Source organism: Punica granatum, chromosome 6, assembly GCF_007655135.1.
Source record: "Punica granatum isolate Tunisia-2019 chromosome 6, ASM765513v2, whole genome shotgun sequence".
In the NCBI taxonomy this organism is placed as follows: domain Eukaryota; kingdom Viridiplantae; phylum Streptophyta; class Magnoliopsida; order Myrtales; family Lythraceae; genus Punica; species Punica granatum.
The window spans coordinates 7,830,299-7,902,387 of NC_045132.1; the positions used below are offsets into that span (position 1 = coordinate 7,830,299).

General features: G+C 37.4%; 3 protein-coding genes and 1 long non-coding RNA gene across 5 annotated transcripts; 2 read left to right on the top strand and 2 right to left on the bottom strand.

Annotated features, from left to right (window-relative positions):
* Nucleotides 1–11,490: 11,490 nt before the first annotated feature.
* LOC116209937 (protein AE7-like 1) lies at nucleotides 11,491–14,395 on the top strand. The gene is made up of 4 exons (XM_031543701.1): nucleotides 11,491–11,884; nucleotides 12,689–12,788; nucleotides 13,421–13,466; nucleotides 13,954–14,395. Exons 1-4 carry the CDS (start codon nucleotides 11,502–11,504, stop codon nucleotides 14,052–14,054), a joined length of 630 nt encoding a protein of 209 aa, XP_031399561.1. The 5' UTR covers nucleotides 11,491–11,501; the 3' UTR covers nucleotides 14,055–14,395.
* Nucleotides 14,396–20,187: 5,792 nt separating this feature from the next.
* Nucleotides 20,188–20,820, bottom strand: LOC116212120 (glutathione S-transferase T3-like). Its single transcript, XM_031546697.1, has one exon. The coding sequence runs from the start codon at nucleotides 20,818–20,820 to the stop codon at nucleotides 20,188–20,190; it is 633 nt and encodes a 210-aa protein (XP_031402557.1).
* Nucleotides 20,821–32,119: 11,299 nt separating this feature from the next.
* On the top strand, nucleotides 32,120–34,274 carry LOC116209947. Its single transcript, XR_004157379.1, has 2 exons — nucleotides 32,120–32,426; nucleotides 33,255–34,274. It is a non-coding gene; the product is annotated as an uncharacterized LOC116209947 (long non-coding RNA).
* Nucleotides 34,275–39,355: 5,081 nt separating this feature from the next.
* On the bottom strand, nucleotides 39,356–42,316 carry LOC116209929 (CRAL-TRIO domain-containing protein C23B6.04c-like). 2 transcript variants are annotated; one of them, XM_031543687.1, is made up of 6 exons: nucleotides 42,112–42,316; nucleotides 41,380–41,471; nucleotides 41,117–41,293; nucleotides 40,775–40,873; nucleotides 40,450–40,695; nucleotides 39,356–40,035 (listed from the first exon to the last, which is right to left on the bottom strand). In XM_031543687.1, the coding sequence occupies exons 2-6, from the start codon at nucleotides 41,446–41,448 to the stop codon at nucleotides 39,736–39,738; spliced, it is 891 nt and encodes a 296-aa protein (XP_031399547.1). In that variant the 5' UTR covers nucleotides 41,449–41,471; nucleotides 42,112–42,316; the 3' UTR covers nucleotides 39,356–39,735. The 2 variants fall into 2 exon arrangements, with proteins under 2 accessions (XP_031399547.1, XP_031399548.1); XM_031543688.1 differs by lacking the exon at nucleotides 42,112–42,316 and adding an exon at nucleotides 41,592–42,083.
* Nucleotides 42,317–72,089: the final 29,773 nt, after the last annotated feature.

Sequence of the window (72,089 nt, forward strand, 5' to 3'; positions counted from 1 at the left end):
AGGATTTATATTAGTCGGAGAAGGTAAATTTTGGTATTGTGGTGGGATTGTTCTATGCCCAAAGGATTAAGGAATAGTTTCATTGTAATTATCAAATTTGCTTGTCTCACTAGTAAATTCATGCATTTTTGCTGCCTATCCCAAAGGGATGAGGAATTTACTATATATGGTTATTTCTTATTTTGCATAGCCTTTAATTAAAGTCCTCGATTTTTGCAGCACTTCCTCAATCTGTTCTTGAAAATATTGCTTATGTTTCTATATTTGATGGACAAAATTTTTCTGACTGGGAGGAGTTGGTTCTTTTCACTTTGGGGTACATGGACCTGAACTATGCGCTCCGTGAGGAGGAGCCACCTACTCCCACGGATACAGATGTGCCTGAGGTCAAGGAGAAGTATGAGTGGTGGGAGAAATCCAACCGCTTAAGCCTCATGCTCATGAAGTCCCGTGTAAGTAAAAGCATACGGGGAGCTATTGGTGAGGTGACTAGAGCTAAGGATTTTCTGAAGGCAATTAAGGAACAATTTGCCAAATCAGATAAGGCCTTGGCAAGTACCCTGATGAAGAGACTGACTAGCAAGACCTTCGACAGTTCAAAGGGTGTGAGTGCACACATTACGGAAATGAGAGACTTGGCGGCTCAACTCAAGATACTGAAGATTGATATCTCTGAGCCATTCTTGGTTCACTTCATTCTCAACTCCTTGCCAGCTAAGTATGGACCTTTCAAGATCTCCTACAACACATATAAAGAGGAGTGGTCCATTACAAAACTCTTGACCATGTGTGTTCAAGAGGAAGAGAGGATGAAGCATGACAAAGCTGAAGTTGCCCATCTGGCTACCCGTCCAAACGGTAAGGGCAAGAAGGATCATGGGAAGAGGCAGTATAAGGTGCCACCCAAGACGGATGGCAGTAAAGTGAAGTGCTTCTTCTGCAAGAAGGATGGGTATGTAAAGAAAGATTGCCCCAAATATAAGAAGTGGCTTGAAAAGAGAGATATCTCAATTTCTTTAGTATGTTATGAATCATTTTTTGTTGAAGCTCCTAAGAATACGTGGTGGATTGACTTTGGTTCTTCAATCCATATTGTGAATACCATGCAGGGCTTTCTCAACCTAAGGAATCCGATGGAAAGTGAGAGGTCCGTCTACTCAGGAAATAAGAGACGCTCTCAAGTCGTTGGAGTTGGGACATTTATGATAATTCTGTCTTCGGGATATGCTTTAGATTTGAATAATGTATTTTACATTTCAGACTTTTCTAGAAATTTGATTTCTATTTCCAGATTGGTTGTATTTGACTACAAGTTTTTATTTGAGAATAAATTGACAATTTTTAGAAATGATTCTGAGATTGGTAGTGGTACCATGATTGATAATCTCTTTAAAGTTGATTTACATCCCGACTTTGAGTAGAATTATTTATGTTTATATGCGACTGCTGGTATTAAGAGAAATTATGTGGATGAAAATTCCTCTCTACTTTGGCATAAGAGGTTGGGACATATCTCTTTAGAGATGATTAAGAGATTAGTAAAGGAAGGAGTTCTAAAGACTCTGGACGACACCGATTTTAAGACTTGTGTGGAAAACAGACCAATAAGACATCCAAAGGTTCTCGAAGGAGTTTTGAGCTTCTCGAAATCATACATACTGATATATGTGGTCCATTTCCTACTCCCTGTTTTAATGGTCAGAGATATTTATGACCATTCAAGATATATGTATCTCTATCTTCTAAATAAAAAGGTTGAAGCTCTTGACGCTTTCAAATCATTTAAGGCAGAAGTGGAGAAACATAAAGATAAGAAAATCAAGATCGTTAGATCTGATAGAAGTGAGGAGTACTATGGATGGTACATAGAGAATGGACAAATGAGTGGTCCATTTGCGAAATTCCTCAAAAGTGAAGGTATAATTTCTCAATACACAATGCCTGGCACACCACAACAAAATGGTGTTGCTGAAAGAAGAAATAGAACGCTTATGGATATGGTAAGAAGCATGATTGCCCATTCTGAGTTGCCACTATCATTATGGAGTGAAGTTTTAAAGACCGCTGTGTATATATTGAATAGGGTTCCTACTAAGGCAGTGCCTAAAACACATTTTGAGATCTGGTGCAGTTGAAAATCTAGTCTAAATCATTTACACGTATGAGGTTGTCCTGCTGAAGTAAGGGTGTCTAATCCTTACATAAGAAATTGGACAAAAGGACCATTAGCAGTTTTTTCATTAGCTATTCCGTAAATTCGAAGGGTTTCAGGTTCTATTGCCCTTCACATAGTCCCAGAATTGTCAAATCAAATAACACAAGGTTTCTTAAGGATGTTGAACCTAGTGGGAGTAATGGTACTCGAACTATTGAGTTTGAAGAAGCTCGAGAAGGTGTTTCGATACCTACAATACCTTTGGTTGCATTAAGGCATAATCGATCGGTCGATCATGGAGAACAACAAAATCAAGAACAAACTGCTCCTGCTGAAGTTATAATTCAACAAGAAGAGCCAATTAGTTCTATTCAGGGCACTGAACAGGTTGATTTAAGGAGATCCTCAAGAACTAGGAGACCTGCTATTTCTAATTATTATCTTGTATACCTTGTGGAGTCCGACTTTGATGTTGGACCTAAGGAAAACCCCACAACGTTTTCACAGGCTATGAGTGAGGATAACTCCTCATTTTGGTTAGATGCCATGAAGGATGAGTTAGATTCTATGGCTAAGAATGGAGTCTGGGATCTCATCGAATTACCAGAAGGGGCGGTAGCAATTGGCTGCAAATGGGTGTATAAAACCAAAAGAGATGCTTCTGGTAATGTCGAACAATATAAGTCTAGACTTGTCGCCATGGGTTTTACTCAAAAGGAAGGTATAGATTACCACGAGACTTTCTCTCTGGTTTTTAAGAATGACTCGCTCAGGATAATTATGGCATTGGTGGCTCATATGGACTTAGAGTTACACCAAATGAATGTGAAAACGACTTTTTCTTAATGGGGATCTTGATGAGAAGGTGTACATGAAGCAACCTGAAGGGTTTAATGATGATAGTCATAAAGTGTGCAGGTTAAAGAAATCTATAGATGGACTAAGACAAGCATCCCGCCAATGGTATCTAAAGTTTCACAAGGTCATAACTTCATTTGGATTTTCTGAAAACCTTGTTGATCAATGTATATAACTTAAGGTCAGTGGGAGTAAGTTTATTTTCTTAGTCCTATATGTGGATGACATACTCCTTGCAAGCAATGACTTGAGTCTATTGGAAGAGACTAAGCAGTTTTCTCTCTACTAATTTTGAAATGAAGGATATGGGTGAAGCCTCTTATGTCATTGGCATAGAGATTCACAGAGACAGGAAACAAAGAACTTTAGGGCTGTCTCAGAAAGCCTACATTGAAAAGATATTACAGAGATTCGGTATGAAAAATACTGTCGACCCTCTCCAGCCCCTGTAATTAAAGGGGATAAATTCAATAATGATCAGTCACCTAAGGATGAGTTGGAACTTGAGCAGATGAAGAACATCCCATATGCATCCGCAGTTGGGAGTTTAATGTATGCTCAGGTCTGCACGAGACTTGACATATGTCTGGCAGTTGAATTGCTGGGACGTTACCAGAGTAATCCTGAGGTCCAACATTGGGTTGCTGCAAAGAAAGTGATGAGGTATTTCAGGGAACAAAGGACTACCGATTGACCTGCAAGCATACCGACCATTTGAGAGTAGTTGGTTATTCGGATGTTAACTTTGCCGGATGTGTAGATTCCAGAAAATCTACTTCAAGATATGTGTTTCTTCTTGCTGGATGAGCTATTTCCTGGAAGAGTATCAAGCAATCTATGGTGGCTACATTTACTATGGAGGTAGAGTTTATTGCGTGCTATGAAGTCACGACACAGACATTATGGTTGAAGAATTTCATAAGTGATCTTCAAGTTATTGATACCATACAAAAACCAATCCAGATCTGTTGTGATAACACAGCTGCAGTGTTCTTCTCTAAGAATAACAAAAGTGACAGCAGAAGTAAGCATATCGATATCAAGTACCTCAGTGTGAGGGAGTATATCAAGAAAGGCGTGGTGATTATTGAACACACCAGTACAGATGCTATGATTGCGGATCCAATGACCAAAGGTTTACCGGTAAAACAGTTCATTGGTCATGTTGGAAGTATGGGCCTATACGGAATGTAGTTTTTTTCTTGATATACTTTGGACAATTATGTATTACTTTGTTATTTTAGAGAATAAAGTTGAATTATATTTCTCATCAGTTGCGCAAATAAAGTATTGAATTTATTGGGATATAAAGTAGGACCCATATAACTTATTTTAAGTTATAAGTTTTCGTAAAGTGCTTATTTTGAGAGTGTTATGCATCGTGATACATGGTTTGAAAGTACTATCTTACCAGGTATTACCGCCATGGTTCGTGTGTAGCATTCTCAGGGTAAGTGGGAGGTTTCCACAGTTCAGGGAATATCAAGTTTGGCCAAATAAAGTTTATCACTCATATATATTTGTGTCATGGGGCTAAGTGGAAGAATGTAAGAAATATTATGTATTTACATAATTAACGAGAAAATATCTCAATTAGGTGGCCCTCATGTCATACAATATATTATGTGATTTGAGTAAGATATTTCATATCTTGTGGATTACAGCTAATATCCTTTTGATGGGAGGATATATAAAGAAATAATATTCTGAGGGGTCCCTAGCTTCGCCTAATTAAAGGGCTTGTGTCTCCATCTAGACGTCCCATATGGAGAGGTCGGGAGTTAGAAGAAACTCTCTGATGCGAACCCTGTCAAACCCGTCGCGGAACCCAACAACAATAATATGGAATCAAATCCCGAATCGTCCAAGATAGAGATTTCGAATGGTGGAATATTGACCCCGTAGCTATGTAGAGCTAAAAACCAATATTATACGAAGCTTAAGAACTACAAGTAATCGACTTGCAACCCTTGAAGCATAAGTTCAAGAAGAACAATTGGGAGAATATCTCTCATACAAGATAGAAAATGGTAGAAAGTTGTGAAAAAAAATAACCTAAGGAAGAGCTTATAATGCTCTTGTAATCTGAAGATAACTAAGAAAAGCACAAGTTCATAGCATATTCTAGAAGGCATATTCCAACCAGATTTGGTGGCCATCTTCTAGAAGGCATGTTCCAACCAGATAGAAGGCATATTCCAACCAGATTTGGTGGCCATCTTCTAGAAGGCATATTCCAACTAGATTTGGTGGCCATCTTCTAGAAGGCATATTCCAACAAGATTTGAGGTAGTTGTGGTCATCCTTTAATGCCCCGATGTGTACTGATGAGGTCCAGCACTCTTGATGACCAAAATTAGTCCCGAGTCGACTTGTTCGTCTCTCGAACTACGTGCCTCTTCCCGAATATGCGTCCATAAGTTCTGCAAGGCTTGCTCCAATTTCTTGGCACGTGCTCTGGTGACCGATCCTGTAGAAATATGCAACTTGTCCTCGTGCTCGAAGTCCTGCACAACCCTATCATTCCCCCCTTCTTCAAAAGGATTCGTCCTCGAATCTGCGCCCACATCAAAGAGAGAAAGATCAAAAACATTAAATGTAAAACTCACTTGATACTCTTCCAGCAAATCGAGCTTGTATGCATTATCATTAATCTTTTCTAAGACTTGGAATGGTCCATCTCCTCGCGGATTCAACTTTGATTTCCTTTGGCTTGGAAACCTCTCCTTCCTGAAATGAACCCAAACCCAATCTCTCGGTTCGAAAGTGACATGCTTTCTTCCCTTGTTGGCTCGAGTGGCAGCTTGCTCGTTCTTATGCAAGATGCGGTTCCTTGCTTCTTCATGGATCTTCTTCACCAATTTTGCCTTATGCTTTCCATCAAGGCTAACAATCTCACCAATAGGCAATGGAGTTAAATCCAATGGGGTTAGTGGATTAAAGCCATAAACAACCTCAAAGAGAGAAAACTTAGTAGAAGAATGCATGGCCCGATTATATGCAAACTCAATGAATGGAATGCAATCTTCCCAACTTTTCAAGTTCCTTTTAATAACAGCTCGCAGCAAAGTACCTAAGGTTCGATTTACAACCTCTGTTTGCCCATCAGTTTGTGGGTGGCAAGTGGTAGAAAACAATAGCTTTGCTCCCAATTTACCCCACAAAACACGCCAAAAGTGACTTAGGAACTTAACATCACGATCACTTACAATGGTTCTGGGAATGCCATGCAAACGCACTACTTCCTTAAAGAAAAGGTCTGCCACATGAGTAGCATCATCCGTCTTCTTACAAGGAATAAAATGAGCCATCTTTGAAAAACTATTCACTACTACAAAGATAGAATCCTTACTATTCTTAGTCCTAGGCAAACCCAAAACAAAATCCATTGATACATTAGTCCATGAATGACTAGGAACGGGCAAAGGCATGTAAAGTCCATGAGGTTGAATCTTAGACTTAGTTTTCTTACATGTGACACACATAAGACAGATCCTTTCAAAATCTCGCTTCATATGTGGTCAAAAGAAATGCTCTATCAAAACATCTAAGGTGTTAGCCACACCAAAATGCCCCATTAAACCTCCCCTATAGGCTTCCCTAACAAGCAACTCTTGCATGGAACTTTGTGGAATACATAACTTATTCTCACGAAACAAATACCCCCCATGCTTATAAAACTTGTCAAATGCCCCTTTTTCACATTCAGAAAAGACTTCCTTAAAATCATGATCATGCAAGTATAACTCTTTGATATATTCAAATTCCAAAAGCTTGGCATCAAGAGTTGAGATAAGAGTATACTTGCGAGATAAGGCATCGGCCACTACATTTCCCTTACCTTTCTTGTATTGGATCATATATGGAAACATCTCGATGAACTCGATCCAACGTGTGTGCCTTCGATTCAGCTTGCTTTGACCCTTTAAATGCTTCAAGGACTCATGGTCAATGTGAATGATGAATTCCTTGGACCACAAGTAATGCTGCCATGTCTCCAAAGCCCTCACCAAAGCATAGAGCTCCTTGTCGTATGTGGAGTAGTTCAACGCAGGCTCGTTGAGCTTCTCACTGAAGTAAGCAATAGGCCTCTTCTCTTGCATAAGGACGACACCTATACCAATATCAGAAGCATCACATTCGATTTCAAAAGGTTTAGAAAAGTTCAGTAAAATCAATAAAGGAGCAGAACTTAGCTTTTCTTTCAAGGTATTGAATGCCTTCTCTTGCTCCTTGCCTCATCTAAAGCCAACTTCCTTCTTGATGATCTCGATCAAAGGAGTAGTTATGGTGCTAAAATTGCGCACAAATCTTCGATAGAATCCAGCAAGGCCATGGAAGCTTTGGACCTCAGCAATGGTAATGGGTATAGGCCATTCCTAGATTACTTTCACCTTCTCTTCATCCACTTCCACACCCCTGGAACTTACAACAAAACCAAGAAAAACAACACTTTCCAAGAAAAATTCACACTTCTTAAGGTTAGCATACAACTTCTCATGCCTCAGTACCTCAAGAACACACCTCAAATGATCCATATGATCATGTTCAGTCTTGCTATAAATCAGAATATCATCAAAGTAAACAATAACAAATTTTCCAATGTAAGCATGCAAGACATGATTCATAAGGCGCATAAATGTGTTGGGTGCATTAGTCAATCCAAATGGCATCACTAACCACTCATATAATCCACTCTTGGTTTTAAATGTTGTTTTCCACTCATCTCCTTCTTCATGCAAATTTGATGGTACCCACTCTTCAAATCAATCTTAAAAAATATAGTAGAACCATGCAATTCATCAAGCATATCATCCAATCGAGGAATAGGATAACGATACTTTACCGTTATCTTATTCACAGCTCGACAATCCACACACATCATTCATGTGCCATCTTTCTTGGGAACAAGCAACACGGGCATAGAGCATAGACTCATGCTTTCTCGAACATAGCCCTTGGTCAGCAGCTCATCAACTTGCTTTTGGAGTTCCTTTGTTTTTTCGGGACTACACTGATATGCTGGCCAGTTTGGAATGGGTGCTCCCAGGATGAAATAAATTTGATGTTCGATCCCACGGATTGGTGGCAATCCCGTTGGCATCTCCTCAGGAAACACATCATGAAACTCCTGCAAAAGAGAAACCACAACACTAGGCAAATATGAGTTAAAATTAGTAGATAAGTAGGCCTCTTTGTACAAGAACAATATCATTGGTCTTTCATCCTTACTAACACTCTCTAACTCTCTTTCTTTTGTGAAGAAACTCATTTTCTTCCCCTCTTTTCTTTTCATGGCTGAACTATCACATTTTTCTTTATTTTCACTCTCTTTCTCACTTTTCTCTCGAATTTCTTTCCTCTCACTTTTATTCTCTTTTTCTTTTGGTTCAGCCACTCGCTTACTAAGCTGGGTTGACAGGCCAGATCCAAGAAATTCTTTGGTGATGTTTACATGCTGAGAGGCACAAAGCAAGTGCTACACGGCGACTCGATCTTGGTCTTATGATCTTCTTACTCTACCATCTTCTTATATGAGGGATTCGGAGTAAAAGGATCTGAAAGGAGAATAATGATTTATAGGCATCATTCGACTCTATTGATCAATAGGTAGAAGCAAATGGTGGGCATCAATTCAACATAATTCTTACTAGTCCCAAGGAAACGAATAGATGACAAAAAACAAACTGGGATTTGTAGAACCATACACCAATTACGCCAGAACCGGCAGCATATAAAGAATACCTTGTGCTAGAATAACTATGTTCTGAAGGACATAATGTCTTTGAACACCCCAAATAAAGCTATGGGTCGATGACCACCAGTCCTTAACGCGTCCAACGAGAGTAAAGAATCCGTACTAGGAATGGGATTATCTTCCAAAAATGTCATTGCCAACTGCAAGCCGAGTCTATAACTAAGGATGAGGAGGACCCAGCTGCTGCCCCATTCGTATTTACGTGCCACTGTGCTCCACTATCTGACAGGTTGGATAACATCTTCTGTCAAGAGTTCGGGTAGATGAAGGGCCTCCCCTGAGTCCTTGGTGATGAAATAACATCATAAAAACACATCAAACTATATTCATATACTACTCGCAGAACCCTGTAAACCAATCTCAACCACAATTGCAGAAGACTGACTTCAGGAATTCAGATCTGCATAATATGCTAATAGGGTTTATTGCACCATATAACCTAACGTTGATAAATATTTTTAGATCTATCACAACGTCGTTTTTTTGCTTGAGGTACCAACTATCCACCGGGGCTAGATGGTGACATCAAATAAGTAATGTTGGGATAGCTCAGGCAAAAAATCGACATTGTGATAGATCTAAGAATATTTGTCAACGTTAGGCTATATAGTGCAATATACCCATGCTAATATCACATGATGAAGGTGATCCTGAAAAGCATGTCAGAGATTCATTGAGCTTAGTTGTTGGGGTACTCCGCGATGACGAATTTGAAAAATACATCTCAATAATCATACATATTTCATGAGATTTTCATTATCAATAATACTTTTGTCAATGTAATTTATAAAATATCAGCTAAGAATATTTTTAAGTCATTGTTGATTGCATTTTTCAAATATATCTCATAAAAATTAACTAAAATATATAAATGCAAAGACCCGCGCAATGTACGGGCAAAAACACTAGTTCAAATTATATTTGAAAATGCTTAGAATAACAGCACGTGGAAAAGGGGATGACGAACAGGGGATTAAGCAATAAGACTCAGTACAATTAATTCGATAAAATTGATTTATCATGTGAATTACTTCAAATGAGAAATTTCTTGGCTATTCGACCCCGTGACATGAAAATTGACTGGATTAATTCAGTCAAAATTGTGGCATACCACCCGCTGAAGATTATGGTATAATTAGCCTATTATCCGTGCGATGCACGGGTTTATGGATATATTTATTCTATTCAAGTATATACCAAAATATTTTTAAAAGATTAATATTACGATTGAAACCAATAGTTTTAATAAAATTATGGTCATAAATAAAAATTACATGCATAATATAAGATCATAAGTAAACGTATGGAGAATACAATCATGAATAATTTACTTTTAACTCTTTTACCAAGTAAATTTTTCTAGTGAAAACCAGACATGCTTGTATAACTAAACAGATTATCATATGAACTATTTAATTTAATTTTACACAAATATCATAGTAAATAAATAAATAGCATAATAATTTTTTCTCAAATTAATCTCTTCCAAAACCAAAAATTAAAATATAAATTATAGTCAATATCTAAATACCATTATATATATAAATTTGCTACTAAAAAGTTATTAGTATTTTAAATATATATGATGAACTATAACAGAAAATTAAATAAATTATGATTTATACGAATTTCGCCATTATTACATTGTCGATGCAATATATATATTGAAATGCTGTAATATTACATCTCTTTTAAAATATTTTTATAATTTGAACATCTATGAGAAAACTTATAATTATTTGGTGCATAAAAATTTCAAGATTTTTTTTATTATGAATAATTTCTTTGGGAATAATATTTAAATTGATTAGCTTTTTATAAAAAATTAATTATTTATATTAATATATTTAAACATAATTAATGTACCAATTCTTCTTTACGTTATTTATTATATATTCGTGGGATTGTTACTTATTCATTTATTAATTGTAGTGTGTAATCTTACTAGTAATTTTTCGTGTCACCTGTAGATAGAACGGTTGAAAGTTCATAGCTTAGGGCTGGTTTACTTTGAGAAAATTTTTGGAAGATTTTCATAGAAATGAAAAACTATAAAATATGCCTTTACCTATTTAAATGAAAGAGTATCTTTTTAGGAAAAGTTGAATTTCCTGATTTTCCTAATTCAAATCGACTTGCAGTGGTACTTTTTAACGGTTCTCTAATTCACTTCTCTTTTTAATTGGATTTAATAGGAAAGTTTGTAATAACTTTTGCCTAAATAAATTATCTTTTCTTTAATTAGAAAGTCTACAATCATTATTAGACATATTATTCAAGTCATAAAATCAGGAAACACACTTGTTTGTAGGGAAAATAATCTTTAATACTCAATCTCATTGAATTGCGAGAGCAATATCTTCTACAGTTTAAGTCTTAAACTCAACAAGAAAATATTCAATTTTTGAGTTTGCAAAAATGAAATCTTAATTTTTTTAGAGAAATAAATTTAGTAAAGTGGAAGAAAAGTGGGAAAGAAAAATTAAAAGGAAAATTTTCAAAGTAAAAAGGATAGGTCCTTAGTTTTTATGGATGTGCACTACTTGACATTCGAAACTTCAATGGTCGCAATTAATTTGGGTCGATCTATTAAAAAATAAAGTACTCTTGATAATGAATTTTTTCTATTTTTAAGGCTCGGATGTAATAGATCTGAATAAGCAGCCGAAACACGAGAACTAATGGAGGTTGGTGGAAACACAATTTAGCTTTGTCTGTTCACATGGAAAAATGGAGAGACAGAAAAGAAAAAAAGCGAACTCCGTTGACGTCCGTGAACTCACAGTGCTGTGCTGTCCTCTCTACTTTCCCTCCCCAGAGTGGAACAGAGCAGCCAAGAAATCCCGCAGAAGCATCGAAGAACACAGAGAAGAGAGCGGAGCAGAGGAGGGATCGATGACGTTGGGGCTGATCAATGCGAACCCGGTGGTTCACGCAAAGAAGGAGAGGGTCGCCCGGACCGAAGACCCTCACTGCGACGACGCCGTCGATCCCCTCGAGATCTACGATCATGTCAGGGACATACGGGATCCCGAGCACCCTTATTCACTGGAGCAGCTCAGCGTCCTCTCCGAGGAATCCATCACCGTCGACGAGAAGCTCGGCCGCATTCTGTGAGTAGTAGTAGCCCTCTCCTCTCCTCTCCTCAGCTCTCCTCCCTCATCAAGCTGATCACTCAGCTCCGGCAACTCAATATCAGCTTGGTGTAATTGCTGATTACTGTAGCCCACTGAGAGTGTGAATTCATCGGAAATTAGGGCTTACGGGATTCTGGGCTTCTGTGAGGATGTCCACGGTCTTTTGAAAGCTATGGCATCCTTGTACTGTTACCTCCGGCGCCAAAGACATGGAAATTTGATTCGGATAGGGTGTATTCTGGATTTTACATATATTATTTGGGAGGTTGCAATAGTTTGTTGCCATTATGCCGTGTTAGTCGGAGTTTGTCCTTTGCTTATCGAGCTTGTTAGAAGTTTTAATTTTCACCAAGCACCAATGACGCGGAAATTTGAAATCGAATAGGGTCCTTGGAGACTGCATTCTCAGTGTCACGGTGTTACGTGTATTGTTTGGGAGGTCGGAATTGTGGGTAGCGGCCGTGCTGGACTTAGTCGGAGTTTGAACTTTTCTTTATTGAACTTATTCAAGTTTTTATTTTTACCCGGCACCAATGACATGAAATTTGAATCGAATAGGTTCATTGAAGACTATTCCGGGTGTTACATGTATTGTTTGGGAGGTTGGAATTGTGGGTTGCCGACGTGCTGTCTTAAACGGAGTTTGACCTTTACTTATCGAACTAATTATTAGAAGTTCGTTGTTGAATGCTAATTCTAGAGCATCCGCTGTTGGGATATATTTTAGCAAGATTTTTTTAACATATAGTCTTTCGTAATCCACTAGTTGTGTCTTCCCAGGATAATGTTTACCCCTACCATCCAGCACTGCAGCATGGTGACTGTCATTGGCCTGTGCCTGAGGGTTAAGCTTCAAGATTGTTTCCCACCCCATTTTAAGGTCTGATTTCTACTTTTTACTAAGGTATTTCGCTTAGGGAATCTTGTGCTATTGAGCACCTCATTGTAATCTGAGGTTCTCCTTTCAGTTGCATCTTTTATTACCTAGAAATTTTTATCACTGTTGATGTTTGAATCTTGTTTATTCTTTTTGCCTTTTCTTTCCCGTATCGATTGATTTAGCCACAGCTTCAATGGAACAAGATTTTAAGCTTTTGCATCATTTAGTAGTTATTGTCATTGCTTGTTACTGCATAAGCTGCCCCAAAATCGAGAGAATGATTAGAGATAGCTGACCGGTTGCATTATGGATACTGCTTAGTCCTTTCATAATTTCCTTGATTTCATTAAATTGCTTAACAAGTGGAACGATGCATAAATTGTAATGTCCTATATCTTGTATTCTTTCCCTATATACAATTGATGCGCGTCTAGAACCGCCTGGTTTCAGTAGTGAAGCTTGTCTCAGTCCTGTGGATTTATTAGAACTTTCTTTTTCTTCTGGTAATTGGGGTACGGTTGAATTCTTGTCCTATAAAATCTTCATTGTAGAATTACTCTTTGGTTTCTCATTCAGCGTCTCTAATTATCTTCCTTCCACGTTTCCTTTTTCCTCCTCAAATGCTATTGTAGGTTGACATCAAAGTAGCACCGGGATCTCATGCCGATGAAGAATCAGGTAATGAGAGATGATGCAAAAATTCTGTATTACACTAGGATAAGGAAAATAAAAAATAAAAAATAAAATGAGAATTTACAAAAGTTAGCTGCTCGGCATTGCGTTTTGTATTCCTACTAGATGCATATAAGTATAGAGCAGAACTAGGGAATGAGCTCTATCTGCTCGGTCTCTGCGTCAACTTTGTTCGGATGAGAGACCCGGAGAGGGAGCATAGTTCTTTGTACAAGAGTTTTTCTTCGTTTAGTTCTACAGAACAATCCCATTTCCTGTTTCCTCCTTCAAGAGCTTCTGAAGTTTCTTTTTCTTCATCAATGATTTTCAGAAGATTAATGATTTCCTGCCTCAGCAGAAGCATTTTGTGGACTAATTTTCTTACTCGAATACTTAGTCGTATAGTTCACTGTTGAGTTGGTATGATGCTATTTCTCGTAATGATCCCTAACTGGGCATTAGGACTAACTGGAAAATGTCTTTCTTTTGGCAGTCAATAAACAGCTGAATGACAAAGAAAGAGTGGCAGCTGCCCTGGAGAATCCCAACCTCCGCCAACTCGTGGACGAGTGCCTATACTCCAGTGAACTGTAGCCCACCAGCAGACGATAAACTTATAAGCTCTAACAAACACCAATGTACAGAGAAAAGTGTTTTGTTATCAGTCCTAGTGAATCTGGCAGGGAGTAAAATCTTACTTAAATGTTGCCAAACCGGGGTTCAAATAAAAGGCTTGAGGCATGTTTTGCTGTGTGTAATATAGTATATTTGGATGAATCTGCTGTCATGATGCAAATTTAGCTTGTATCTTGATTTTAGAGGGATTTGAAGCCCGCTGCTGGAACTGGGAGTTTGATTTGTGTATCTGATACATTAATCTTCTCTTCGAGTATTTGCGATGTCACAAGTTGTAAATTGAAGGAATTATGTCTGTACTCCTTTGACTACCCCTTGTAAGCTTTTTCATAGTCTACAGAAGGAGATGAAGGGTTCAAATTGCTGGTGAGGAGGATGATCAACGAAAAACAGTTGAGCAATCTGCTAGCTATTTGGAGAACTGTAAAAGTCCAAGCTTCATGCCGGTAAGCAAGAGTGTGTTTGAAAGGAAGGAGATGGTTATATCGCATAAGTCATTCATATTAGAATGACATAGCTTTGGTTGAATGAGGAGTCCAATGGGGATTCATGTATGTTAAGATCGATATTGAGAAAGCCTAAGGCCATCAGTCGGGTTTCGAATTTGAGGATGCCCTAATGATTGCAAATGCTCTTGATAAGTCCCGACGCACTATCCTTTGATGCAGGTTTTTGGGAGCGATATACTTCTGGAAAAATTTTAAGTGGACAGGGATATAAGACGAGGTTTTCCCTCTCTGTCCTTACATTGTGAAGCAACTTGCTAGATTTGGTTGACGATTTAATGGCAAGTAGTACATTGAAGGTGTGGCAGCCTATGCAAGCGGAACGTTTTGGTCCAAACATCTCGTATCTCATGGTCGCTGACAATCTACTTCTGCTTGCGGAAGCCTCGGTGGCAGGGACGGAGCCAGAAAATGACGTGGGGGGGGGGGGGGGGGGGGGGGGACCAAAATCGACCTATATATAAAACTAGATTTAATGTATAGTGATGCTACGAACAATAAAATTCATACCATGAAAAAATGTTAATAATAAATGTGTATATATTAATGACACAAATATTAAGAAGAAAACTCAAATGAGAAAGAGGTTACCTATTGCTCCTCGTAGTTCTGAATCCTAATTGTATGAACTTATGATTCATAAATGGACTACTATTGATAGAAGAAAATTATTAACGTTACATATTAAAATTTTAAGATAATTGATTTAATAATCAAGTGAAGTCTAATTATGAAAATCCAATATCTTCTAACTTATTAGAAAAGGTCTAATTTTATAAGTGATAATTAAGTATGCTAACAAATAAATATTTAATTAGATATTCACCTAATTTCTATTATATATGACGGTAAAAGTATTATAATACTTATTGTAATATAAAAGAAATAAATATTTTAAATGAGAAAGTCATAAAATTTTATATTTAAAAAATGCGTAACTAGTTTTGTGTGAATATTTATAAAAGTATGTCTATCATACAATGATTATATAAATATATAATACATTATGGCCATTAGTTGAAAAATATATATTGAACCACCCAAGTTCCATAGCCTTGGGTCCGCTATCCCAATCATTCAAAATTAGTCTAATTTTATTAGTTAATTACTGAACAAACTTGAAATTAACATTGAGCATATTTAATTGTGTAAAAAAGCACATGTTTTCCAAAAATCATAATAATAATTATAAAAAGGATATATATCTAGAAATCAGAATAATAATTATAAAAAAGATATATATTTGTGTGTGTGTTAAAAAAAACACATATATATATACCACAAATGATAAAAACACTACAAAAAATTAATCAACCATATATAGGTTTTCCAAGAAAATCAATGATCTTATAAAAGAAAATTTTATAACATAACCCTATTAACTGATAAAAATAAAAAATAAAAAGTTAAAAATGAGGATGTTATAAACAATGTTTTAAAAAACAAATTTGTATTCTAATTACGAAATTTAATATATGCGATCAATCTATATTAATATTTAATTTAAATATGTGTTGCATAACAATTGAAATAATTAGTTTGGAATTATTATTATTATAATATTAACTCACTCTAAGTTTTATTAAAATAATTAAAAATTACTATTTGAATATTAAAATTAATAATTAAAAGTTATTATTATTTTCTATAAGAAAAAAAGATGTTTCAAAATGTATATAATTGAGATAAAAATGATATAGAGATTTATGAATGCGAGCGGTGCAACACATGGGAGAAAAAACTAGTATCCATCACTAATATAAAAGTATGAAGCTTAAATAAGTGTTTCTCCACAATTGGTAATTTCAATTTTACCCTTCAAATATTTATATTTATATATTTTTTTATTATTTTCCAAATATACCATTAATTCATTGTATTTAGACGTGACCCATCGTTTTAGTGATGTCTTTTTTGATAAAAAAAAATCTCTTGGTCTGGTACCTTCTGTTTTCTCATTAGTAGACACGTCCCTATTGAATCAATATGTGTTTTCATTGCAACGGTCATGTCCTTCCGCCACTAATTTCCTACCCCATCCTTGTAATTATGCTATAACTTATCAATTTACAGTTCAAAATAAATATTGTAAAGGGAAAAAAATAAATTTGTGAACAAGCCGCTTCTACTCCTGCGAATACGAAACGTCTCCTCTCCCCTGGCATCCCTCCAAACTTACTATTTTCTTCTGTCTCCTCTCGCCCAAACTTCAGTCGATCAACATTGAAGCCCCTCCAGCGCAACCATTAAGAGTTAAGACATTAATTTCTTCCCTGATAATTTCTAAATAATTCTGACGCTAATTTCTGTTTCCTTCGTATACATACCATCCCAAACGCTTGTATGCTCTCTCCATTAAAAACTTCTGATGCGCCGCTGATGATTTCTTATCTCTTTGCATCATCAACTTCTGATGCCACTGCCTCCCATTGTTTTTGCATTTGAACTGCTTAAACAGTCTCCCCGTTATTTTTATTTTTTTGCTCCCTTCTTCAGTTGCAGTTTCTATTTGGGAAAATTCAACGACACTCTAGAAGAGATCTTCCCGTTGTTTCTTGATTCTTCACGTACTCATATTCCTGGTATACCTTCTTTCCGATTTTCTCTTCCTCTCAATTTGTTTTCTGATTTGTTTAGCGTGTATATATGGTACCCCTTGCGTACGAGACACAATGAGAAAATGATATTTTCCTGCTTCTATTATTGTTTGTGGTATCATAGTGCTGCTTTAAGTGAAAGAAACCCCCAGATGCCTCTGCCATGTCTATATGCCCGGGAACAAGTCGGTCAATGCACGCCTCTGCGCCTCCTGCTTGAGCGCACTTCATATATTCCGAATGCCAGCCCATTTTGTTTGACCGGATGGCTCGAACAAACCAATTATCGACGTAGTCAAGAGCAATGAAAAGCGTCCTATTTGCCTAAGAACGAAATGGCCTGCATGGACATACTCATTGAGATTAATTCTATAGTCCTCCGTACGTCAATATTCCCAATAATTTCCAATCTTTCGGAGATTCATTCCATGAAGCATTTCCTTCTTCTACCAATTACAAGGATTAATTTTTGGGCCAAGAATCGTGAGTTTCGTTCCACTTTTGTTCAACATACAGTCCAATAATGGTTAAAAATTTATTGACATGTGTAAGCCATGCGTGATTCAAATGCCACCAAAATGGCTAAAGGTCAGCATCGTTCATAGCGTAATTGGAGTTGTTACTGCATTTGACTTTCCCTACCATGAACCGCATTATCACACATTCCTTCTCAATTATACATGCAAATGAGCGTGACTTTGGACACTCTTATGAGTTATGACAGATACCAAGATGACATCGGAGATGCGAAAGAATAAAAGCCAGGATGGAGCATCGACAAAGGAAAAGGAAAACTTTACTTTCTTAGAAATATCACACTATTGAAGTTTCGGGACAAAATTCCGATTCACCATACAAGGAACAACAGAGGTAAAGATGTCACTATCAATGTTTATTTGCGGGTGAATTATTTGCGGTGAATTTTTATTTATTCCTTTAGGCGAATCGTGGCAAATCTTTATTAGATTGTATTAACATTAGGAATAAATATTTTTTAACTGAAAAGCAATGCAATAGTTACAGGCTAGTGCCCACAAACTTGCATGTTACTATTATAATTTCGTCCTATTTATTCCATCAAAACAAACACACAGGTGTTATCTAGAGATTTTATCCATCTTTCTATAGTTCTCCTATTAGACAATTTCGAAATTTAAACTACGACAGCCATTAATTGCTGCCCCGTTCCTTGTTTTCAGTTCTATTAGTTCACTTCATCCTATTCCACAGTGTATGCAGATCTATTTGACTTGAGCCCGATGCACACTACGTACATCTCTAATGCAGGTGCTATTAAAGTAAATCTTCTGCCCAACCACATGACACAAGCTCCTTCATAAGTTTTTGGTCCTCTCAGATGTACCACCTCAGGGTCAGCCTACTTCACGTTCTAGGAATATTGCTCACTTTATAAAACTTATTTTTTTTCCCTCAAATCTGCAATTATATTATTCTTCGAATCAAATTCTATTGTACTTCACCTAAAAAAATACAAAATTACCCATTTTATTAGATGTTTTGGCCATGTTGCCCAATGTGTGGCTAGGTAGCATCATATAAAACTTATGATTTTAATGATATCATATAAAATTTATGATCTTAACGATGTTTGCCTAATTGTCATGATTCCTAACCTCTTATATTGTATGCTCTGGAATAACTTATTACTTTCGGATTAATCTGTCTCTACTATATATGCTTACAATTTAATTAGCATGCCAATCAATCTTTGTAGCTATTATCTACAATGTTTCTTTTTCATTACCATTAAAGTAAATTGTCTTTTTTTTTAGGTCCAATGGGACCATTTTAGGTCTTTATTGGATACCGAGTAGCTTTGACTTTAGGGATTTCTTCCAGTGTTATCAGAACCGGACCGGATGATGAACCGGAAGGGGTACGGGGTCATGGGTTTATGGGTCCAACCGGGGGTTCGATGGGTCGGACCGCTCGTTTATTTAAAATAAAATAAATATTCATATCATTAAAAAAATTATGATAATTAAGATAAAAGTATGATGATTTTAAAGAAATATAACAATAGTATAAGAAAGTATCTATATTTAATATTTCTTACTTCAAAATAAATATTTTATTTTAATAAGTACTTAAAAGTAGAGTTAAAAGAACAAAAAAGTAGTGGTGGCTTGGTTGGTAATATGCTAATATGAAAAGCAAGAGGTCATGAGTTCAAATCCTTACACAACCAACCAATTTTTACATTAAATAGGAAACCCATAAAAACCCATAGAACCGGCCGGTTTAATGAAATTTTGCTTAAAACCGGCCGGTTCAATGGGTCCGGCGGTTCAAAGCTGCCATTTCGGTTTTTAGGCGAACCGGACCGGACTTGGTGCCGGTTCCCGGTCCGACCGGTCGAACCGGCCGGTCCGGTCCGGTTCTGATAACAATGATTTCTTCAACAAACTACAATTTTTTTTTTTCAATTTGCAAGTTTACTGTTGAGCCACATCCTATATGGTTAGTTTATTTTCCTCAGGAGGCCAAAAATACAAAAATTTCGATGTTCCTCATTATGCTATGACCCGAGCCAATAAAGCAATTCCTAGCAAATTTCATTTTCAAATCTGGTCGAACGGAACCCTTTGACTTGTTTACACGTAATTTCTATAGTTGAAAATTGGTCAAATTATGCATTGAGCCGTCTCCCTAGAACCTATTGGAGCAAAAGTAATTATAGTTCAGACAAGAAAAGCCGTAGCTCCATTGTAATTGGAAAATCTTGATATTAAGATGAGGGCATACTGTGGGAAAGACTTTGTAGACGATGGCATAATGTGGGAAAAAAGAACAAAGATGAGGACATAATGTAATGCTACGCCGCCTCAACAGTAGATAGCTCCTTGAGGCGAGTTTCTTAATACCAAGTGTCATCCTAACAACCTCTTATGAATAGCAAGCATGTCCGGAGAATAATTGCTCGTGTCAGTTAACATGAGTCTTGACGTAGATTCCATATGCTCTACCCTAACTTCTTCCTGTCTGAGGTAAAACTCTTCCAACTTGATCTAGAACTCTTTTTCCTTCATTTTGCGCAATTCGCCATATTAACTCTCTATACCAATAGCCAGACCACGGAAATCGTCTGCCGCCTCGCCCGAGATCAGTACCAACTGCTTTATTCCCTTTGGATGATTTTCCTTTAGCAATTTTTCTCTTAGCTGCATCTATGCCTTCGGGGCGCACTTGAGAGTTACTATCAGCATCGCCAGTGGAGGAGGTTGTGTATTCACCGGGAGCATTTGCCTTCGTCCGCTTCGAACCTTCACTGGAAGATTCTAAAAGGGCTAAAAATTTTGGTTCATGGTGGAGAATATTCCAGTGCAACACCAGGGTGAATTTGACCTTTTTGGTCTTGTAGTGTAAATTATGAGTCATTTCCAGTACATTATCATCATTTTCTTCGCTTGCTCTATGACGCTCGTAGTATCCACAGAAGGACCATACGTTGGTGCGAATCTTCCAAAATCGTTGCTTCAATGTGCGGTTGTTGTCACCCTCCAAGCAATATTGGTAGATCCTCTCCCAAAATGTAGTGTTGGCTTGATCATCCCCGACCACGGGATCTTGCCTGACATATAACCACGCATTGATTAGCATCTCATCGTCTTCCCGTTGCCATCTTTAACCGGTGCAGCTACCATGCAATCTATTTTGAGGTGTAACTTGTTCAATGTCCGAGTCGATGCTACTGGGGCCACCGCTGGGAGGTTGAGTGAATGGCGAAGAAGAATTCGTTTGTGGAGATTGTTGGACTCCATGTTGGCGCTTCCATATCCCGAACTGGTTCCATCCATAACTTGAGAGGGTGAACCCACAATCCAATATTTGGTTTAGTGGGAAGGCATATGGTTGGGGATAATACAAGTGTGAATGGAGTGGCTGATTGGGATGATTACGGTTTTGGTTATTTGAAGAGTCAGAAGGTCGGGAATTTGGTTTTGAGGGAAGTTCGAATTCGGCATATAATATCCAAAACTATTTCAATTGGTTTGGATCGGCCTTTTTTTTTTAAATCGAAGAAGAGGAGAAAATTTGGGGTGAAATTGGAGTTGGAGTTGATAATTGAGTGTGAAGTTGAAGTAGGAATGGAAAATTGGATGTGAAATGGGGTATCTATATAGGTAGTATTTTTTTAAATATAAATTCAAAAAGAATTAAGTCTGCTAGGGGTTCCAACAACCTTAATTCTAGCCGTTGAGCTTCAACGGCCCAAAATCTGGTCTTTGCCCCAACGGCCAAATTCTTAATTCTAGCCGTTGAGCTTAAGGCTGCCACCAGGCGACAGCTTCCCAAGAGTCTTTGTTAGGGAGACGCAGGGCCGGCCCATAATGGGGGGTCTTTGCCCCACGTGGCATCTCTAAAACTGGGCTGATAACCCCATTGCGGGTAGTCTTACTTGGGCAATCAGATCATATAGTATTCGGGGGCACTTACTATATATATGGGTTAATGGTTACATTTTTGTATATTATATATCCGTAATAGGGGGGATTTTGAGAATCTCAAGGGGGACAAGTGCCCCCCTAACAACATTGTGGCCCCGTTCCTGCTCGGTAGACTAAATGAGAGATTCTTCAATGATTCTACCTCGACATGTGACATGAGAAAACATCAATTAAATTACAATAAACTAAATAATAAGTGTTAATTACTCAATTAATTGTGATAAGTTTTCTTAATTGGAGTAATTTTATTTATCCTTCCTTATCACGCTATTACGAGATAGGATCATTTAAAATTGTGCGAAAGATAGAGATTTGTGGTTGTGTTGGATTGCCTCTAATATGAATAGCTATTAAATGGCTATTTAATATGGATAGACCTCTTCTGTTACTCCCTCTCAAGTCTCAAGTCTTCACTCCCCAAAATTTACCTCGATTTTGCATAGCTTGGATCAATATCTTGATGTAGGAAAAATGAAAAAGGAACCAAATGTTTACATCAGTAAAAATAAACTCGTTCCCCAAAATCATAAAAGTTATGCTATGAGAATGTCCGTGCTCGCATGTTTCCAAGATCAAGTTCGAGCATAGAATATGAAGCGTCTTTCCTTCCATACATCACAGAATTCTCCTATATATGGTCTTAATGAAAACGACCACTTGAATAACCTATGACATGCTTCCCATTTACATTTCTTGTTCATTTGGGAGTTATCAAACGGGAAAATGACAGCTTCGGTCCTATATGTTTGCCAATTTTTGACATTGAGTCCTAAAAATTTCACTTCGAAAAATCAAGTCCTAAAAGGTTTGAAAAAGTGCTAGAACTGGTCCTATCCGTTACCTCCGTTAACAGATGTGCCACCAAGGCAGACGGCGCGTCCAGCTGGCCGTTAAATGATGATGTGGCACACTGCACCGACTTCATTGGAGCGGACGGGCCGAATTTCGAAAGACCCGGCTTGAATTATAACCTGGTTTCAAGTTCAACCTGAGCAGATAAAATTCCCAAATCGTAACCCCTCTCATAACCATAATACCCAAATTGTAACCCTAATTCCTCTCTCTCCCTCCCTCCTGAAATCGAGCGCGTCCTCCCTACCAAGAACCCTTCGAACCCTGAAATCGTAACCCCTCTCCCTCTCCGTTTTCGATTGAATCCCCTTTCCCGAACCTAATCCCCTCCTGAATCCCCTTGGCCATTCGATTGACTGTAGTTCGAAATCCGCCATTCGATTGACTGTAGTTCGAAATCCGCCATTTGATTTACTGTAGTTCGAAATCCATTTCCTTTGATGATTTTGTCTGTCCCCTTCGATCGAAATCCATTTCCTGACGCTAAATCCAGGAACCCTAAATCCATTTCCTGACGCTAAATCCAGGAACCCTAAATCCATTTCCTGACGCTACTAGGAACCCTAAATCGATGAAACCCGATCGATTGATTTTTTCTGTCCCATTTCCTGACGCAATCCCTTCTTGAAATCCCGACCCTACTAGGAACCCTAAAGGCCCGAAGAGGATTTCGTAGTTGTCATGGAAGCGGTGAGTGGTCGTGGTTCCAGAGGAAAGGCCCGAAGAGGGGAGACATGTGGTTCGAGGGAATCTGCTACCTTCTCTGGGAGTAGTGTGGGCGTTTGTAGGTGTGGTCTGCGACTTCAACAGAAGATTTCACGGACATTAAACAACCCAGGTAGAATATTCTTTGGATGTCCAAGGTACCGGGATAATTGGGGGGTGTGGGTATTTTAGGTGGAGTGATCGTCCATTTGAAGCTTCGATTTTGGAAATTATTGCTGAAGAAGAAGTTTCCTCTTCTGAATGGGAAATGAAGTACCTGAAATTGAAGATGAAGGAATTGGAGAAGGAGTTAAAGCACCGACAGAGTCATTGTTGTGATGTTAGGGTAGTTATTTCTGCAATTTGTATCTGTATTATGATTGGAATTTTGTTTGGGATATGGTTGGGCAGTAAATTCTGCATTGGCAAGTAGGCTTGTACTTTGTACTGAGTCATTTGACTGCTAATGAAATATAATTTCTATTTGGATATCAGTATTGGATATCACTGTTTCACAGACCTTTGGATATGTTGGAGTTCTATTTGGATATCACTGTTTGGCAGATCTTTGGATATCAGTGATGGATATCAGTGCTTATGTCTAGTCCTGTTTGTTCAATTTCGGTTATGCTTATGTACTGCTTAGTGATTATAGGTGAAGTTGTGCTGCGTTGTGCTGCTACTTAGTGATTATAGGTGAAGTTGTGCTGCTGCTTAGTGATTATATGTGAAGTTGTGTTGCTGTTTGTGATTATAGGTGAAGTTGTGTTGCGTTGTGCTGCTGCTTAGTGATTATAGGTGAAGTTGTGCTACTGATTAGTGATTATAGGTGAAGTTGTGCAGTTGTTAGTGATTATAGGTGAAGTTGTGCTGCTGCTTAGTTATTATAGGTGAAGTTGTGCTGCGTGTTGCTGCGTTGTGCTGCTGCAGTTGGTTTGTCTAGTTTCAGTTGATATAGGTCTTTGGTTTGTCTGGTTTCAGTTGACATAGATCCTTCTATAGCCGCAAACTCTTCAATTTTTCAGCTCTCTTCTTCTTTGCAATTTCAACTTGAGATCTGATGTCTTGGAGCTCAGGATCATCTTCTTCACTTAAATCTACAAGCACATCCGCATAAACGAAATCACTCTCACTCCTACTACTGTTCCCTTCGCTTTCTTCTGCAACTCGATCTACTACAGCGTCAGATCCCTTCCTTCTTACAGCACCTCCCTCAGTAGCCTCAACACCTCCCTCAGCAACTTTAGGGCAAGGGTCGGTTATGTGCTTCACATACAATTGGCAATATTTATATTCTAACAGTTGCCCTATGAGTTAAATGACAGAACTGTTCTTGTAAACCTCAAATAATCCCTCTTTTAACCCCTTCCCATGGACCCTACACAAAACCACCTCTACATTTCCTTTATACCCCATCTTTTCTAATTCTTTCACCATATGAGTGATAGACACTTTGTCCGGATTAATATCCCAACGTGATATCTTACCCCCACTGTACAACAATTCCCCTCCTTCTTCCTTAAAGGACCCGTCATGGTGTATTTCTAGAGTGTATCCATGATAGTTCAAATTGTGAATGTCATCCATTCTGCAAGACCAATGTAATAGAACAAGCATCACAATACTGATAATCTTTCATTAAAACACGGTTTGCCAAAAAATTTCAACAGTTGATGAAGAGTACCTACTAAGGAAAGCTCAGTAAATGATCAGCAAAATTTTCTAGTTCTTTTTCTACGGGTCGGGTTTGCTGCTCCCCTCTCCTCTTCTCCCGTATAATGTGGCCTCGTAAACCAATTGGGGTGCTTCGTCTTGTTGTTCTCCTGCGAACAGAGACAACAAGAACTCACAATCACAATCTTCTTCGGAACTTTCAGGAACTCACAAGTGCATGAGTTGTTGTTCTCATCGATTCTCATGTTTATACAGTAATCGAGTTGTTCTCATCGGTTCTCGTGTTTATGTTGTTTCGTTTTTATGATCCAATGCTGTCGAAAACTTATGATCCTTATTTAGCTTCTATAGATTATGCTTCCATAGTAAAGTCAAATCTTTTTGTCAACTTTCTATCATATAATTCGCGACGAAGAAAAATATAGTTATAGGTATATATAAACATATAGGTACAAACATTATCAACAAAGAGGACATATAATTTTTTTATTTTTGGCATGCATGGCTTGAATCGCCTGGACCAAATTCACTTTCGTGAAAAGCAATGCATTTACTGAACTATTTAATTTCTTCCGTTACTGCACTCACAATCCAGCATTTACTGAACTGAACTCCAGTTGTGATTGACACCAAATAAATTGGTTGAACCGAAGAAAGAAGAAATTGGAAGCTCCCTCATTTACTGAGATTGAAACCGAAGAAATTAGAAGAAATTGGAAGCTCGAAGCTCCCTCATTTACTGAACTGAACTCACAATCTTCGAAACTGAAAGTTCACCTCAACGATTTCAATATTCTGGGAGAAATTGGAACCTACGGAAGAATGAAATCAACTACAGAGCACCGATACTCCACATTTGGAAGAAACGAACGGAACCGAGTTGGGGAAAGGAAAAGAAGGGCGGGAATCTAGAAATTTTAGGGTTTCGACCCGAATGAAACCATACTGGGGAAAGGAAAAGAAGGGCGGGAATCCGGAAATTTTAGGGTTTCGACCCAAACGGAACCGGGTTGGGAAAGGAAGAGAAGGGCGGGAATCCGGAAGTTGGTTTCGACCCGAACGGAAATCTCGGGTTTATATTCGGCCCAATGGTGCCACGTCATCATTTGACTGACACTTGTAAGGAGTTGACGGCGTTAAATCCACGGTGGCGGGTCGGTAACGGAAGCGGACGGAAAGGACTAGTTCTGACACTTCTGCAAACGTTTTAGGACCAGTTCTGGCACTTTTTCAAACCTTTTAGGACTTGATTTATAAGTGAAACTTTTAAGACTCAATGTCAAAAATTGGCAAACATATAGAACCGAAGCTGTCATTTTCCCATTATCAAACTACAAAAAACTGTGTATAACTTATATTGCTCTCAGTCTAAGATTCATTATTTTTTCCTTTGGTATTTCTAAAACAAAAAATGTAATATGCCAATCATTTTTATGTGTTAAATTAAAACTTATCTCAAATTTGATGATCCATCATTTTTCACATGATATTATTAACGTGACTTGCACTCATTATCGGGATGAAAAATCCATACTCATCATTTATTTAGTATTTCGTAAGTTAAAAAGACATGCTATAAATTGAAAAATAGAAAATATGAATAGGAAGTATGAGTATGCGAGCACAGATAGTAAGAAAGAGATAGACTTGATGTTCACAAGGAAGAAAAATGGTATACTTAAAGGAAATGATTTAAGGGGTCCATTCATGTTAATCGAGGACAAAATATTGAATGATTAAGCAATTAAACTACGGATTTAGTGAGCATGCGATTAAGCAAAATGGTTGCTCATAACTATGGGATTTAATGAGCCAAGTCCTCATCTATCTATATCTATACATATAGTACAACTCCCTTGACAAGCATTAAATGTGCTTATTTACACTCATTTTCTGCACTTCGCAGTAAGTGCGAGGTTAGACGTATAAAGCCCACGAAACCCATTTGAGGAGAATAGTTCGTGATCGAAGCCCATGACAAGATCGGCCCAAGCCCGTGGCACAATCTGAATTGGATAGTCGTGGAATGGGTTGATAGTGCAAGGATGTAAATTATGGGAGGATTCCAAGTGTAGGCGAAGACGAACGTGTGGCATGTCCAAGATATTTTCCAAATGTGGAGGATATTGAGTGTGCAATAAGATTACTCCACACAAGAAACATTATGTGCTCTTACACACATGGATATTCTCATGGCCAAACAAGGAAGAGACATGGAAGGAAATTCTACAAAGGATATCCATACATTCCCAAATGGATGTGAACGTGCTACATGGAAAATATCTTACTCACTTCCTCCATTTCTCAAGGCAGAAGACTCCAAGATGGGAATGAATATTTCCTGGACATCGAAATGAAGATTAACATTATGGAGTTTCCCTTTTATTTTATTCTCTTTTCTTGCATTTGCTTTGCTAAAATAGAAATAAGTGGAAAACATTTCTCACATAGTCCTAGGGTTAGCTAATTGCTTAGTTTGCTATGTTATTTTCCATTTTCGTTGTCTTGGGCGGCACTCATGTGTTAGACTATAAAAACTAGACTTGTCTATTGTATTACCCTCGACATCAATTACAAAACGGCTTTACGCCATGAACCTTTATTTTTACTTTATCACACCACACTTCAATATATATCTTTCCATGCACCCTTTCAATACCATGCAATAGCCTTCTGAGGCAATCCCGTCGATTCGTTGGCATATCCCTTATACCCTACTTGGTTCCCGATCAAGGAGGTTTCCATGAGCTAAAGTTCCGGCCTCAACTCATCCTTTTCGACTCCTAGTAGCCGGACATAGTGCTTTATTTAACTTCAACCTAATTCAGCTGTGAAGCCACACAACTCTCCCACGAGCCAATCCTGGTCATGAGTTACTAGATTCAAGACCGGCTTCTAGCCGTCTCTCGACATCATCTTATTGTTAGCAATAGTATTTGGGGAGAATTCTAGCGGCTAAATCCTCGAGCCGGGTAGTCGGCTAAACGTCATTGTCTATCATCTTTCCAACGACATCTCTCCTAAACACAGCTGTCGATTAGACCTACAGACCTCAGGGGCTCGGGTACCATGCTCTAGCACAGTGAGGTCGGCTAGTGGTTTTGCAACCAATCCTAGGGACTAGCGCCCTGACACGCCTGATAACCCTAATCTTGTTAAAGATTCACCTAGCCAACGTCGAAAGTGGGATTGCGTGATTTTACATGAAATAGTGCTTAAATTAATACACAAGTGAAAAATGGAAGAAAACTTAATTTTAATTTTTGGAAATAAAAAATTATAGAAAAATCACTTAAGTAGTATTAAATGTGCTTAAATTAATGCACATGAAAAAATGGGGAAAATTTTATTTTATTTGTTCCAAAATGAAAATTACTGAAGAATTTATAAGATATATCCAAATATATATTTAACAAGAAAAATAGAAGAAATATTCCTTTGAATTTTTGGAATTAAAAATTATAGAAAACTCACTTGGTAGTATTAAATGTGCTTAATTTAATGACTTGAAAAATATGATTTTTTAATTTTTAAATAATTAATTAGGTAAGACTCTATATTAATTATATATCCACATATATTTAACAAGAAAAAATATAACAAAACAAAATATAAAATAAAACTCAAACATGAAAAATGATAATAAAAGTACTTAAAAAAAGAAATAAGTTAAAACCGATTTGTAGAAATCATGACATTTTAATCAACATGTTAAAAGAAGACCCTTTACCATTAGAGCTAAGAAAGTAAAAAAAAAAACAAATTGACTTTAAGATATACTCAAAAATAATAAATAAAATCAACCCTATAGTATTACTTAAAGTGAGATTGAAAATGTTATGAAATTACAATGAAATACATGGGAATCAGAAGCTTAAAAGTAAAAATCAATCTCAAAATATAAAAGAGTGAACTTTCACTGGCTCAAGATTTGATAAAGTTTTTATTCTCTTCATATTTTATGCATTTTTTATTTCTTAGAAAATATTGCAACTCATAAAAGAATAGTAAAGTATAAATTTTGAAAGTTAAGAGTTTTATAGTTACTCTCTCATTTGGTGATACAGTTATTAGTTTATTTTAATACGTTTACACTAGTGAAATATTTTAGCTAAATCATCATGAGCAACGAAGTTACTTGATAATATTTGAAACAAACCCGTGCAACATAGAGAATAAAAATCTAGTCATTATGTAACTGATACTTTCTCATGTCATGTCAAAAAATAATGGGGTCAAATGCCCCCTTTTGAGTATTCAATTTTTTTTTTGTTATAAAGGAGTTTTTTTAATGAATGAATACAGTTATTTCCTTAAGAAGAATTGAGTCTGAAATTTTTTGGTTATCAGACTTCTCCAATATGCACTTCTAATTTATTTTAAGTTTTAATAAATGAGGTGGAGGAGGCTGAATTATTGACATCTATCTCCTTCACTAAACTAAAACCCTATTACACCCACCAAGAAAAGACAGGCATTTAAATTCAGAAGTTGACATTTTGCTGACCTTTTTAATGCATTTCGTTATCAAAATTAAAAATGAATATATTTTTACTTGATAATAAGTATATCATTAATGAACACGTAGAAGTATGACACTTTGTCCCATGGTGGATCCAGGAATAGACAGAAAACTAATGGAAGGCGGAGGAACAGGCATTTAAATTCAGAAGTTGACATTTTGCTAACCTTTTTAATGCATTTCGTTATCAAAATTAAAAATGAATATATTTTTACTTGATAATAAGTATATCATTAATGAACACGTAGAAGTATGACACTTTGTCCCATGGTGGATCCAGGAATAGACAGAAAACTAATGGAAGGCAGAGGAAGAGTAAGATCTTAAAGTAAAGAGGAATTCCACAAGAAAACTTCAAAATTCCACAAACAATATTTGTAAGTTTGATTTTAGAATCTGATTTTGATTTTAACTCAATACATTACACAACAAAAATACACGTTTCCCAAGTCAAATTTATAATCTCATCTCATTTGTCCTTTTCCACAATCAAAATCAAATTTACTTTAACTCTAAAATCAAACGCACTATTAAAAAGTTGGTACGACCGCGCCCCAAGCTGGCACGCACCCCCTAAATCCGTCCAAGCTTAGTCGTAAATATATTATCCATCCACCTGTCCAACACAAGAAAGGTATTGTCCTCATATTTATTATATAACTGCAACCCCATTTTTTTCGATTTTCCTATAATTAGTTAATACTTGACTAATGATATGACAAAGAAAAATCAAATATCATAGTCCTTCTGAATCAATTATAATATAAAAAATTTTGAAACCTGGAATATGGGAACTATATTTTGAGAACTATCAATTTTCTAAATTTTCTCAATTTTTATGAATATTTTAATCTTAACACATTTTTTACAATTATTTATTATATTGACAATAGAGGAAAAAGGTAAACGTTTCTCGATTGGTGAACAAGTATTTAAAGTTTTGTTTTGCAGTGTGAACTTGTTCCGCCTGGAATTCGCGATCCACTATCCGGTTGCCACTTGGCATTTAGGTTGCTAGGGGTGCCATGATGCAGTCCCAAGGTGACGGCGAAACCACCAGCTATCCTCACCGACTTGCAGCGTAACTCCATGGTCCGATAGTCCGTAGGTTTAAGCGGTAGTTGGGTGTCGTATGAATGAAGTTGTATTGTGTGTTGCGGATGTAAGATGGGTGTTCAAATGATGAAACAACGTTGAGGGTTAAGCCGCCGAAGTTTTACCCACGGGCGCGCAATTTTATGCCCTAAAGTGCTTCCTCAGGGAGTGGCCAGTTAGCCGACTCTAATGATATGTCAGTAGCTGAACTGCTAGAGGACTCACACGTGGTGTAAGTAACTTAGCTGGGGGCAGCCGAGAACAAAAAAGTCCCGGCCTAAAAGTCGAAATGGGGGTAAAACCCAGATCCGTGCCCAGACGCAAGGACGGTAAAAGAAAGAATAGAGCTGAGGGCTCTAGCAAGGAAAGGTGAGAGAAAGAACAAAAAAAGACATTCCAAGAAGTAAGCGAAGATAAACGGAACGAAGGGCTCCGATGAGGGAGAAAGACGAAAAGGAAGGAAAAGAGACGAAGCAAGTTGGAAGATGCAAAAAATGTAAGGATAAGTAAAGAATGTGACGTTGAGTCGATTTGTGTTGTGTTGTCGAGAGAGTTAAACGTTGCTCACACTCTTGCTTCTATAGGGTGGACCTAGGATCCCTAATCCGAGCAAGAGTTAGCTTATTACATCAGAAATAACCAAAACTAAGCAACAAAATCTTGTTATACTAGTAGCCGGGTAAACCAAGAAAGTGAATATTCTCCTTAGCTAATTACATGGAAATTTCCTAGTTACAATATTCTACATGCTAAACCCTCTAGGAATCCCATATGGATGACCTCTTATTCATGGAAACACCTATGACCATCATAATTAGGGCACCAGCCGTGCCTTCATTACTTTAGTCACACGCATCAACCTAAGCATGGAAATTAATCGAATTTATTTCCATACCCAGCTAATGACCAAATGTGTGGCGCTAACTCCCATGTCCGGAATGCAAGTAAAGGAAATGTCTTACGCAGCCATGTAGAGTCACATACTTGTCTTCGTGTACGTTCAAATTCGTGCATGATATCCTTATAGAAAGAATCGAAACTCCTCCCTTGTGAGGACTAGCAATCACGCCCTTGGCTACATGATCCGATCAGCCCTACTAGCTGCCTCCATGACTTTTTCCATGAATTCCAGACCCGCCAACGGCTCTCCAAATTAGATAATGTCGTGGAGGATCCTCGAGTAGGGCCTTCAGGTCTTCAATCATTGATCACCTTTATATGCGGGCCTCTTTGCAAATGTCGAGTCGTGAGTCTAAAATGAACCCAAATTCAATCAATTAAGGTCACTAAGTCATCATGTCCGTCACTAACTCGTAATGGCCGTTAGATGCAATAAACGAGTGTAAACGATACCCTCGGCATATTTGGCCTAGTGAGAGAAAAAACAAAGCACGGCTTGATATACAAAAAAATGAGGTTTTCGTACCAAATCTTGGGAAATTAAAGAAATTAATTTCCAAGCTAGAAGAAATTTAGCAGCGCAGCTAAATATAGCAGTTAAGGCTAAAAAATCATCAACGTGCCTCCTTTTTAGGCTGGACCGAGTTCAGCTAAGCTCATTATAATGGGCCCAACTTCATTTAAGAATCCCAATCAACTTCTTCCTTTTTCTCCTTCTTAATTCAAACGGTCAACTTTCCTTCTCTCTCTCTCCCCTCACTTCTCGGCTGCGCCCTTTCTCTTCAGCTATCTATCTCTTCCCGTGCGAGTTCTTTTCTTAGTTCCACCCTTTTGAGCGTCAATCCTTCCGTAATGTCGTCGTTGGTTAAGTGTCAGCGACGATCCGACGAGGGAAGCTCTGGCACTGCCTCTGCCTCCGTGCATCACAAGCTCAACTCAGCCCTTAGCTGCCAAATTTTCCAGCCACGAGCTTCTCTTCACTCGGAATTCTCCAATCAAGTTTGATTGAGGTAGCCTTCTCTCTTCCTTACCTAATTTCCTAATTGTACGCTTGAACTCCATGATCCGAACTCAAAACTTAGACTCAACTATCTAGGGTTTTGTAACTGAGAGATTGCTTTGGACACCTTATGCCTTTAGCCGAGCTGCTAGGGTAGCTAAAGTATAGCCCGACTACTATGCCTGATGATTGCTTTGATTTTGGAGCGCAATCCTCTAATTATTATTCTTTGATTTTCCTCAAGATGTCAAGGCAAAGCACTGACCCTCATGAGGTTCTCAAGGGGCAAGGTTTTGTGGAAGACACCACCTCAACCTTGCACCTGAGAGTGCTTGGCCCTTTCTTCCCTTCCGCCCCATCTATTGAGGATGAAAACATCCAGCCCTTAGGTATCGAGAGCATCTACTTCGCTGAAGACAAACATAACTAGGCCAACTAATTGCATGTGCCTTAGAAATTCTAGCAGCGCAGCTTTGATGGACAACAGAGCTGGATCAGCTGGCTAGAAGGAAAGTTTGGTCAGCGGTGGAAGGATCAAGGCATATACGCCTTCGTTCTGATGACCCTCAACCCCCTTTGTCATGGACTGTGGAAGTATCTTGCCCAAAGTATTGTGCATGATAGTTTAGGCTAGTCCAACCATCTAGGAGACCCCAGCTTTAACTCCAGCTGGACTTGGAAGCCCTGATGAAGTGGTAAACTTTCCACTCCCAGCTCCAAAACAAACTAGGGCTACTGCATCTCAGATAACAGGGTTCTCCTTTCACAACTTTCAATGAACCAAATAGCTCTGTTTATTGTTAGTTGAAGTACTCATGTATGCTTGTACTGATTGTAGGTAGCTCTCCCGATTGTTGAGCCTGAGATCAGCCTAACTGCTGGAGTCACTTTTACCTTAGCTAGCCATGAGGGCAGCTCCTCTTAAGCACTAGTCTCCACTCCATCTTCCTCCACTGATGTCTTGATCCTCCTTGATCGATTGCTCCAATCCACTCCAGCCATGGTCCGAGAAGTCAAGGCTATAGAGCCAGTTGCTCCGGCCACAGCTGTTGTAGTCCTAGCTGATGTGAGGGCTGCAAGGAATCTTATGATGGCTTACTTTTGAAAGCCTATTCACAAGGCAGGGATGGAAGTTGATCTAGATGCACTCCACCAAGCAGTTGATATTCTACTTGCACCTCCTAATCTACCAGCTGAGCTGCACAATTCTCTCAGCCGATTACATGGGTGAGTAGCTGCACTCTTACACAACTAAAATTTTGATATGGCTACCAGGACGTCAATGATGGAGAAACTGGATAGCTTGAAGTTGTCCTTTAGTGTAGCTGAGGAGACTAGAGAGTAGCTGACAGGATTAAAAGAGCTGAAAGCGAAACCAAAGTAGCCCGCTTGGAGCAGGAACTAGCTACAGCTAAGGAAGAGCTGAAGAGAATGGGGGAGGAGTTCCGCGCAGCGGAGGCGTAGCAGTGGTGCAGATGGAAATCCTCCGTCCTTTAGCCGAGGAGGCCCCAAGGCTAAGAGTCAGGAGGAATCAACTGAGCTCTAGCGTAGTTGGCCATAGTGAGGCATGGGCTGACCTTCAGTAGCTTGCAGCTAACCTACTTGAGTTCTTCCATGATCAACCACTCCAGTGACATCCCAGCCGATGACTTGACTTAGCCGTGTATCGGCTCTTTGAACATTTTAAGTATTAGCTGTTGATCGACTTTTAACTTTATTTCTCTTTAGACTTGATGATAGCCATAAGGCCAACCAATTTTGAAATATTGACTTTTTTTGGTGGCCGAGTAGCCTACCACTCAATTATGCACTTTCGTGAATCGACCTTTAATTGGATGTATTTGGATTTTCTTCACTATCCCGTGTCTCCCATATAGTCCAGTAGAATTTCTTTAGATATAGACCACTGATGTAGCGACTATGAACCCGACCCCTTGGGTCCCTTAGCCAATAAGCTCCATTAGGTAAAATATCATGTCTTACAAACTGCCTCTCCCATTTGGGAGACCATTTTCCAAACTCGCTATCTTTTTGACCAATAGGTAACACGGATCTCCAAACTAACTCACCAATGGAAAAGGATTTAGATCTTACTCTTTTATTATATGCTCGAGCAATTCTCTGCTTTTGAATATGCATGTGTTGAAGAGCTCTCATCCTTTTCTTATCGTCTAGCTCGACCATCATGGCCACGATGTAGTCACCATGTGAGAGGCCATGCTAGTGAGCGACTCTAGTTGAGTGCACATTAATCTCCACGGGAAGTACGACGTCATGACCATAAGTAAGGAAAAACGGGGTCGCGCCCCGTCGCATCTCATTTCGAAGTACAATAAGCCCAAAGTGCCTCGAGTAGCTTTTCATGTCAACCTCGAGGATTTTCCTCAATGGACTTTTGGATAATATTGGTAAGTGTCTTGTTAGAAGCTTGAGCTTTCCCATTAGCTTGGGCGTAGTAAGCTGTTGAGGTGATGAGCTTGATGCCCAGTTCATCCGCAAAGGCTTTGACTTTGGAATCCGTGAACATGCTCCCTTGATCAGTTGTGATAGGCTCTAGAATGCCAAAGCGATATACGATCTTCTCGCATGTGAAATCTATCACCTTCTTTTGTTCCACTTTCTTTAATGACTCGGCTTCCACCCACTTAGTAAAATAGTCGGTAGCCAAGAGGATACACCCATGGCACCTAGATGATGCTGCATATACCTTACACGTGGTGTAAGCAACTCAACGGGGGCAACCAAGCACAAAAAAGGCCCAGCCCAAGAGCCGAGATGGGGGTAAAAGCCAGATCCTTGCTCGGACGCAAGGACGATACAAGAAAGAGTAGAGCTCAGGGCTTCGGCGAGGAAAAGTGAGAAAAAGAAATGAACAAAACGTTCCAAGAGGTAGATGAAGATGAACGAAACCAAGGGCTCCGATGAGGGAAAAAGACGAAAGGGAAGAAAAACAGACGAAGGAGATTGCAAGATGCGAAAAATGTAAGGATAAGTAAAGTACGTGGCGTTGAGCCGATTTGTGTTGTGTTGTCGAGAGAGTTAAACGTTGTTCAAACTCTTGCTTATATAGGGCGAACCTAGGATCTTTAATCCAAGCAAGAGTGAGCTTATTACATAAAAAATAATCAAAATTAAGCGACAAAATCTTGTTGCACCACCAGCAGTCGACTAAGCTAGGAAAGTGAATATGCTCCTTAGCTAATTACTTGGAAATTTTCTAATTACAATATTCTACGTGCTAAACTCTCTAGGAATCCCATATGAACGACCTCTTATTCATGGAAACACCTCTGGCCGTCATAATTAGGGCACCAATCGTGCCTTCATTGCTTTAGTCACACGTATCAACCTAAGCATAGAAATAAATCGAACTTATTTCCATACCCGGCTAATGACCAAATGTATAGCTTTAACTCCCCATGTCTGGTGTGCAAGTCAAGGAAATGTTTCCCGCTGCCATGTAGAGTCACATACTTGTTTTCGTGTAGGTGTAAATTTGTGCGATGATACCATTATGGAAAGAATCAAAACTAGCAATCATGCCCTCAGCTACATGATTTGATTCGGCCAAGCTAGCTGCTTCCATGACTTTTTCCTTGAATTCTAGACCCGCCAACAGCTATTCAAATCGGGTAATGCTGTGGATCCTCGAGTAGGGCCTTCAAGTCTTCAATCATGGATCACCTTTATACGTGAGCCTTTTCACAAATGTTGAGTCATGGTTCTAAAATGAACCCAAATTCAATCAATTAAGCTCACTAAGTCATCACGTTCATCACTAACTCATAATAGCCGCTAGGTGCGAAAAACAGGTGTAAACAAAACCTTTGGGCTCCGAATAATCCAGTCGAGCATGGTCGATCCACTAAGGGATAAAACTCTTCCAACGTGAATTTTTTATATTCACAATGACTCAAACCCAAGACCTTATTTAAGCGGAACAAACGCTGAATAGCTTGAACCAACTCATGTTGGTTTGAAAGTTCTGTTTTAGAAAAATCCAATCGACAAACTAAAGAATTTCTTGATAAATATAAAATTAATATAGTTTATTATGTTTTCATTTATATCGGATGCATGATGATGGCCTATACCTAGTTTAATAAATTTTTCTTGTTAATCATACTTTCTGACTAAAAGAAGCTCTCCTCTTGGATGGTTTAATCGCGTGGGCTCCCGTGACTTAGTTTACATTTGTTAGGAACAAGTTTTGTTGAAAATTTGGTCCGAAATGAGAAAAAATGCAAGGTTCAAAATTTAGTTGTTAACGCGCTTTACGAAATCTTAATCTGTAATCCGGGACCGATCGATTAATATCATATCATACACGCTCTTTTTTGATGGTTAAAGTATCTTTAAATCCACTTAACGAATTCCGAGCTACACTTTGAGAGATATTGCCAATTAAGCAATCACCGTGATTGCTTTTATTTTAGCTGTGAGATTTTATTAGGTAAAATCTAGACCATACACGTGTTCATATTTTTATAATATGAAAACTCCCTACACAAACTTTTCATTTTTATAAGTTCAACCATGGATTTGACAATGCTCGATCGCGTCCAAAATGAGTCCAACTTTAGTTTGTGTTTTACTGGAATCGAACGTTTTCTTCTTGCAATCATCCCGTTTTCTTTCTGAAAAGGTCTAGGATGAAACACCCATCCAATATCATCATCTTGACAAACTCATCAACACTGCTACACGTTATATCCAGCCTTGCCTCTGGAGTCGAAGCTCAATCGAGGAGACATCCCAATTTCCATTAACCAGCCCTCCAATGAAAATTGATCGTTCGCTTCTTTCTTTTGTGCTCTGAGCACATAATAGAATGATGAAACCCATCGGTCGAAGGGAGAAAATCGATCAATTCTAGTAAAATACAATATTAGCGTTAATGTTTAATTGTTGGTTTTTATCCCCGGTATGGGTGATTTGAGATCTTCAGGGGAATCATCCCAAATAGGCTAGGGTTTTCTTTTCCAATGTTTAATTTGATTTTGATTCTTTTTTGTTATATATTGAAAATTATAAATTGAATTCGTCCTTTATTCAAATGGCCAAGTTTACTCTCGAACTCGAATCGAGTTCAACTCGTTCTTGGACGTGACCGAGCATCGTTGAAAATATCCGCGGCCGAAAATGTCAAAAAGATATACGTAGGGAATCTTCGTGTTATAAAAATATAGACACGTATATGATTTAGACCATACCTTTTAAGATCTAACGTTTGAAATAAAAATAACCATGGTGATTTTTTTTTTCAGTCAACTGTCTTAGAATCTCCAATGTTTATTAAGAGTCATTCGTTCGTGAGAGAATGAAATGTCACGCAAGCTTGCGCGAGAAGGAACTGTCAGGTAAGCTGCCTATTCTATTAAACTTATTCCCTCTTCCATTAAGCCATCTTTGGCTCTCTTCTTCCTCGAACTCCTCTCCCATTAATTCTTTTCGATTCCCGAAAGTTGTTATTCATATACCCCTGTCATTTTTTGTCCCGCCATTAGTTTATGATTTTTTTAGATTTCTTTATTATTCAAATAATTATTTATTAAAAATATAAATATATAATTTATTCTGCACGGGCGATTAGTTATGATGTAATTTGGTCATAGCCAACTAGATAAATGACGGTTTATGGATGCTTTGAGGGAGATTTCTGTAATTTTCCTTATATTTTATAGTCAACAACTGATTTTATAGTTGTCTTGTTTGACCATTTGCTAAAAAAACCGACAGAGAAGACACTCAAGTTCAAGAAATGCTATAGGAAAAACCATAGTTTTGGCGCTCTGCAACGGCTTTTCTATTTTTATCCTTTCTATAATTATTTTTATTTATATTTTCATCATTTACCTTTCATTTTATTTATTTTTTCATCCTTCCGTTTCTTTTTTCATTATTTTTGCTGACATGGAAGCCCCACGCCAGGTCCTCATTTCAAAGAAAAGAAGGGAAAAAAAAAGCATTATATAGCAAACTTTGATCGTAATATATTCTTTATATACAACAAACAAGATATCCATCAGGAGGCCGATGAGGATCTCGCTTTTGAAAATCACCATAACCTAGTACGAGGAGAGCGGAAGTAAGTTGAGAACTGGGGAGAGACAGAGTATAACAGAGAGAGTCGGAAAGAGGAAAGAGAAGAAAGAAGTATCGGAGAAGTAGATCTCTATCAATCGACTCATGTAAATTCCAATCTCCTCGATTGTTTACGTTCGTTTAAGAATAGGACCGTCATTGTTGATCAATCGCTATACTACAGAGGAGGAGAGGAATTATTCACCTTCTGGAGATCATGCATTCAAAAATTAATATGCATCTTTGTACTTCAACAGAATATAGGATATTCCTATGTGAATTATTTATGCCATAAAAAATTCAAAGCAGATTCAACTCTAATTTCCGATTCAAATATCCTTATGAATGGTGAAAGGAGTGACGAACAAAAACGTTGGGGATTTTATTGGAACAACAGCATATAACAGAGATTTCCAGTCCAACATATGGATTTAGAACCAACAGACGCATTCAAATTGACATCAAATCAAGGTTTTATTGGAACAAGACCCCAATTTTAGTGTTTCAGAAGAGAGAGAAAGAGATAATTGCAAGAAGGAGTAATTTGCGGTCATTCTTTGAGGAGAATTGCAAAGGCTGAGACAGCTGCAGATAGGGAACGGACAGGCATGGAGCTGAGGCAGAAAACGCAAAGGGGCCACTGCGGCTGATACTGGAGGAGGAAGCGCAGGGAGCACTCATACCTCTCTGTGTGTTCATCCATTAGTTACGAGAATGAGCAAATCAATCGAGAAAAAAGAATTTTATATTCCATATTTCTTTTTAAATATTAATATTTATTAATTTGCTAATTTTCTCTTGTTCAGATGAGGATGTGGTTTCATATCTCATTATGCGGCATCAAATCTTACTCCATGTCAACCAAGTTAACAGTAAACATAATGGAAAATTACATATAGAAATTTTGCGAAAGGTAAAAGACAAAAACAGAAAAGAAAATAAGAAAAGGATGAAAACAGAAAAGTTCTAAACCTACAGGGCAAAACTATACTTTTCCCAATGCTATTATATGAGGATAATTGGCAGTAGTACCTCGTACGTGTTAAAGTAGCTATAGGTTTACAAATTAATCAATACACCAATCCGTCAGTCCGACAAGGAAGTCATCCGAGCAGCTATCGTGATTTCCCGTTAGTAAAACACATAGTACTCCCTCATACATTGTAGTAGTTTGGCTGCGATGCTTACGGGTTTACATTTCCAGAATACGGAAAGACAACCATATGAAGCTCGATCTACCTTGCCGGGGAGACCAGGGCTAGTGGCTCCGGGGCTACCTCAACCGTCGAATGCCCGTTAAGAACGTTCTGTGGTTTGTCATCAGTTCCCCAGAATGCAGCAGTCTTAATATCGTCCTCGGTCATGAGACCAGAGAATTCCTCATGGTCGTATTTCAAGGTTGCCTTGCCTCCGAATTCACTTGGGAGGTTTTCCACATCGAAGAATGTCCTCATGAGCTCGATGCTGCCTTTGTCCTTTGGGTACACAAACTTCACCTTCTCAGAAGTTTTCGGGTCCATGAAGTACTTGAGGGCCTATTTAAGATGCAAAAGCAATGAAAGTTCATCAACAGAGCGAAACAGTCTATTAGGGATGCAATAAAAGAGCTGCATAGACAGCGCGGTGATATCGACGCTACTTTCATGGAACGAAATGTTCATTTATTTTTTGGGATAGAGATAACCGCTAATGCATGTACACGACCTGCTCACATGAACTGGATAAAGCTAACAGAATCTCCATACTATCCATCTACTACAATTTCTATGATTCGTTAAATAATCATCACAAATAACATGAACTTGAAAGAAAACATTTGATTTTGGAAATAGTTTTTCATTTCCGTTTTCATTTTCCAAGAAAATGTCCTACTTGCCAAATACTATCATGAATTGGATCTAAGACCAAGAACGAGTAAAACAGCCCTAGATGTGAGGTTGAGAACGAACCTTATAGAAAGCCTCGAAGAACCTTGGCGGGTTGTAGAGAAATGCGACCGCAAGCCTCTCCGGGTAGTGACTCTGTAAGATATTGATGATATCGCGGGCAGTTCTGACAGGGATATTAGTGTTCAATGTCCAACCTGTGAAGTCTATCAGCCACGACATCTGCTCCTGACCCTCGCGAAGGTTGAGGATGCTGTTTTCAATAATATAGACCAAATGGCGGATGTTGCCTTCTGGTGATGCCGTGTTCTGTATGTGAAACAACGTATATTAGTTTTGCGTAAATAGTCGTCGAGATGTAAACGAGGAGAAATTTTTCCAGGCAGACCTGCTTTCCTGGCCTCATGATAAGGACTGTCCTCCCAAAACGGTCAAAGAAGTTAGCTCTCGAAACTTTACCGGTCTCCCCTTCATGCGCTACCTCAGGCTGCATAATAAAATCTCAACATCAGTTAGTACATCGTCTGTCTCATTGACAAACAATATCAAGAAAGTACAACTAGTCGCAGGCGGATGCTAATCTACACTGAGCTAACAAACAGGTCACATTCCATATGAATAGATGAAAAGGTTTCGAGGACCTTCATAGGTTTAATATCATCAAAATGCAGTAATCTCCAGTTACCCATTCACTTGGAATATCAAAAAAATTTGATCTAATTTAACTTACCCAACGGATCTCTTCGGGTTTATAAGATGCTCGCCACTTAATCGATTCTTCCAACATCTTTCTCGCTTTGTTGACGTTCCAGTTCCGAGCTACTAAGTATCTCCTCAGGCACGAGTCTGTACAATATTTTAGGCTGCGCCCTGATAATGACCCAAGAGCAGCCCTGAGCTCACTCACCTGATAGCCATAGCAAATCGCTTATTATTAACGCCTCAATTATCGAGAAACTCGGGGAGCCCATGCGTTACTGAGGGAAAATTTACCTTCTCAGCTTTGTGCGAATCATCGTCTTCTACATGATTCTGAGACTGTTTCCTCCGGAAATACATCATGATTGCTGAGCAAATTCAATATGCTGGAAACAACAGCAGATCAAAACAAATTCGTTAGTAACCTCGGATCCAATCAAATGCAATCGATCGCCAAACTGCTCCATACTAAAAATAAAGGAACATCGGACAAATAGTAAGTTCACCTAAGCGCTTTTACTATTCGAAACGAAATATCATCGACCGAAAGAACAGCTTCATAGATGCAGAAATTGAAATAACAACAATGGTCTTGTTCTTATCAAGGAATTGTGTACTCCACGCGCGCGCATATTACAAAAACATAGATGATTGCTTAGGATTGCCAGAAAAATAGAGTGACAATCCCTTATGACTCGCTGGGCAATAAAACCCATTTTGGCATTTTGCTACAAAGTCAACCAAAAGCCCAACTAGCTTCCAAGAATCAGACGAATCTGCAGAATCCCGATGAAAACAGAGCAAAGGTGGCAGAATTTGACCAATCAAGTAGTTGACTCTTTCAAAGTAAAACAACAATCAAGAATTTCACAGGGAAAAAGGTCATATCGGGGTGGAGGGAAGAACACCAAAGAATCTGAAAAAAGATTCCAACTCTGCACAAGAAATTGCAAAGCAGTGAAACAGAGGTTGATCTGATCATGTGATTCAGACTGTCACAGAGATCTTAAGGAGGACGGACCACACCTGCGGGGAGGAAAGATGGGCTTCAGAGGTTGAACTGGGAAGACCAGTGAACGGTGTTTGTTTGATCCTTTAAAACTCCAATCTGGGTCTTCTGAGCTGCAAAGGTTTTTGCCCAGAAAGATAGAAACAGAGAGGGGGGGAGAGAGAGATGGAGAGGAGGATTATTGGAGCTTCCGTTTATATATAGTGTGGGAAATGGAAGACGTTGGACTCCCGCAAGATGGAAGGACTCACTGAAATAAGTGAAGAAAGAGGAAATTGATGAGAAAGAGGAAATTGATGATAAAGACGAAAAAATGGCAGTTAGCAACCACCTATGATTAGTTCAAGCAACTCAAACGTATTTCCTTGAGCAAAGTTTCGAGTTGAAGTTCTATGAATTAAAAAAATCATTGATTAAGAGAGTTTTATATTTTAGTTGATCAATCAGTTAGAATTGAATTATTTAAAACCCGTTGGATTTGGGATACAAGGTACACAAAAAAAAAAAAAAACTCAGCAGGAAGGGAACCTTTCTTAACGCGCATGAATCATACGGGCAATATTTTTCAAATATGACGTATAGTCAAAATTTCACAGTTAAATTATCACATAGCAATCTTATTCATTTCAATTAATTAAGAAAATACAACTTAACCACAATCATGTGGCTCGGTGCACAAATTGAACTCTCGGTCGGTGAACTTTTACCTATAGTTCAAGTTTTGAGATTCGTTAGAAAGCACTCTGAAGTCACCCTGAGGCCAACCTTCGAGTAATAGTTAATCTCAACCTTGACAGACAGTATCTCGTGATTAAAGAAAAAACAAAGATAAAACAGTTCATGAGAAGGGAAACACCTCATATCTTACAGATTCTGAGAAAAAATAAAGATAAAACAGTTCATGAGAAGGGAAAGGCACTATATTGTCTCGCCAAAGAAATATTAAGGACACCCTTAATTGTTTACCCACAAAAGGATACACTTAATTGTCTACTGATACATTAAATCTCTTATTATTTATCCAAAAAAATCTCTAATTAGATGGAAGTCGTAACTATACTGCATAAAGCATTAGGGGCATTAATTCAATTTAAAAATTTATGAAACTCATTTATGTAACGTAATGTAAAAAGAATAAAGTATAAGCAAAAACTAAACCTTCCAAAACTGTAAAGATTTTTTTTTTATTTTTCTTTCATAAACTAAAACTAAAGATTCTGAAAGTTTTTGGATTTTTTAAAATTATTTCTCTAGAAATTCGACAGATAATAGGAGTGATGTATATGAATTTATTACATAAATTCTTTGCTATATATATTTAATATAGTACCTCTAAAATTTACCGTATTAAAAATCTGAGTTCCTTTTAGAAATTATTTGGGTTTCTTCGGGTCATTTCTCGAGGAAGATAGAAAATGCATCTCAATAAACAAATTAAGTAACTATGGTCACTGTTTTGCAATTGGCAGTGGTCCTTGCTCCAAAGTTTGACAGGGGCAAAAGAAAAGATGGAGAACGATAAAAGTTATGAAAGTGTTGGGAAGGGATGTACTCAACCAAACAATAACGCAGCGATTAATCTTCCTCCCCTTCTAGTGTAATCGAGATAGGAACTAATCAAATCAACCAACTAGCAGTAAAGTAAAAGAACACCAATAATTTTACGTGGAAAACCCCGATGTGGGGAAAAACCACGGGACCAACTCCGAATCAACGATCCACTATGAATGAAGGTTATACAATGTCTTTCATCAAGGGTAAACCCTTGGATCACCAAACTCAAGAGAAACACTCTCTTGGATCACCAAATACTAAATTCGTCACCCACACCGGGTGGTTCACAAAATCAGCTGAAACAGCACCTACAGAGCTCGAATAGAAATTCTGACCGTTCAGAAGTTAGCCCCACGTGTTGTGAAGCTGCTGTCAAAATTTCGTCCCAATCGGAGTTCGTTTGATGTCCCGATCGAGGTTTGATCTCCAGCTGCGCACTGCCCCTGTTTATCCGATTTTGCTCTGTTCTTTTGTTGCTGCTTCTGCTGATCTGCTGCTTCTGTCTGCTGCTGCCGCACCTCCACTGATCTGCAGCTGTTCTGCTGCTATTTATTCCTCAGCTAGTTTGCTGAAATATTAACCCTAACAAAAATGGGTTCTTGGGCCTATTAAAGCCCGATAAAAGCCCAATACAATTTGAGCCCAACTTCCTCCAAATTGGAGGGATACCCAACAAACTCCCCCTCCCGACTATTTGGAGGCTTCAAGCATACCGGCTATACTTCGGCAAACATGAAGTTTCTCCCTAGCGAGAGGTTTTGTCATCATATCAGCTCCATTCTCATCGGTGTGCACTTTGTCTAGCTTCACCAGCTTGGACTCCAACACATCTCTAATCCAATGAAGCTTGATATCGATATGCTTCGACCTCGAATGGAAAGTGGGATTCTTGCAAAGATGAATTGCGCTTTGACTATCACAGTGTAGAACATACCTTTCTTGCTTCAAGCTCAACTCCTGCAAAAACTTTTGCAACCACAACATCTCCTTGCAACCTTCGGTCACCGCAATGTATTCGGTTTCCGTTGTAGACAAAGCGATGCACTTTTGAAGCCTTGACTGCCATGAGATAGCTCCCCCTGCAAAAGTCATCAAGTATCCCGAAGTGGATTTCCGGGAATCAATATCTCCTGCCATATCCGCATCCGTATAGCCCACTAACTCCGGCTTACCAGTGCCAAAGTGTAAACACACCTTGGATGTTCCTCTGAGATACCTTAGAATCCACTTAACTGCATTCCAATGCTCTTTCCCCGGATTGGAGAGAAAACGACTAACCACACCAACAGAATGAGCGATATCTGGTCTTGTACAGACCATGGCATACATCAAACTTCCTACAGCTGATGAGTAAGGAACTTTCTTCATCTCTTCTTTCTCCTTCTCACTTGTAGGACATTGCTTCGAGCTAAGTTTGAAATGAGAAGCAAGTGGTGATGAAACTGGTTTAGCATTACCCATGTTGAACCGATCCAAAATCTTCTCGATGTACTTCTCTTGAGAAAGCCAAAGTTTTCCACTTGATCTGTCACGAGAAATATGCATCCCAAGGATCTGCTTTGCCGGTCCCAAATCCTTCATGGCAAAGGACTTGCTGAGCTCTTTCTTCAACTCTGCAATCTTGCTCATATCATGACCGACAAGCAACATATCATCCACATATAACAGTAAAATGATAAAATCACCATCCGAGAATTGTTTCACGAACACACAATGATCTGAAGTTGTCCGTGTGTAGCCATGGCTCAACATGAAAGAGTCAAACTTTTTGTACCACTGCCGAGGTGCTTGCTTAAGCCCATACAAGCTCTTTCTCAGCCTGCACACCAAATGCTCCTTACCTTTAACTCGGAATCCTTCAGGCTGCTCCATATATATTTCTTCCTCCAAGTCACCATGCAGGAAAGCTGTTTTTACATCGAGCTGCTCGATCTCCAAGTTCAGACTAGCTGCCAGTGCGAGAACAACTCGGATCGATGACATCTTGACAACGGGCGAGAAGATCTCCTCGAAGTCAACTCCTTTCTTCTGGTTGAAACCTTTCACTACCAGCCGAGCTTTGTATCGAGGTCGCGAGTTCTCTGTCTTCAACCTGTAGACCCATTTGTTCTTCAATGCTCTCTTACCTTGCGGTAGCTTCACTAGGTCATACGTGTGATTTTCAGACAAGGAGTTCATCTCCTCATTCATCGCCTTCAACCAGTGCTCCTTGTGCTCATGTGCCACAGCTTCATCATAGCACTCAGGTTCTCCCCCGTCAGTCAGTAGCACATACTCATGAGGCGGATATCTTGTAGATGGTCGTCTTATTCTATCAGATTGTCTAGGTAGATCTGCAGGCTCTAACTGTAACCGCGAGCCTGTATCATCCGTAGTCACATCATCATCTACCTGAGGAATCTCACCCCCAGTCGTGGTTTCTTCATACTCACCAGGTACCTCTTCCACTGGATGCTCTACATCAACCGGTACAGGAATAGAGATCTCGTGAGGATTGCCTACTTTGGCCTTCTCTAACTTTTGCAAATCCTCGATTGTCTGGTCCTCAAAGAAGACAACATCCCTACTCCTGATGATCTTCTTGCTATCAGGGTCCCAAAGCCTGTACCCGAACTCTTCATGTGCATAACCCAAGAAGATGCATTGTTTTGCCTTGGCATCAAGTTTTGATCTTTCATCTCGAGGAATGTGAACAGATGCCCTGCACCCGAAGACTCTGAGATGCTTGTATGATACTTTCTTGCCGGTCCACACCTGCAGGGGTACATCTCCATCAAGTGCAACTGACGGTGTAAGATTAATAAGATCAACCGCTGACCTCATTGCCTCGCCCCAGAAAGACTTAGACAGTTTCGCCTGAGAAAGCATACAACGAACTCTCTCAACAATTGTGCGATTCATCCTCTCTGCAAGCCCGTTCTGCTGTGGTGTCTTTGGTACCGTCTTCTCAAGTTTGATACCGTGAGTCCTGCAATAGTTCTCAAAAGGACCCCTATACTCACCACCATTATCAGCTCTTACACATTTCAGCTTCATGCCCGTTTCTCTTTCCACTGCTACATGGAAGTTCTTGAAAATCTCAGTCACCTGATCTTTAGTTCTCATAGGGTAAGCCCAAACCTTCCTGGTGTGATCATCTATAAAGGTCACAAAATAGAGAGCACCACCAAGAGATCTATCCGACATGAAACAAACATCAGTATGCACAAGGTCAAGTATATGATCGCATCTAGAGGGACGACTTCTAACAAAAGAAACTCTCCTCTGCTTACCGGCTAAACAGTGATCACAAGTGCTCAAGTGCATACCTTTAACGGGCAAAGACTGCTTTCTAGCAAGAATTTGAATACCTTTCTCGCTGATATGCCCAAGTCTCCTATGCCATAACTCGATAGGATAATCCTCAGCAACATTAACCTGACCGGAATTGTGTTTGGCACGCAGCCTGTAGAGAGTGTCGGTCTTCTGACCCCGTGCCACAATCAACAAACCCTTGGAGAGCTTCCATCTCCCATTACTAAATTCGTTACTGTAGCCTTCATCATCAAGCTGACCCGTCGAGATTAGGTTAAGGCGAATTTCTGGAACATGCCTCACCTTCTTCAGAAGCAACTTGCAGCCAAGCTCGGTCTCTAGACAGACATCACCAGTACCGACAATCTTGCATGACTGTCCATTCCCATTCTCACATAACCATAGTCCCCGGTAGTGTAAGATGAGAAGAAATCCCGATGAGGAGTGACATGAAACGAGGCACCTGTATCTGCAACCCAGGTAGAGTCCTGACATGTGAAATTCACATAGGCTTCATCACAAATGATGTAGGTCTCTCCATCAGATGCCACTGCTGTAGTGCCTTCTTCTTTCTTGTTCTCACCGTTGCCATTCTGATTTTTCTTCAGAGCTCTACACTCCCTTTTGTAGTGTCCCTCCTTTCCACAGTGATAGCAAGTGACCACTTTCCTCGTCTTCGACTTTGATCTACCCCTCGATTTGCCACGTGAGTTACTATGCTTGGAAGAGAAATTTCTGCTTTGACTTCTCCCCCGTTGTTCAGTAACCAAAGCTTCAGACTGAATGGAAATCCCCGAGCCTTTCCTTCTAGTCTCCTCATTAAATAAACTGTCTGTCACCGTGGCCAACGATAGCTTCCCATTTGGCGCAGAATTGCTTAATGCAACCACGAGTGTGTCCCAATTATCCGGTAGAGTCCCTAAAAGTAGACAAGCCTGCAACTCATCGGGTAATATTATCTCCAGGTTCGTCAACTGGTTAATAATATCCTGGAAATTACTCATGTGCGCAGCCATATCACCTCCATCCTGAAAACGAAGATGAACCAGCTTCTTCACGAGGAATGCCTTATTTTGCGGTGTCTTCCTCGCATAGAGATTTGTCAATTTATCCCACAAAGCTTTTGCATTTGTCTCCTGAGCAACATGATGATAAATACTATTGTCTATCCACTGCCGAATCAAACCAATAGTCTTCCGATTTGTGCGTTCCCAAGCCTTGTCATCCTTATCTTTGGGTTTCGCGGAATCCCCTTCAATGGGATCGTACAAATCCCTGCAAAATAGAAGATCCTCCATCCGAGACTTCCATATAGAGTAGTGGTTGCATTCAACTTGAACATAGATCCTGTAGATTCCTCCATCTCGAAAACACCGAAAAACTCAAATTCTCTAACCCGAGGCTCTGATACCACTTGTTGGGAAGGGATGTACTCAACCAAACAATAACGCAGCGATTAATCTTCCTCCCCTTCTAGTGTAATCGAGATAGGAACTAATCAAATCAACCAACTAGCAGTAAAGTAAAAGAACACCAATAATTTTACGTGGAAAACCCCGATGTGGGGAAAAACCACGGGACCAACTCCGAATCAACGATCCACTATGAATGAAGGTTATACAATGTCTTTCATCAAGGGTAAACCCTTGGATCACCAAACTCAAGAGAAACACTCTCTTGGATCACCCAAATACTAAATTCGTCACCCACACCGGGTGGTTCACAAAATCAGCTGAAACAGCACCTACAGAGCTCGAATAGAAATTCTGACCGTTCAGAAGTTAGCCCCACGTGTTGTGAAGCTGCTGTCAAAATTTCGTCCCAATCGGAGTTCGTTTGATGTCCCGATCGAGGTTTGATCTCCAGCTGCGCGCTGCCCCTGTTTATCCGATTTTGCTCTTGTTCTTTTGTTGCTGCTTCTGCTGATCTGCTGCTTCTGTCTGCTGCTGCCGCACCTCCACTGATCTGCAGCTGTTCTGCTGCTATTTATTCCTCAGCTAGTTTGCTGAAATATTAACCCTAACAAAAATGGGTTCTTGGGCCTATTAAAGCCCGATAAAAGCCTAATACAATTTGAGCCCAACTTCCTCCAAATTGGAGGGATACCCAACAGAAAGGGCCAACACGGAAACACAACCTTCCAAAGACGTCCCGACATTTGATATAATTGTCTGTATCAATATGAACTTAATTTGCTGAATTAATTATCCATAATTTGGTGTGAGCAGAACTCATGGAAGCATTGAATTGTATCAAAGAGGAGCGAGTGAGATGCGCACGTTGCTTCGATTCAATATATTTGAATGATTGATGACTACATGCTACTAAGCACAATCAAATCATATTGAAGCTGTTCAGTTTTAATATTCATGCATCAATAATCTGCCAAATTATTAGAGTAGAAAAAAATCCCGTACCGCTCGAGGAAGATAGAAAATGTATCAATAACATCGTGCTAAAGCCATAAACATCAAGGAATCGAGAATCGGAATTATTGCACATAACCCTTGGCGACCCAAAATCGACCGCTGAAAATCATATTTAGGTCATGTATATAGTACCGGTTGACTACTCGGATTACCGGATGATACGATATAATTTTTCTTTCCCACCCGAAGTTGGCAGTCAAACAAATTGCGTTTCGGGCGCTGTACTTGCAGGACTACTTCACCAAACTTAGAGGCTTGACCAAGAGGAAATATAACAACTATTGGGGACACTTGACATCACTTTCCTAAATGACACCTATTTGATAACACAGTCGGCCCTCAAAGTGGACCATTCTCTTTCTAAATGCAAATTTTTCGAGAAATTTTTCTGTATTTTTATATCGTCCCTTATTACGTAAAAAAAACAAAAATAAAAATAATACAGCATATGGACGAATGTATATATATATATATAATGAAGAATTTTATAAGTTACTCCTTGCCATTTGAGGAACAACTATTTAAGATTATTTCAAAATTTTCAAATGTCCGGTATTGGTACAGAGTAGGTGCTAATTTAATATGGTTTGTCCGGAAAATAACTAAATGATTGAATAAAATATTTCAACCAAAATAAAAATGAATAAGGTGTGTCCCACATTGTGAAATAAAAAAGGTAAGTTACTCCACACATCGTGAACCTTATACTGGCAAATTGTTGGGTCTAGCGGTTAAATTAGTCAATGCCCGTACGAAATATTTTCGTATTCAAAGATAACGAATCGTACTTATACGAAATATTATTTTCCGAGTTAGTCGACTACATGAACAAAATAGTCGACTGTATGCACGTGTTGAGATTTTATTTTCGTACAAACATGAACCATTGTTTTTCGAGTATGAAAATATTTTGTACCCAGTCGACTATACACACATGCAATCCATTGAAATGTACATGCGTTCAACTAAAATAAACATGCAGTCGACTAAAATATACATTCGGAAAACAATGTTTTGTACGGTTATAAAATGTTATTCTCCCAGTACGAAGACATTTTGTACGGGACCTTATTCGCTATGGGTGGATTTAAACGACTCCTCTCTCGTACTTTCCGTGATCCAATTCACGTTTTGCTCGACGCCAGAAAATGCTAGGGAGAAAGTACGGGAAGTGCTCTATTTTTATGAAGCTTTGATGAGTACTTTTTCCTCGCATGCATATACCCGAAAAAAAGGGGAAAATGGAAAACTACTACCAGCCTAACTTAATTTTGTATAAATTGAAGATTCAAGTCAAGGTTTGGAACCCTAATGCGTGTTGACTTGACATTCAGGTAAACAGCATAAATGGTGGGGTGCTGACTAATACATTCATCATCAGATCTCAGATGTACGTCTGTGATCTTTTTCTCCAAGTGTTGACTGACTTTGCTTTTTCATTTTGAGCTGAGTAATGCCATAATTCCAGGTCCTCTAGAAACTGCATCTGGTCTTCTGTTCAGCCAGATATATTTATAAAATAAAATTATTTTATGTTACAATAAATATATATATATATATTTTTTTTTTCAGATGAGAAATGAAGGATTTTAAGGAGAGACTTGTACAACAGACCTCGTGGTTTTATATGAACCACATTTTTTAAGCAAGTATTTTAAGAGATCAATATGTTAGCTCCCTACGTCTATATCAAAAAACAAATCCAGGGAAAAAGACAAATATTCCTTATGATTTGAGGTCTAGACAAATCGCACAATATTTTTTTGTTTAGGACAATTAATCCTACTGTGATTTGTCCCGTTAGACATAGGGGGTTACGACATTAATTTTTTTTCATTTTCAGTCCTCAATTGATTGTCTTTTAATCATTTTGGTCATAAATCTTTTTCTTTTATCATTCATATCCTCAACTTTTTATTTTATTTCATTTTAGTCCTATAAAGAAAAATCGAAAGGGGAGGGGGTCGGAGCCGCTAATTGGCGACCTCGACCCGTCCACCGAGGGTGCCGACAACCACATAGGACGCCGGCGCCCTCAGTGGAGGGGTCGGGATCGCCGATTGACTGCCTTAACCCCGAATCAACCGGGGACTTTGACTTGGGGTCCTTGGTCGATTCGGGGTCGGGGCCACCAATCGACGATCCCGACCCCTCCACCGAGGTCGCCAGCGTCCTCTGTGGATGCCGGCGCCCTAGGTGGAGGGTTTGGGGTCGCCGATTGGCGGCCCCGACCCCCTCCCCCTTCGATTTTTCTTTATAGAACTAAAATGAAACAAAATGGAAAGTTGAGGATAGGAATGATAAAAGAAAAAGATTTAGGACCAAAATAATTAAAATGCTAAAGATTGAGAATTGAAAATGAAATAAAATTAACGTCGTAACCCCTATGTCTAACGGAGCAAACCACATAAGGGTTAATTGTTCTAAATAAAAGAACATGTTGAGATTTGTCCCGACCTTAAACCACAAAGGGGCTTTTGTCATTTTCTCAAAAATCTATACTATATATAACTTGGCGTTACTCAACTTGGAAGCAATGTGACTCTCCCTTTTTACACATATCTCTCCTTTTAATTAATATTTTTCGTAATACAAATTAGAAATATAATAAATTAATAGCTTGTAGCAAGTTTATTTCATTATTTGAGGAAACTATATGGATTCTCAAGAAATGGAAATTTGAAAAGTAAATTCATTTAATTAAGTCTATCTATATATTAATAAGTGACGTGAATTGGAAATCAATCACGAGTAAATGGATTGTTTTTTGAAGTTCCTCATTGCTCGAATTGGAGGCTTTTGAAAACTCCTCATTTCTCAAATGAGAGAGTCAGATGAGAGTACTTTTAAATTATATATATATTAAGGCTGTTGATTAGGTAAAATAATTATGGTGGTTGATTATATCTAAATGTTGAATTTCGATTGTAAAATCACGTTCGTACACATATTTGCGTAACAAGATTCCCTACCCATCCTTTTTAATTTTATGTATTTCCAGCCACAAAAAAATTTGTGGCTGCTCATTTATAACACGAGGATATGTCGATCTGTCTCAATTAGTATTATTTTTATATCGAACCGGCTAGTTTAATAAAATATTTTTAGAATTTTTAGAATGAAAGATCAAAACCCAATTAATAAAACATTAAAAGAGAAAAACCCAAAATCACTCATTGCAATCTTATCAGAAACCAAATCAATATTAAACAATTAAAAAATTGACCAAAAAAATGCATTAGAAGGAGACTTGTACCCACGGAAGTATATGCAAAATTTTCCCACAAGCAAAAAAAATTCATATTATTTATTATTTCCATCTTTCGACCAATATATCATTAACTTATAGAAAGATAGTAGATAATAAACTCTAATAAAACATATCTCATTAACATATAGGAAGAAAGAAAATAAATGATAGTCATTATTTTTAAGAGGAAGCACATGGGCCAGTTTATATTATTTTTAGATCGAATCAGCTAATTTAATAAAATTAAATTAAATTTCATGATTTTTAGAATAAAAAATCAAAACTCAATTAATAAAACTTTAAAAGAGAAAATCCCAAAATCACGCATTGCAATCGTATCAGAAAACCAAGTCAACATTAAACAATTAAAAAGAATGACAAAAAACTGCATTAAAAGGAGACTTGTACCTATGAAAGTATATGCAAATTGTTCTTGCATAGCAAATGTAATTCAGAACAAATTTTTGGGATGTGAAATATTCTAGTGGTAATTGTATTTTCCCCACATATATTTAAGCCAAAAATTTCATATAATCTATTATTGTCATCTTTCGTCCAATATATCATTAACTTATAAAAACATAATAGATAATAAGCTCTAAGAAAACATATATCATTAACTTATAGAACGAAAGAAAGAAAAGAATAGTCATTATTTTTACAAGGGAGATCCATGAGCTAGTTTACATTATTTTTAGATCGAACCAGCTAGTTCAATAAAATAAAATTTTGAAGAATTTTATGATTTTTAAAATAAAAAAAAAATCAAAACCCAATTTTTTTTGGATAAATGGTGTAACTTCATTGATAACAAAGTGAATTTACATCAGAAACCAGTACCATTTTACTCTATAAAGAGCAAAATCAGAAAATACCCAAGAGCTACTCCCAAATCAACTAAGTGCAGTATCAAATTGGTGAAACATATGCCTCGCAATGAGAGAGTGTACAATTTTGCAAGAGAATCGAGGAAGAACAGACAACTTTGCTTTCACATCCGAGAAGATCCTTCGTATTATAATTGTTGGAGACGAGACTTGATTCTGGTAGAGCCTGGCGTTCCTCTCCCTCCAGATGCAGTAAATGTAGTGAGTCCAGAGAAGTTTAAGACAAATAACATCCAGCTTCTTTCCACGGAGAGAGGAGACCCAGCAAAGTTCCGTATTCCAGTCGACATTGTGCTTGTTCAATCCAACACGGTCTAATAAACTTCTCCAAATCCCTTGGGTGATAGGACATTCAAAAAAGAGGTGATTTCGGGTCTCCAATTCCAAACTACAAAATTCGCATTCGGGTGCAGTAATCGAGATTCTCCAAATCATAAGCCTATCTTTTGTACTCAATCCATTATGAATACAAAGCCAGCTAATGAAAGAGGATCGAGGGAACTGCCCCTCAAACCAGATTGCGTTACTCCATTCCATCTTCTGGCTTCTGGGACTTAAGCATTTCCACGCACTAGTAACAGAAAATGTCTTGGATTTGTGAGCCGTCCATGTGACCCTATCACGATCAGAGAGTCGAATTGCATTTGCAAGATCACGGAGCAGGCCAGCTTGCAGATCCGAGCTTCTAGGCCAATGCCAGCATCCATCAACCAGAATCGAACTAACTGTTGCGTCAAAACCCAATTAATAAAACATTAAAAGAGAAAATTTCAAAATCACACATTGCAATAGTATCAAAAAAATCAAATCAACATTAAAAAAAATAAATAAAAAATAAATAAAAAATAAAAAGATGATTAAAAAACTGCATTAGAAGTGAAATAATATGAAGTGAAATAATACACTCGACTGTGGGCTTTAGGCCCAAATGAAGAAAAATTCAAGGTATATATAACATCCAGTTCAGTTTAATTATTTTTCCATTTTTCATTCTAAAAATCGAAAATCACACACATCCAGAAATAACAAAGCTAGATAAAGGGGAACGGAACTACCACTGACGATGAATGAACCTGAGATCTCATGGTTATGATTCTTATGAAGAACTTGTGCTACCGTACGAAACAAGGAAAAGTGCTCCCCTTCCCTCCCTTTCCCTCTTTTTTTGCAAGTCAAACATAGAGTAAAAGTCTGGGGAGAGAGATTTTTTTTTTGAAGTTTAAAAACACATCATAATATGATGACTTTTTTTTTCGGTGGATCATATAATATGATGGCTTTTTAGTTCTAAAAGAATTTTAAAAAAATTTCCCCATTGGTATGTTGAAAGTACAACTATCCACAAACTAATTGATTGTTATTAAAATAAGACTAATGATAATTATAATAGGGAGAAGCATAATAGATGTTATATATCGAGTATAACATCTTAGCATTTGTTGTTTAATGAGAGATCTATTAAACCGGAACTTTGCTTTCACAACTTGATGAATAATGGAATCTGGATTTATTTAACATCATCATGATCTTTTCTAATGTATGTATTTATATGTATATATATATATACACATTTGGGTGAAAATATATGTATATTGGGACGCAATATGTACATGTGCCCGTATCAAAATACAGTACTACAGAGAATTATCACATCAAATAAAGCACATATGAACAAAATAAAAAAAATATTTTCATATTATTATATTGTGCATAATATACTCAGCAAAGTCAAAACTCGCATTCAAACTAATACCTAGCATCTATAATAAGAAATTAATACCAATCATAACATCCTATAAAATAAGCATAAGAATCTCAGAAAAGAACAATCATTTCTCCCTATTATACTTCTAATTATTGTCCTGTTCGAGCAACAAACTATAGATGCGTATATGGACAGTTGAACTTTCAACCTATGGGGAAAAATCTTATAAATTTTCATTAGAGATAAAAAGGGCATGTGTTTATACTTTCAAAAGTGAAATCTCACTCTCCAAACTTCTGAAAGTAATCTCACTTTTCGGATTAACATGATTGAGAATGTTATTTTTCAGATGATTATGATTAACAGTCAAAATATGCGCTAGTACAATACCCAAACTACCCTTATTGTTCTTAATTTTTTTAAGAGTAAATAGACAATTTCGTCCCTGACTTATTTTTTGTATCAATTTAGTCTCCGACTTTTCACTTTTACATCAATTTCATCCATGACTTTGCATGGTTACATCAATTTAGTCCCTAACTTTTTTGTTACATCAAAGTGGTTCTCGAATTTGCACGGTTACATCAATTTAATCCCTAACTTTTCGCAGTTACATTAGTTAGTGCTACAGTTGCATCAATTTGGTCCTTCTGTGGGAAGGTTGCATCGATCAGGTCGCAATGCGACATCAATTTGGTCTCCTATCACATCAATTTGGTCCCTGTCATTAAGTATTAATGTTTGACGGTGTTAAATGGTGCAAATTGTTTAATCAATTTGGTCTTTGTACTAAATCAAATAGGTCCCTGACTTTTTTTTAATCCATATGTCTCTGTTTACTCTTCTTCTTCCTCCGCTCCTTCTCATTCTTCTTCTTCGGCACAAATCTCACCTGTTGCGGCCCGGCCATTCCCGAGGCTGATGACTGCCTTCAATCTAACTGATTTTTGGGGCGGTGGGAGACGGGGTGACCCTCAACTCCGGAAGCTGAGGTGTAGCTCATTAGGTTCTAGAGAGAAAAAGCTTGATGGCTCGTTAATGGCATATCATCGTAGCTATGTTATTTGACCAAAATTGTTATATAATTTCATTACTTAGATCAGTAGGATGCTATAGGATCTTATAGAACCAAATTTGGTTGAGTCGTTTGAAAAATATCGCATTCTAAAGTCGGCTGCGGACATGATGAACAGAGGATTTGAGCTAGTTTTTTCGACATGTTTTCACCATATTTTTCACTTTCGTTTGATTCTAAACTGTAGCTTGTTGTTTGAGGTTTCCACAGACACCTAGAATACAGAAATCCGAGTCCTGTGGAGATAGAAACGCTCTCCCGAAGTTGGCCCAATAGTCTGTCTGGTGCTGTTCGTGCTTGTGACCTCCAACAACTTCGGGAGGGTCGATTGACACGCTCTGATCTTTGTCGATGTCTTCCATTGCGATTTCGACCCTCAATCCATCCAATTTCGATTGCTCTCTCCTTTAATTATTTGATTCCCAGTAAAAATCCATGAATTTCCGTTCTGGGTCCTCTCAACATCCTTGAGAATTCCATCTACTGGGAGGCCTCCTTCTACAGCATCCTTGTCGGGGATGAGGGCGGCCTCGATGGGGGTTAAGGGTGGTCGAAGCAAGGGCAAGGTCGGGGCGAATCTCGCTGGGTTGAAGGAGATGATGGGTCTGGGGACGATGAACAGTAGAGAGGGAGGAAGAAGACGATGAATAGTGAACATGGAGGAAAGAGAGGGATTGAATTAATGTAACGAACATCATTTAATTTTGGGGTTACATCAATTTGCCCAATCGTTATATCAATTCAGTCCATGAACAAATTAACAGAGCAGTAACGTCGCCTATCCCTTAATCACTGGGACTAGATTGATGTAATCAAGGATCGATCTGATGTAACGCCAAAACTCAGGGACTAGTATTGCGAAAGTCAGGGACTAAATTGATGTAACCGTGCAAAGTCAGGGACTAAATTGTTGTAACCGTGCAAAGTCAGGGACGAAATTGATGCAAAAAATAAGTCATTGATGAAATTGATGCTAAAGTGCAAAGTCGGGAACGAAATTGATGCAAAAAATAAGTCAGGGACGAAATTAATACAACTTACGAAAGTCATGGATGAAATTGCCTATTTACTCTTTTTTTTAAACACGAGAATATCACAATTTTAATATATATATATATATATATATATCATATAATATGCTATTAGTTGCACGAATTAAATTTAATATGTAAAAAAGTATTAGCTTGCAAAGATAGTAAAATGGATTACTTTTTTTTTTTTCTCAACAATGTTATATTTCTACAGTAATCGCTTTCAGTTACAAAGATACGAGTGTACGATTGGAGGTTCTTGACATTTTAAGGATTCTTAAAATTCTCCAAAATGTCACCAATTATAACCAGTAGTTGTTAACCTTATATCATTATTCAATTATTTGAGCATGATATCTCTTTTCTTTCGGTTACAAGGGATGTCTTTGAATTTAATACAATAAAATAAAAATCCTAATAACTAATAAATGGGCACGAGATAGTCCTAATAAGTATCGACTCTGCAACCGGTTGGTTGTCAAGTGAGTATATGCACCACTACGCTACGCTATATCTCTTTTTTTTCCTTGCCAAAAAAGAGCTCCTACAATGCTTAGTCATCTTTTTGTGTATCAATTTATTTATATTTTTAAATGCAAATCATGTGAAACAAAATGAATAAATGGTCAAAATTGTTTCTCAATTTTGTAATAGCTTGCCATCAACTGATATACCTGTATCATCTTCTTCATTTTCATTTTTTGGTAGATATAAATCTTATCTTGTTCATTTTCTACTTTTCAATCTTCAATCTGTGTATACTTCTCGTTATATCTGGTAATTGGTCATTGATCAATTTTATTAATGAAGTTTGATTGAGCTACTATGAAAGTATTCGTAATGGATATGATTTTTGTTGGAGATGTCTCGCATTAAGTCCAAAGACCCGAAAAAAAAATGAAGAATCGACTCAAGAAAAGGAAGGATTCGGCAACTAATGCCATGACAAAAATGCTAGATGTGCCATGGCACTATGTACAGAGCGCACAACTAGCAAAAGTGCCATGGCACATGCCGTGATTTGCTATGGCTATGGCAAAGCTGGCTGAGAGCAAGAACTCTCGCGATTTGGTTTCTGTTTTGGTCTGATTTTTTTGCAATTCAAAATCTATTCAAATGAGAAATCTTCCTAGGTGGTTTTAGGGATATTTTGGATATATTCTAGAGAATATTTGGGTCTTGTTCTATATAAAGGGAGTGAGTCATGTACGTACTCGATACGACAAAGTTGCAAGGGACAGTCGCAACAGTGTTGGCTGAGATCTTTCGGGAATTCTTTTGGGTTTATTCCTCTATAACTCTAGGGTTTTAGAGTAAGAAAGGTAAGAGAATTGAGAGGTTGGGAAGATTATTCTCGATGAGGTTTGGGGGACTTGGGAAACATGAGCGATATCTTGATTGTAATCTCCGGTTTTTCAATCTAGTGAATACTCATACCCTACCTGTGGATGTTTACCTTGATTTGAGATTTTTACCACGTATATTCGGTGTCGATTATCTTGCGATTTATCATTATTCTAGTCTTGTTTGAACGTCTTTGAAACGACAATTTTAAAATTTAGGAATACCCACCGTGTAATATCAGGGTCAAGCTTTGGATATTCAACTTGGGCCATTAAATTTAAGTACTTACAGCTGTTCATTTTTATTTTCCACATTATATTTTCAGATTGAGTAATAGTTAAGTAGTTTTCTCAGTTTTATTTGGCTATATATTTTATAAGTTAAAGGGAGTGAACTTTTTTACTAGTATACTAAACGTTTTCCTTATTCTATAATTACTAGTGATCATACCACCAAGGTGGTGGACTAGCAAGTAGTTACAAGCTCACTCCCATGCAATTTGGTACCATCAAGTTGCAAATGCACAATTATCCTGACAAATATTTGCTAAAAAATTGTTTTGATTGTGAAGGATTAATTGCAATCATGCACAGACAGGGGGCTGAACCAATTGTTTATTTCATCTGACATGTTCGTGACTGAATACGATAGTTTGAATATTGTGTTGCGGGGATGGCAAAGTCACGATTATTGCTCTCAATCTTCTTACTAATCAAAAACACAATTCCTTAGATTAATGATAAAGCATTGATATTTCAGGTGGCACAATGATGACAAAAAAGAAAGAAAAAAATTCCACACCATGCTAAAAGCTTACAACCAACATATACAATGGGGGGAAAAAAAAAGGCTTGTCATTCATGCAGACTGATTAAATTGATGATAACTATGATGCACGGATCTACTTGCAAACCAAGCTATCAGTGTACAAATTTTACATACAACAAATGGATTCGAAGCTTTTCAAAGGTACTTCACAGGGCAACCGATGCCTGAGGAAGCATTAGTTGTAGTCAAAGGCCGAGATCACCTCGTTTTCTTTGGAAAAATATTAACTTGGGAGGAAAGTTAGTACTTGAGAACATATTTTAACATGCTAAGAGGTATGTTAGATATGAGAACGTCTTGTATGTAACGGAAGTATCACGTGACAATGTCACCTAATAAGAATTTGCCATTTTGATTTTTGATAAACAAAAATAAAAAAAATCTATTGTTGACAAAAATAATATATTATTGCCAAAAATAATATTTTCTATGTGTCTTGTAATATAATCTTACGTGGTGTCTCCGTTACATACAAGACCTTCTCGTTTGACACATAACAGGAATGGCCTTTTTCTTTTGGGTAAGGATAACAGCAATGACTGTTTTTTCGGTAGAGATAACAGCAATGACTTTAATTGTTGGAAAGTACCAGATAATAGTTCTAGATGGAAATTGGCATAATATTGGACATTTGAGTAAATTAAGTGTGAATCATGCTAATTATAATGCTAAATCAATAACTTGATTGACTGGTTGCCTCATTTCATATTGCTTTCCTTAGACGACATCCATTATGTTCAGCGTGAAAGCAATTCCAAGGGCCTCATTTTTCAAACCACAAAACCCGATTCCCATGTTCTCTTCTTTTTTCTTTTTTCTTTTTTCTTTTTTCCGACCCGGGGGTCCGAGCTTTACTTGATTAATCCCCAGGCTCCATGAACCCCCAGCGGCACACGAAACGGATAATCACGCCAAAAGTGCTTCCATGGCCTCAAGGAATTTCGGGTCTCGGATCTGGTGGATACACAAGCTCCTCTTTAACCTCTACGTCAAACCTTATGGGGTTCCCTTCCAAAATTTTCAATTTGTAAACTTTGTAACTTCCACATAATTTTTTAGCAGAATCTAACAAAGTAACTAGTTAATTCCCGCGCGTTGCATGGTAATTTTTCATCTTTTTTCATAAAAATAGATAATCAACGCATATGACTTACAAATGTATATAAATAAAAAGGCATCCACATAATTAAAACCATGATTACAATAAATAAACACGTACTCTAAACATATAAAGCGAACCATATGCTTATAGAGAAACCGTAATCTTGTAATATATACAAGTGCTTAAGAAAGAAGCATAGCGACTAGAAAGGCAACGGATAAAATGAACTTTGTAAGGTACTTATAGAGAATTTCGCACATTAAACTTGAAGCTTATCACGTATTTTGATGAGTTCTTTCCGATTATTGAGGAAACTTTTAAATTTTCGAAAACAATTTATTATATATTACTGCATGCAAATAAGCTAGACAAATTTTTAAAATTCGTTGAATATAATACCAATAAAATAATGTATAAGTTCATTTAACTAAAAGGGAAAGGTCAATTCACATGGAACTAAGGGTTATCAAATGAAATGATTTGAGTAATCGATGATATCACTGAGACTTATCAAATGGAGCTCCCACGATTCTACTCTTCTGCTTTTATATATACTAGGGTATTCCCGCGAGATGCTGTGGGTCAAAATTTTTTTTCGAGAACTGTTAATTTGTTGTATATTTTGTGTAATAGTTAATAGATAATATAATTGAAATAAATGATAAAGCTACTTGTGCGTAAATTATAAGCACTTGATTGATAATAAATGCTCCAAATTTTTCAAAAGATTGCACTAATTAATAGTTCATATGATAGAAAAGTTAACATTTCTTTTCAATCTTAATTTGAACTGTTAATATTTTTAATTACAATATATGATTGCAATATAATAGGCCTTAAGTGGTCCGCTAATTTTAGGTGAACGAACTTTCTTGCAATAGGTTTGATATTTATTTAAAGCATATCGTGGCCCAAGCCGAGTTAATACCCAAACAAGAATTAGTCAATCAATGTTAGTCTAACATTGTATTTCACGATAAAAATAAGGACATTTTTGTCGTCACAAATTTAAAAAAACTACTTAAATTGCTGAGTTTAAAATAGACTGAGTCGGTGCTTGTAATCCTTAGGTAAGAAATCGGGTGTGAGTCTTGTGATTGGAGAAACTTATCAATCAAGAAAGGTTCATCTCTTTAGTAGGTTGAACTTGCTCAAATTTAGATTAATCGGACCTAGAGAATTTTCAAATATCAATGATATACACGAAAAACTCACAAATAAAAAGTGATTATTTAAAATGTCAATGAATTAAAATAGGATTTTATCAATGTAGATTGGTTTTAGATGAGTTGGAGCTTGTTATTCTTAGGTGAAGCATCATGTGAGTCTTGTGAATGGAAAAAATTCATGATCGGGAGAGGTTTATCCCTTAGTGAGTCGAGCTCACTCGAATCTAGGTTAATCAGACCTAGTGGACTTTCGAATATCAAGTAGTACACGCCGGGAAAATATATTTATATACTTAAAATTAATAAATATTAATATATAAAAATATAAAATGAAAGTAAAAGAAAAAATTTTAATCTATTTATAAAAAATAGAAAATACCTATCCATGTTTCTTGTACATTTGTGAAAAATAATAATAAAAAAGCCATAAATCAAGAAAATGACACATGGCCTCTACAAACTAGAGTTTTAATTATACTAGTATAAAAACCCGCGCTTTGTCGTGGTTTTCAAGCTTATGTTCGCCATGATGAATATTTATATTTAACTAAAATATTCAAGAATTTGTTGATTTGATTATTGAATAATTACTAGATAACACAATTATTTTCCTTTTATATTTATACTAATAAAAAAATTAGTCTTCAAATTTTTTTAATTTTCTATTTTCATCATAAACCATTCTTAGAACTGAATATCATTCTCAATCTTTTCTTAATTGTTCACTTTTAGCCCTCTATCATTTTTCTTTTCTCCAATATATATATATATATATATATATATATATACACACACTTGAAAAAAAACACTTTTAGTCATATATGAAAGTGCAAATGAATAGAGTCGGTCAAATTGCTAGCTTTTGCATCAATTAATTTCTAAGTTCTTCCCATTTTTCTATAATTCCATAATTACTATATATGCATAAAATAAGAAATAAAAGTAATTTGGGAGTTTTTACTTGATGATTTATTAGCTCTAAACCATGGATTCATTGGGACATTTTTATTGATTGGGATATTTTTATTGCATGAAAGGATAATTTTTCTTAAAACTTACTTTATTAAATTTTCCCAAAAAAATATTTCTATGCTTAATATAGAAAGAGAAGACAAATGAAAAATAAGCAAGAATTCTGTAAAGGTGAAAGAGTATTATAAAATAAAACAAATCAAATAGAAAATAGGTCATTCTTTTCTTATTACTTGTAGGTCTATAATTTAGTACTAACTTAATAGTTACCTAACAGGGCTACTCATATAAATAAATTATATCTAAAGATATCTATCTTTTTTAATATATAAACTATAATAAAAAATTGATTTGAGTCTATCTAATTAAAACCTCACTCTTGAGAGTAGACTTGCGTTTGCTACTCTCTTTTATAGAGCCTTTTAGAACTCTACTTTAGCTTATAGAGAAGATAAGATAGATAGATAGATAGATAGATTCGATGATCGGATATTGTATTAGGTTTGCACTAACCTTCATTAGTCGAGTCTTTAATTCCAAAAACGCCAGAATAGGATATCAATAAACAGGTTTATATTTAAACACACAAAAAATCTATTTTTTAGAAAAGAAATCCTATTTCCAACGGATTTCTTATAGAAGTTTGGTAAAAAAAAAATTTGACAGAATTTTCTATCAAAAAGTTCGTTCAAAGCTCTACTAATGTCCGATGGAAATCTTGTCAGAAAATTTATAATAAATAAATAAGAGTAATCGGTCAAAACAAATAAAAGAGAGTAATTTGCCGGCCCTTACTTAAGTCCTCAAAAGATAGTCCCTCAATATTCATCTAGACGAGCAAAATGGTCGAGCCATCAAATGTCTGTCGAAGAATGCTGATGTGGCATTCAACGAAGTTAGCTTAATCCCGAGACGAAGTTATTTTAGGTCAATTCTACGTGAACTTTTTGAAGAAATTAAAAAAAAAAATCTTTTTATGCGAGGGAGATTCCTAGCCGACCAGGTGAGGCCATCGTTGGTGTGAAGAGCCTCCGATGACCTCCCTTGGGTAGCAAGTCATTGGCTGGGGAGCTTCACTTGGCAAGGGGCTGGCATCTTCCACTGAGCTACTCCCATCTCCAACAAAAAAGAAAAAGTTTTTATTCTTTATTTGTTAATTCCTTGAAAACATCTTAATTAAATAGATCTAAAACGACAACGGAATTAAGCTAACACCATTTAAAGCCATACCAACATTCTTTAATAGACATTTCATCGTTGGACTATTTTGTCCGACGAAATGAACATTGAAGGACCATTTTGTAGGTAAAAATCTTTTGAGGACTAATAAGATGGCCGGCAAATTATTTGAGGACTAAAATGATAGTTTACTCAATAAAAGATATATGTAATTTCAGGTGAAATTCTATAAAGAAAAATCATTTGGGAAAAATTACAATAGTCAATTTATAATAATATTAATTATACTTAATAATAAATTTTGTTTATAGATGTAATTGTAAAAATTATATTATAAAATCCACCCAAAAAAAAACATATATTATAAATGACATATTCATATTGATACAATAAATATGTATGAAATGAATATTATTTATTAAAAATCTCAATTGAGTATAATATATAATTTATTAGAAACCACCTTGGAAAAAGGAATATGGAAGTAACATGTACCACTTATACGTAAAATCCACCCAAAATAAAATATTTGTATATAGGAACCAAACATATGTACTAATGCACCAATTGTACACGAGATAATAAATGATGCAATAAACATCTATGAAAATAAATTTTATAATAATTTATACTCGAAGATAAATCATGTAAGCGCATATATAAATGATCACAACATACCAATTATATAAACTTGCAATAATATTAAAAATAAAATGTTATATGTGAAAATAAGAATTTTGAATGGCATTTTCTAAAACATATATCCAAATGATATATTTTTAATATATTTTTGAATTATATTGATAGTTAAATGATTATTCATTGCACATTAACTAAAATAATGAGTGACTTATATGAAGGATTTCCAAAAGATTAACACATGACGCTAATTCAACAAAATTAGGGTCACATAAAAAGTAAAAAAAAATTATAATTGAAAGGACAAAAAGAAAATATTATTTCCAAAAAAGAAATTAACAAGATCAAGTTTGTATACAATGAATTTGCATAATGTTAACGATTAAATAAATATTTAATACAATTTCAATTAGCGAATTGTCACTACAATATTTAAAATTAAAATAATATATTAGGATTATTATTTAAAATATTTTGTTATTGTAGAAAATTCAAAAAATGCTTAATAATTATTACTATTAAAAATAAAACCATGCAACGCACATGTTAGAATACTAGTATAAAGTGAAACGAAAGAATTATTTCATATTTTATAATGGTAGAGATAACTAATGATGTGCTTCAGATTGCAGCCCAACATGTATTCGAATTTTCGGAACCAGACACGCATTCTAGAAGACTCCAGAACAAGAATTTAGCTTAATTAGATATTAAGTTTCTTATATTGCTATGATATAGTTTCCCTTAATTAGATATTATTTCCTATAGTAGCTTGAGTCAACAATCTTAAGTTTCCTATTTCATATTATTACCTTATTCTATTTTAGGAAAGTAATCTGGAGGAGATTAGATATCAGTTTCCTATTCTAGAGTCAAGGGGGTGTCTTCCATCTATATAAATATGCACCTATTGTAAGAGAAGATAGAAGACGAATTTGATCAATATTTGAATGAAATTGCCTAGAGCGTTTCCTTTATTTTTCTTATCTAAACAAGTTCATTGTTTAGTGGCGAAAACCCCGATTCTTATCGTTCATCCTTGAGCGTGGCGAATCAACCCGACTTTTCTTACTCGTGGCGAGTCATCTTATCGAGTGAGTTTTGTTGGTTCTATCATCCACCCTTCTTTCTTATCAAGTTCTGGTTCGTGATCTTATCATTTGGTATCAGAGCAAAGGTTCTATCTTTGTTGGCCGAGTGAAACACGTGTGTTTGAGTGGATTTTTGATAAATATGCAAAGATTATGGCTAAAAGCAACCCTGAACGAGTTCCAAGAGGGTTTACTTTCGACCAAGACCTGCCTCTCACTTTCCAGCAGACGCGAGAAGAGTTCATTGCACGGCTCGAGCGAGTGACCCAAGCCCTCGAGAGTTCCGGTAGAATAAGAAGGCGAATTTGATGAATTTTTGAATGAAATTGCTTAGAGCGTTTCTTATCTTTTCTTATCTAAACAAGTTCATTGTTTAGTGGCGAAAACCCCGATTCTTATCGTTCATCCTTGAGCGTGGTGAATCAAAACGACTTTTCTTACTCGTGGCGAGTCATCTTATCGAGTGAGTTTAGTTGGTTCTACCCTCCACCCTTCTTTCTTATCAAGTTCTGGTTCGTGAGCTTATCATTTGGTATCAAAGCGAAGGTTCTATCCTTGTTGGCCGAGTGAAACACGTGTATTTGAGTGGATTTTTGATAAATATGCAAAGATTATGGCGAAAAGCAACCCTGAACGAGTTCCAAGAGGGTTTACTTTCGACCAAGACTTGCCTCTCACTTTCCAGCAGACACAAGAGGAGTTCATTGCACGGCTCGAGCGAGTGAGCCAAGCCCTCGAGAGTTCCGGTGGAATAAGAAGACACCAACGGGTGCAGAAGAATTATCCCCCAAAGAGAATTCCGACTTTCAACGGAAGCATGAGCGCTAAGGAATACTTGGCGTGGATTTCAGATGTGGACCAATTCTTCGACTACTACGGCATCCCTGATGATGGAAGTCGAGTTGTTAGAGTTGTTTATCGGTTAAGGGGCAAAGCGTCTACTTGGTGGGAGAAATTGGAAAATAATCGTCTTCAAGATGGAAGGAATCTGGTATTTACGTGGAGGCACATGAAACAACTCTTGAAGGTCAGATTCTTTCCTTTGGGATACGAAGAACGCCTCTATGAATCTAAAGACGGTTGCATGAAGTCTACCTATCCTCTTAAAAATGGAAAAACAAATGTTTTTCCTATGACGATTGTTGATGTTGAGGAAAAAGTACAACTTGAAAAAGCTTCTATGAAAGGTGACAAATTTAAAGAAGAAGAAGTGGAGTCCAAGAATGAAGCAGCTCAAGCGTCACAAGATGATAATGTTCTGGTCGAGAAGGATTTGGTGATTGGCAAGATTCTTCGGGAGGAACTAATTTCAACCTCTGAAGAGAAAGTCCAGGCTGAACTGTTTTTAGACTCAGGCCAAGTGGAACTTCAAGAAGAAATTGCTATTAAAGATTTGTCGATGGTGTTTCATCCAATTGAGGCAAAATTTGCCAAAGCATATACGACTCCACCAGGAAAGCAGCACCAGTTCAGGCAACGAGTTGGTTGGCGAGGAAGCAAAAAGAAGTCGATCTATGCAGAATTACTGGAGAGAGTTCGGATAGAAAAGTTGGTCATTAAATGGCAAGCTAAAAAGCACCGAAGCGCACACATGAAGACTAGTAGAAGATTGACGAAGACTCGAGGATGCGTCTTTTTCCAACCGAGAGGGGATGATGTGCTTCAGATTGCAGCCCAACATGTATTCGAATTTTCGGGACCAGACACGCATTCTAGAATACTCCAGAACAAGAATTTAGCTTAATTAGATATTAAGTTTTTTATATTGCTATGATATAGTTTCCCTTAATTAGATATTATTTCCTATAGTAACTTGAGTCAGCAATCTTAAGTTTCCTATTTCATATTATTACCTTATTCTATTTTAGGAAAGTAATCTGGAGGAGATTAGATATCAGTTTCCTATTCTAGAGTCAAGGGGGTGTCTTCCATCTATATAAATATGCACCTATTGTAAGAGAAGATAGAAGACGAATTTGATCAATATTTGAATGAAATTGCCTAGAGCGTTTCCTTTATTTGCTTATCTAAACAAGTTCATTGTTTAGTGACGAAAACCCCGATTCTTATCGTTCATCCTTGAGTGTGGCGTATCAACCCGACTTTTCTTATTCGTGGCGAGTCATCTTATCGAGTGAGTTCTGTTAGCTCTACCCTCCACCCTTCTTTCTTATCAAGTTCTGGTTCGTGATCTTATCAACTAATGAATAAAGACCTGAAGAAACTTATTATCTCATTTAAATAATAAAAGTTCCGTAATAAGTGCTATTGATAAACACAGTAAAATAAAAATTATTATTATAAATTTTACATTGATCTAATAAATAAATTTGAAAATCAATTTTCAAATTTGAAATCAATTAATTGAGCACAAAGAGAGGCAAATCTTGAGTGTTTTTACCAATATAGTCCCTCATTATTCTTAAGAAAATCTTATTAACTTCATGAAAATCAATATATAAATAACGAATTAACTTATTAATACCAATACAAAAAAAAACCTCCGCTGTCACCTTCATTCATCAACTACCCTCTCTTTCAACCAAAAAAACAAATCAACTACCTTCTCAAGACTTAATTTATTGTGCTCTCTTTCCAAACCCACGTCTCTTTCATCCCCTTCCTCCTTCTCGGTTCTCCTCCTTCCTTTCTCACATAACCACTTTAAATAAATTACAAATTAACTATTTTAAAAAATGATTGAGTATAATATTTAACAATAAGTTATGCTAATTAATTTATCCAAAAATGTTTGAAGTAGTAATTCTGAACTCACAATATTAAATGCTTTAAATCACAATAAAATTGGGGCAAATTACAAAAAAAAACCAAGTTTTGTAAAATGTCTCAGTTTTGTCTTAAACTTTGTTTTGTAACAAAAAAAACCATAAGTTTTCTAAAATGTCTCAAAAATGACCTCCGTTATAACTTCCGTCAATTTTTGCCTACGTGTGACCTACGTGGACTGTTAAAGGGACCCACTAGCCTACATGTGACCTACGTGGACTGTTAAAGGGACCCACCATCAGCAGCAAAAATTGACGGAAGTTATAACGGAGGTCATTTTTGAGACATTTTAGAAAACTTATGGTTTTTTTTGTTACAAAACAAAATTTAGGACAAAATTGAGACATTTTACAAAACTTGGGTTTTTTTTTAATTTACCCATAAAATTGTGATCTTTCACGTAATTTATCTTTTTTTTTATCTGTGATTTTGGGTTTAATTGAGTTTTAACAATTGAATTATTTATGATAATTTCGTTTGTATTCTATAGTTAACGTGTTTGTATAAAAGGGTATTTCATAAAATTCGCACATACCGCGGGTAAAGCTTCAACCAAACTAAAGAAAAGCCCACTTCACATCAGTAAAAAAAAGAAAAACATTTATGAGCCACTTGATCATTTTCCCTAGGAAAAAAAAAAAGGAAATTCTCAACCTTTCATCTCAAACATTCAAGAGATCTATCTACAACCGCTTATGGAGCTGAGCAGAAGCTTCAGGCTCCAAGGAGGGGTTGACAGCGGAGCCCGGCCCCAGCTCCTCTCATCCCACCGTAGATCCAACAGCTCCCTGCTCCTATCAGAGTCCATCACCACTGAGTACGCTGCAGTTGTCGCCTACGAGCGGTTGTCGGAGTCAATGAGGCTGAGTAGTAGCCGAGACACAAGATGCGTTTGTCATTTCGAGCGGACCAATTACAAGAAGAGCAGCAGCAGGGCGCTGACTCTTCTGGGCAAGATTTTCAGCGTCCGGAAGACCGAAGGATGCCGCAACCGGCAGCCAGAGATCGGGGTCATACCAGCGGAGAAGAAGGCGAAGAAGTGGTCATCGTGGCTCCCTGATCCTGAGTGCAGGTGGCCCGTACAAGGATGGTGATGAGTCAGGCGGGACCCATCAGAGTCTATATCCAAGTAGCGCATGGAAAATTCTGCAAAACCTATTTAGTTCGAGCTTGGATCGAATATGAATAAGTGTTAAATCATTTGAATTAGTTCACATTGGTGCTCTATTTTATATTTCATTATTCTTCTGTACAGTCCTCTCCTTTGTCACTTGATCTATCAAGAAAAAGAATTTGTGTAATATTGGAAGTCGATGTAGTTGGGAATTAATTTTCTTGCACCCATTGCGGTTATTGTTTGGGGCACTCATAATCTACCGCTGCCTACCTAATCAAGCGCGCACACCCCCACGCGCCGAAATATCCGGCAAAATGGAATTGCAATCAACTTTGTGTTTTTGGATCCTTGGGTTACGTTGTTAATCAACCTAGAAGCAAGGATGAGTTCGGGGATTGATCATGGAAGAAACATTGCTTCCCCGCATACTTCGGGAAGGAACGGAAGCGTATGATTTGGAAACTCGCAAAATTTCTATATCTTGTCATGTAATTTTTCATGAAGTTATCTCTCTCTTTGCAAGTGATTCTGGTGAGAATGACCCAAGCGAAATGGGCTGCAGGAGAGTGGCCCAAATTTATTGGGCTCTATTGATAGTGTGCTCATTTCATCTGTGCTCCAGATTAGACCCGAGTAGAAGAAATCATCAATCGGGTTGACTATTTTGGTTCAGCATGGGAAAGCAAAGGCTAAACTTGAAGAATTTCGGACAGAAAACGATATTACATTAATCTGCCATCAACGAATTTAACCAAGTTTCCTTCGTAACTCCTGGAACTTCTTCCTAGTGGCTCCGTTCCATGCCTCATTTGTTTGGGAAACTCAAAATGGCTCTATTTTTTTTATATTCGATCCATATCACAATTTCCAGTCATTTTAATATCTCTATGGTATTATTGGGATAAGAGATTATGTTTCTAGTCAATATCTTTCTATATTAGCGTAATGAGTTTCTATCCAATATCCATACCACAGTTCCACTTATTATAAATCGGCAGTAATGATCATTTACCGCTTAGCAAAAAAAAAAAGGCAGTAATAATTTTTGTAGAGGCATCCATCGCGCCCTTGTGTGTCTCTTCTATTGAATAGAAGAGTTCAAGTTAAGAGGCATCAATATTGTGTTTGTACTTATGGTGTGAAAACACGACGAACTTCACAATTTTGACATGAAGTTATAAATGTAGATTCTGATTCGTACCTACCTTTTAAACAATTAATCAATGCCATGATATATAACCTGATCAATTGAAGGTTATCAATACAACGTCGGACGTGTCACTCTGGCACATGTAATAGAAGGCAAAATGGACGTCCTCCATCCGTTTCTGCTGTCAATCTCACTACAATAATAATAGTTAGTGTTGTGGATGATGCTGAATTCGAGGAATACAGGCCGAGAAGAGAGAAGAAATGATACTAAACTATAGGTGATAAAACCCTCAAAGGGAGGGAAACATTCATGGACAAAGCAAGAAGTTTCCACTAGATTAATAAACCAGATATTACACTCTTGATATCACACTAATGTTTCCCAAACCCTGTTACAAGATTCAACCCGAGAATAGCCTCACCACCCTCTCAATTCTCACCATTCTTTCTCTCTCTTTATGCATCCTCGAGACACCAAGAGAGTAAATCCGAGAATTCCCAAGAAGATTACCCGTAAATCTCACATAACGTGTTGTCTTGATACAAGAACTTATCCCCTTTAAATAGATACAATACATTTCCAATATCTCAAAGATATCATAGTAACATCCTAGGATATTTTCCCCTTTGAAATATTCCAAATATATTCTAGAATTATCTATAACATCCTACAAAGATAATTTCTCTATTTAAAGATCTAAGAAATACAATAAAATCCATATAAAATATGAAATAAAATCTCAGGATAATCTAAGATCTCGCCTCTTCCTTTTTGGTCCGATCTTGTAACCACTTCGGTCTTCAGGTGTTCGGGTTCTCTATTGAATACGAGACATACTCAACAAATCTCCACTTTGGCTCTTATTCCGCCAAGTCCGCATTGATCTAGACTCAACCTGCTTTGTCACAGCCCTTCATAGGCTCCATCTCATCATGTGCGATTGCTCAAGTCCAAGCCACCCTTGGGCTCCTCCAAGTTGCCTAGCTACTTCAGCTTCACTATGGTGCACCCTCCAAAGCTGAGCTTTCGACAAGTCATATTCCCGACTTCAGCATCACATGAGACCACCAACTCCAGGCTTGCACGCAGTCTCAACTACTCACTCCGCATGTCTCCTACTTGCAAGCTATTCCACTGTAGGGATTTCGGCCTCTATTTAGATCTACCCTAAATAATCTCCACGCCAAGCTGAGCTACCGACGCTTTCAACCCAAGCTCCATCTTTCTCCCAAGCTTATCCACCTTTCCTCGACATGTGCCCTTGATCTATTTAACCAAAGCAGGAACATCAAAAGTTACATTACCGATAAGGAATTTCAAGGCATTGCCACATGTGTGCAACCTGTGCTTTTCCACCTTACTAGTCCCGAGCAAGTCACCACGATCCAT

What these genes read in the sequence shown, in the direction of transcription:
- LOC116209937 (XM_031543701.1), top strand. Translation starts at nt 11,502, where the DNA reads ATGGAGAGACAGAAAAGAAAAAAAGCGAACTCCGTTGACGTCCGTGAA. An exon ending in GAGAAGCTCGGCCGCATTCT is followed by an intron (nt 11,885 to 12,688) that starts GTGAGTAGTAGT and finishes GTGTCTTCCCAG; the next exon opens with GATAATGTTTACCCCTACCA. An exon ending in GTTTCCCACCCCATTTTAAG is followed by an intron (nt 12,789 to 13,420) that starts GTCTGATTTCTA and finishes ATGCTATTGTAG; the next exon opens with GTTGACATCAAAGTAGCACC.
- LOC116212120 (XM_031546697.1), bottom strand. Translation starts at nt 20,820, where the DNA reads ATGCTAATCAATGCGTGGTTATATGTCAGGCAAGATCCCGTGGTCGGG.
- LOC116209929 (XM_031543687.1), bottom strand. Translation starts at nt 41,448, where the DNA reads ATGATGTATTTCCGGAGGAAACAGTCTCAGAATCATGTAGAAGACGAT. An exon ending in AACCCGAAGAGATCCGTTGG is followed by an intron (nt 40,874 to 41,116) that starts GTAAGTTAAATT and finishes TTTATTATGCAG; the next exon opens with CCTGAGGTAGCGCATGAAGG. An exon ending in TCATGAGGCCAGGAAAGCAG is followed by an intron (nt 40,696 to 40,774) that starts GTCTGCCTGGAA and finishes TTTCACATACAG; the next exon opens with AACACGGCATCACCAGAAGG.